The sequence below is a fragment of the Cupressus sempervirens genome, chromosome 7, assembly GCF_028749045.1.
Source record: "Cupressus sempervirens isolate cs-2001-9-10 chromosome 7, ASM2874904v1, whole genome shotgun sequence".
NCBI classification, from domain to species: Eukaryota; Viridiplantae; Streptophyta; class Pinopsida; order Cupressales; family Cupressaceae; genus Cupressus; species Cupressus sempervirens.
The window spans coordinates 758961569-759033657 of record NC_143124.1 but is presented as its reverse complement, the minus strand read 5'-3'; positions in this window follow the sequence as shown (position 1 = coordinate 759033657).

The following is a 72089-nucleotide window of genomic DNA, read 5'->3' as shown; positions in this document are numbered from 1 at the left end:
CTATCTTGCATAATTTTATTGATATTTTTACTAGTCAGATCCCATGTATGCCACCTAAGAGGGACATTGATTTTTCATTGAGATCATCCAAGGAGTAGAGCCAATATCTAAAGATCCTTATCAGATGACCACGTAGAATTTGAGTGAGTTATGTTTGCAGCTAGAGGACCTTTTTTCTAAACATTTTATTAGACCCAATGTTTATCCATGGGGAGTACATGTGCTCTTTGTGAAGAAGAAGGGTGGGTCATTATGCTTGTGCATTGACTACAAAAAGTTGAACAAGATAATGATTAAGAATAGGTATTCTTACTAAGGATCGATGACTCATTTGACTAGATTAAGGGAGCCAAAGTGTTTTCTAAGATTGATAGTCAAGGTACAATCAGTTATGTCTTTGCAATGTTGACATACATAAGATAGCCTTCTGCACAAGTATGGACACTATATGTTTATATTGGTTCCATTTCGTTTGATGAATGCTCCATTAGTATTCATGTGTTTTTTCAATGGAGTATTCAATTCTTACCTTGACCATTTTGTACTTTTTTTCTTGGATGACATATTGATATATTCTAGATCTTAGGAAGAACATGAGGAACATCTATGCTTAGTCCTTTAGTGCCTTAGAGACAATCAGTTGTATACCAATTCGGTGAAGTGTGACTTCTTTTAGTCTAAGGTACAATATTTGGGACACATTATATTAGGAGATGGTATCTTAGTGGATTCTGTAAAGATCTAGGCTTTGGTAGTTGGCTGACACCCACTAATGTATCTGATATTTGTAGCTTCATGGGTTTGACTTCATACTACCATAGATTTGTTTAAAACTTCTCTAGATTTACATATCCTATCACTTCTCTCTGGTGAAAGGGGAAGAATTTTATTTGGATGAAGAAGTGTGAAGAAGCCCTCTAAAAGCTCAAGGATATTTTCACTAGTGTATCTATTTTGACTAATGCTTCCCTAAAAGGAATTAGAGCAATTAATGCAAAAACATCTTGGGTGTAAGAGAAATCTTGCATCACCAAAAAATATTATGTTATAATTCTTTGAATAAGGGTTGTCTTAATGAAGAGTTTTTGTCTGTGGAGGCTTTCTACTTAGTAATTCAGTCATACGAGCTTAGAATGTCCTAATTTAAGATGTGGATAGTCATCTTGGATATATCAGCCTACTAGTTGAGGCTTAGTGCCATATCATGAGTATTCATATATTTATTGCAGATTTTTGGTGTGCAATCTTGGTATAAAAACATCAAGCTCTCTATTGAAGGCCTAAACATGCTCGAATGAGGCTTGAAAACTCAACAGACAGATGTTTGCATAGATCTGAGTGAGTAGATTAGAGCTGGGGATTCTAAAAAGTGGTTATAATAGCCAATTAGAGAAATGGTTTGAAATTTATGGCCTTCCAAAGTTGGGCCAACCAAAAATTCCAAAATAAATCTCAAAAGTGTATTTGTCCAACTCTATATGTTTTATTAGGGCCTCTCGGCCCTAGGTATTAAGTTTGAGTGTCTAGAACCTTCCCATGTGACATAAAATTTACTATTTAAGAAAGTCTCATACATTGTCTAGGATAGATTTTGGGTGATATTTCATAATTTTATCTTGTAGATTATTGTAATGAAGGTGCCCATGTGGGTTAGCATATTGTAATTCTAGAATTTGTAATTTCGCATTTGTGGTGATAATAAGGAGCCCTTATTTTGTTCTCACCAATTCCTATTATTTATTTGTATATTTTTGTGGTATTAAGGGGAGCATCCTTCATCAAGTGGTATTAGAGAAGGAGATCTTGAGTGTGTAAATAGTTCGTTGACTGTGAGGCAATTTACAATAGGGTTTTAGCGAAAGTACAAAAATGCCTCTAGGAAAAGAGCATGATGGAAGAATTATAGGTGTTACACCTAAGGGTTTTAGATCCCTCCAAAGATAGATGGAAGAATTGGAAGAAAACTTTGTAGAGGAATAAAACTTTTTGTAAGATACGAAAGTGAGGATGAGGATGTAGAAGAAGAAAATGTCAAAGTAAAGGTAGCTCTAAACCTTGAAAAAGATAGGCTTTTTAAAGCCATCTCCAAGATTGGAAAAAGACCTAATTTTGAGGTCCCCACATTTTTTGGAAATCTTAACCCAGAGGATCTAATCAATTGGATCAATGAATTAAAGAAACACTTTGAATATGAAGATATTGAAGATCCAAATAGGGTCAAGTCTGCAAAGGCCAAATTGAAGGGTCAAGCAAAGATTTGGTGGCAGGAGATCCAACTGAACCAAAATAGAAGAAGGAAGGACAAGATCACCAGATGGTATCAAACGATAGCTAAAATAAAGTGACAGTTCAATATCATGGATTATGAGCTTGATCTGCTAAAGAAAATGCAAGGGTTGAAGCAAGTGAGGAGATTTTTTCAAGAGGAAACCGAGGAGTTCTACCAAGTTCTCATCATGACCAACCATGTTGAATCTAACGAGGAGAAAGTTTCCTATTATCTTAATGGCTTAAGTCCAAGAATTTAGGAGGATCTAAGTCTAGTTTGAATGACCATTATTGAGGAGACATATCAATTTTCCCTAAGAGTTAAGGAGAAGCTAAGAAATTTTTTTGATAACAAGAATAGTGGAAGAGGTCACAGTGGAAGATTTGCCAGGCAGTCTTATGGAGGCTGAAGTGATGATTAAAAGAACAAGGTGAGGTGAGTGGTAGAAGTCAAAACTAGAGGGGAACAATTCCAATCATTTCCATGATTAGAACAATAGAGATCAGAGAGGAAAAGGAAGAGGGAAATGATCTGGAAGAGGAGGTTTTCATGGAAAGTTCTTTCACTATGGACAAGAAGGGCATGTAGCATTTGAATGTTCCTAGTGCCAAGGAAGGATAGATCAGAGAATAGAAGGCTAGGCAAAAGTTTTACATGTTGATAAAGATGCCAAATCATCACATTCTGAAGATGCTAAAATAGGAGAGGTCCTAGTTAATAGAAGATTCATGTTGAGTGGTGAGAATGAGCCTGATCAAGGATGAGTTTTTTTTGCAATGGTAAAATGTGAACATAATTTTTGTGATGTGATCATTGATGGTGGAAGCATTGAAAATTTGGTGTCATAAAAATGGTCATGGAGTTAAATCTCAAGAGGCAGAAGAACATGTGTCCACACCATATTGTATGGGTGCAAGATAACTATAAAGTCATGGTCGATAAACAATGCTCAATGAAGTTTAAGATTGGAAGCTACTAGGATGAGTTACTTTGTGATATCATACCTATGGCCATGTGTCATATGCTATTGGGTAGGCCATGGTAGTTTGACATGCATGTTGTACATGATAGTTGTACCTACACTTTGCCAAAGGATGGAATGAAGTTCTTGAAGGAGAAAGAAGAAAAGGTATGTAGTGCTGCTAGAATATGTTTTGTTAATGGAAATGAGTTTCTCCAAGGAATGAAGCATCAGTTGATGTATTTTTACTATAATCCCAAAATATGGTAAAGAAGAAGTAGAGGAGGTACTTGCAGAACTCATAAACTTTTTGGGAGAGTTTCCTAATATTGTGTCAAATAATGTACTTGATGGATTAACCCTAGTGAGGAAGATTAATCACCAAATGGATTTGATTCCAAGAGCTAGTTTTCAAAACAAGCCAACACATAGAATGACACCAACAAAAATTGAAGTGTTGAACAGACAAGTTCATGAGTTGTTATAGAAGGGGTTGATTTGAGAGAGTCTAAGTCTATGTTCTACACTAGCATTATTAGCACCAAAGAAGAATGGAGGATGGAGGATGTGCATAGATTCATGGGCTATCAACAAGATCACAATCAAGTATAGATTTTCATTTCCAAGGATGGATGATATTATGGACTCTTTGAGTGGAGCTGTGTATTTCACAAAGATAGATCTGAAGAGTAGATACCATCATATTCACATAAGAGAAGGTGATGAGTGGAAGACTACTTTCAAGATAAGGGAAGAACTCTATGAGTGATTAGTCATGCCTTTTGGGCTAACCAATGTACCAAGCACTTTCATGCAGCTCATGAATGAGGTACTGAAAGAGTTTCAAGGTAAGTTTGTCATTGTTTACCTAGATCATATATTGATCTTTAGTAAGACATTGGAGGAACATTTGATGCATATTCGAAAGGTTTTTGATAATTTGAGAGAATAAAAGTTGTTGATAAACCTCAAGAAGTATAGTTTTTTGAAGGATTTGGTGTATCTTGGATTTTTGGTTTCAGTAGAAGGTGTAAAAATGGACCTAGAGAAAGTTAAGGCTATCCTTGAATGGCCTACTCTAAAGAGTCCTATAGAGGTAAGATCTTTTTCATCAATTGGCTAGTTTTGACAAAAAGTTCATAAGAAATTTTAGCAGTATTTGTGAACCCTTCACTAAAACAATGAGAGGGGATAGGAAAGAATTTAAGTGGACTATAGGAGAAGATAAGATTTTTAATATTTTGAAATAAAAAGTTACAGAGCAACTTGTTTTAGCACTTCTATATTTCAACAAGGTGTTTCAAGTAGATTTTGATACTAGTGGTACTGTAATAAGAGTTGTTTTGAGCCAAGAAGGTATACTTATTGCTTATTTCAGCGAGAAGTTAAATGATGCCAAAAGAAAATATTTTGTTTATGATCAAAAATTTTATGCTATAGTTTAGGCATTGAAGAAGTGGAGACACTATCTTCTTCCTAAGGAGATTTTTTGGTATACTAGTCATCAAACTCTACAAAATTTGAATTGATGAAGGATGTTATACTTTATACCATAAACACATAACATAAACAAAGAAATAATAGAAATTTGAAAGAACAAAATAGGGGCTTATGACTATCACCATAAATGCAGAATTATAGAATTCAAAATTATGATATGATAACCCACATGGGTGCCTTCATTATAGTTATCTGCAAGACAAAGCTAGGAACTATCGCCCAGAGTTATCTGTCCTAGAAAATGTTCAGTCATTTCTTAAATAGGAAATGTTATGTCACCTGAGAAGATTCTAGATACTCAAACTTAATACATAGGGCCAAAAAACCCTAACAATACATATACAATCAACCAAATACATTTTCACATTTATTTTGGAAGTTTTGGCCAAGCCAACTTCTGAAGGCCATAACTCTCGAACTATTTCTTCGATTGGCTATTATAAATTTTTTTTAGAAACCTCAAATTTTGATCTACCAATTTTATACCAAAATTACAAACCAAAAATCCACAATAAATCCATGAATACTTATGATATGGCATTGAGCCTCAACTGGTAGGTTGATATGTCTAAGATGAATATCCACCTTTGAAATTAGGATATTCTAAGCACATGAGACTGACTTACTAAGTAGAAAGCCTACACAAATAAAAGCTCTACATTAAGAGAACCCTTATTCAAACAACTAAAATAAAATATTTTTGGTTGATGCAAGATTTCCCTTACACCCAAGATACTCTTGCATCAAACACTTGGTAATTTGAGAAGTGACCCTATCACATCTTAGTTGTTCATAGGAAAACTAAGATGGTTAAACTCCCACTTTTCTAGCCATGATGAATCTTCTACTGGCCTTCCTTTCCATTTTTTCAAGTATTCCTCATCAGTTATGTTCATTATTCTTTTTCCAACATGACTATCTAGTATCTCCTCAATCTCCTTTGTAGTCAAACTAGATGTTGGAATACTCTACTGTGCTTCTACAATGTCATCTCCATCACCTCCTTCATAATACTCTATCAAATTTAAAATGTTAAATACTAGAGAAATATTCAATTCAGCAAGCAACTCTACTTCATAGGAATTTCCAAAATCATGCCTTTTCACTATCTTGCATGGTCCAAACTTCTTCATTTTCAACTTATTTTATGTACCCACTAGAAAGTTCTCATTTCTCAAATGAACCATGACTTCATCTCCAATCTGAAATTACTTACACCTTTTCACATATACTTAGCTTCATACTATGTATTCATCTTTATAATGTGCTTCCACACCTCCTCATGGATGCTCTTCAAATGTTCAACAAATTATTTTGCTTCAACACTACTTATCTCTATTGTATCCAACTACTTCAATTTAGAAGCATTTATGGGACTGCTCCCATATACAATCTAGAATGGTGATTTCCCCATACTCCCAGTGACATAATTATTATATGCTAATTATTCTTGTGGTAAAATTATATCCTATCCTTTTGGTTTATCTCCAACCAAACATCTCTACAAGTTTCCCAAATTGTGATTTACAACTTATGTTTTTCTATCAATTTGTTGATGATGTGATGAACTGAAGTTCAAATTTGTCTTCTATTTCTTCCACAATGTATGCTAGAAATACCCAACAAACTTGGTATCTCGATCTAAAACTACACTCTTTGGAAGACCATGTAGTCTCACCACTTCTCTGAAAAATAGCCCTGCTACATGAACAACATCACTATTCTTTTTGTAGGGAATGAAATGTGTCATCTTTGAAAACCTGTCAACCAACACCAAATAGAATCATGCCTTTGTTGATTCCTTGGTAATCAAAGAATGAAATCCATGCTAACATCCTCCCATGGGTTCTTTGGTACATGTAACGGCCGATACAATCATGTATTCTACTTCACTCCTTTTTCCATCTCACATACTCTATAACTCTACACAAAAAAATTTGAAATAGTCTTGTCTCTCCCAAAGTGTCCAGCCAATCCCCCACTATGCTTCGCCTTGATGATATTCTCTCTTATTGAACTCTTGGAATGCACAACTACCTCCCTTTGAACAACATACCACCTTGGATTATGAAATCCAACCACATCATCCTATCAAGAGTAATAGATTTTGTACAACCCTTCCATACTTAACAAAAATTAGGATCCTTTGGATATAAATTACTAAGTTACTTCAACCCAACCACCTCAATCTATATTTATGTCAACAAAAGTTATCTTCTACCAAGAGCATTTGAAACTCTATTATACTTCTCACTCCTGTGTTTCAAAAAAATTGTATAACTTTACAATAACTCAACCCACTTCAAATGCCTTTGGTTTAATTTTCTTTAAGTATTCAAATATTTCAAAGCTTCATTATCAGTATACAAAAAAAATTGCTTAGGAAGAAGATAATGTCTCCACTTCTTCAATGATTGAACTATAGCATAAACAAAATATTTTCTTTTGGAATCATTCAACTTCTCACTAAAATATGCAATAGGTCTACCTTCTTGGCTCAAAATATCTCCTATTGTAGTACCACTAGTATCACAATCTACTTGAAACACCTAGTTGAAATCTGGAAGTGGTAAAATAGGTTTCTCTATAACTTTTTGTTTCAACATATTAAAACTCTTATTTGCTCCTATAGTCCACTTAAATTACTTCCTATCCCCTCTCATTGTTTCAGTCAAGGGTTCATAAATACTACTAAAACCTCTTATGAACTTTCTGTAAAACCTAGCCAGTCCATGAAAAACATCTTACCTCTGTAGAACTCTTTGGAATAGGCCATTCAAGGATAGCCTTAACTTTCCCTAGGTCCATTTTTAGACCTTCTACTAAAACCACAAATCCCAAGTACACCAACTCCTTCACAAAACTACACTTCTTGAGGTTTATTAGCAATTTTTCTTCCCTCAATTTATCAAACACCTTTCAAATATGCATCAAATGCTCCTACAATGTCTTACTAAATATCAATATAGCATCTAGGTAAACAATGAAAAACTTACTTAGAAACTCTTTTAGTACCTCATTCATGAGCCTCATGAAAGTGTTTGGTGCATTGGTTAGCCTAGAAGGCATGACTAACCACTCATATAGTCCTTCCCTTTTCTCGAAAGTAGTCATCCACTCTTCATCTTCTCTAATGTGAATTTGATTGTATCAACTCTTTAGATCTATCTTTGTGAAATACATAGCTCTACTCAAACAATTTGTAATATCATCCATCCTTAGCAATTAAAATCTATACTTCATTTGTGACATTGTTGATAGTGTGAGAATCTATGCACATCCTCCATTCTCCATTTTTTTGGTGCTAATAATTATGGTATAGTACATGGACTCAAAATCTCTAAAAACCAACCCCTTTTGCAACAACTCATGAACTTTTCTATTCAACTCTTCACTTTTTGTCGGTGTCATTTAGTTTACTACTTTGTTTGGAAAACTAGCTCCTAGAATCAAATCCATCTAGTGACTGATCTTCCTCACTGGGGGTTGTCCATCAGGTACATTATCTAGCACAATATCACAAAACTCTCTTAACAAATATGCAACTTCTGCAAGTACCTCCTCTAATTATTCATTACCATCTTTTAGAATTATGGCAAAACACATATGTTCATTCTTCATATCTTTGAGAAACTCATTTCCATCAACAAAACATATTTTGGCAACATTGCATACCTTTTCTTTGTTCTCTTTCAACGACTTCAACTTATGTTTTATTCCATTGTATTTGCTCACCCATTATGTACAACATGTCTATCAAACTACCATGGCCTACCCAACAACATATTACATATGTCCATTGGTATGATATTAGAAAGAACCTCATCTTGGTAGCTTCCAATCTTGAACTTCATGTAGAATTGATCACTGACCATGACCTTGTGGTCATCTTTCATCCAAGCAATATGGTATAGATGCAAGTGTTTCTACCTCTTCAATGTTAGCTTTGTGACCATCTTTTCCAACACTAGATTGTGATTACTTCTACCATGAATGATCATGTCACAAAACTTATCTTCGCATGTGCACCTAGTGGGAAAAAAACTCCTCCTTTGATTAGGTTTGTTCTCACCACTCAGCAAGACTCTTCATTTAACTAGGACTTCTTCTCTTTCAGCATCATTAGAATGTTATTATTTGACATCTTCATCAACATGCACAACTCTTGCCTAGCCTTTTTTTCTTTAATATGTCCTTCCATGGCATTAGGAACACTCAAATGCTCTATGCCCTTCTTCTCCATAGTGAAAACATTTTCCACAAAAACCCCCTTTTCCAAATCCTTTCCCTCTTCCTCTTCCTCTCTAATCTCTACTCTTTTATCATGGAAACAATTGCAATTATTTCCCCTCTAGTTCTAATTGCTACTACTTGTCTCATCCTTGTTCTTTTGATCATCATTTTGGCCTCCATAAGATCTTCTACCAAATCTTCCATCATGACGTTGATCACTATTTTTTTTATCAAACTTCTTGCTCAACTTTTCCTCTAATGTTAGGGAAAACTAGTACACCTCCTCAATACTGGTCATTCGAACCAAGCTCAACTTCACCTAAATTCTTGGCCTTAATGCATTAAGATAATGAGAAAATTTCTCCTTATCATCTTTTGCATGGTTGGTTCTAATGAGAACTAGGTAGAACTCTTCAATATACTCTTGAACAGATCTTCCTACTTGCTTTAACCCTTGCATTTTCTTTAGTAGATCTAGCTCATAATCCATGGAAATGAATTGTCTCTTCAATTTAGCTATCATCCAGCCCCATCTGGTGATTTTTCCTTTCCTCTTCTATTTCTCTCCAATTGAATCTCCTGCCATGATATCTTCACATGTCCCTTCAATTTTGCCTTTGCAAACTTGACCCTATTAGGATCCTCAATATCTTCATACTCAAATTCATTGATCCAATTGATCAGCTCCTATGGGTTAAGATGTCCTAAAAATGTGGGAACCACAAACTTAGGTCCTTTTCCAATCTTGGAGATGGCCTTAAAAAGCCTCTCTTCCTATGGGTTTAGAGTCGTTTCTAGTTCGGCATTTTCTTCTTCTTCATACTCATACTCGCTTTAATCTCTTATGGAAAGGTTTATTCCTCTATGAATTTGTTCTTCCAATGCTTGCATTTGTCTTTGGAGGGCTCTAAAACCCTTAGGTGTAACACCTACATCTCTGCCACCACACTCTCTTTATGGAGGCGTCTTTGCACTTCTGCAAAAACCCTAGTGCAAACTACCTCACAATTAATGATTTGTCTATACAGTTAGTCCATGTTAGAATGCTTTAGAATAACTGAGAGGGGGAGGTTGTGAATCAGTTATCCAAGGTCTAAATGCCCTAATAATACTTTTTCTCTAATTGTAGTGAGCCCATTAAATTATTCATCCATCCAATCTTAAATCAATCATCCTAGAAAATTACAGTAAATCAATATGTAGGGATAAAAACATGTAAGATCAACACATGACACAATGATTTATGTGGAAACCCAATTTGGGAAAAACCACTAGTAACATGCTACTTGATTTTCACTCTTCTAAAGTGATGCCCTATTAAAAGCTTACAACACACTGTCAAATGTGACCTTGTTAGAGGATTTCACCATACTATTAGGAATGGGCCTGATCAAAGGACTTTAGAACATTCACTTGGAATGTCACCCTGTTAAAGGATTTATTACATGGCTATTAAACCAACCTAAGTCCATAGGATTTAAACTATCTATTACAATTTCTAGAAAGTAACAATAATGGCTTGTTGATCTGATACAACTTACAACATATTTTGCAGATTTCAAATCACATATTAGTTCAGTCCTTTTGCTTGGCTTTGATCACTTCAGCTCTGACAGCTTGTCATCTCAAGCTTCTCCTCCTTGAGTCTTCTTACTCATCATACCAATGTAACCATATCAATGGTCATCTGTTGAAGCAAAGTAATTGTGCTTTCTTACTCCTTAGCACCTCCTTCAGCACTTTATGCTTTCATGCTTGACCTTTTTCTTCTACTTCGTGATCTTATGAATCCTTAAATAGAAATCTAGTTTGCCTTTGCTGCTCGATTCTCCCTCTCCAACTTTAGGGTTTCAAATGGATTAGGTAGGATACAATGTATCTACCCAGTATCTTGCTTTTATCTAGAAACTTCATCTAGATTTCAATTGTATTCTTCAAAAACATTCTACATGTTGTTCTGTGCCACCAGCTCATCACTCTTATCTTCTATTTAATTCACAAAATTCAAGATAACAACCTTGTCGGCTTAGATCTGGCGAATCTTTGATTTTTGTAATAATGTAGCAACTCGGCACTATTGGTTTACTGATGCTCGGCATCTCTGTGTTACTTGGCACTTGTATCTGCTCGACACTTTTTTTTGCTTGGCACTTGTTTTTGCTTGGCACTTGTATCTGCTTGGCACTTGTATCTGCTCAGCACTTGTAGTTCACTCAGCATCTGAAGTTGAACTTGCTCGGCTTCAACTTGGAATCTATTTAGCACTAACTATCTTGCTCAGCTCCCTCTCTCTAATGAACTTAGTTAGGCTTTACAAATGACTTAGCTAAAACCTTACATCTTTGATATGTTTTAGTGTGCCCATTCTCTGTGTCTTATAGTATGCTTTCAATACACTTTTTCATCAATGGCTTAGCTGATCCTTGTACTTCATTACAACATCATAACTTCAACCTTTCTCTAGGTGTTCTAGTTACATCTTTAATGATTGCCACCTCCTTGTCAATCAACCAATTGATAGTATTTGGATCACTAAAGCAATTGTCATTCCTGCAAGTAGCAAGTTTGACATCAATGACAAATCAATGATTGAGAACATTCTTTACCAGTTCCATTGTTTGACATCAATCTCCCTCATGATCTTTTCAATCATTTCCAATAGTCCAAACTATGATCCTAGTGTGAGATGCATCATAATCGGTGATCTATCCACACACTAAGTAACTCTAGTTGTAATACCACTTGATGAAGGACGCTCCCCTTAATACAATAAACACATTATAGAAACAAAGAAATAATAGCAATTTGTTAGAAGAAAATAAGGGCTTCTTATTATTTTTGCAAATGTGGAATTGTAGAATTCAAAATTATGATATACTAACCCACATGGGTGCCTTCATTATTGTAATCTAGAAGACAAATTTGTGAATTGTCACCTAGAGTTGTCCTAAATAATGTTCGGGCACTTCTTCAATAGGCAATTTTATGTCACTTGGGAAGGTTCTAAACACTCAAACTTAATACCTAAGGCTGACAAAACTTAACAATACATATACAATCAACCAAATACATTTTTTACATTTATTTTGGAATTTTTGGTCAATCCAATCCAACTATTGCTCTGATTTTCTATTATAACCACTTTTTGGAAACCTCAGCTTCTAATATATAGGCTTGGATATGTGAAAGAAACCATCCATCAAGTTTTAGGGCATCATCTAGGCATATTTAGGCCTTCAACAGTGAGCCTAAATTTTTTATACCAAAATTAGAAACCAAAAATCCACAATAAATCCATGAGTACTCATGATATGGAATTGAGCCTCAACTTGTAGGCTAAATATATCTAAGATAAGCATAAACCTATGAAATTAGGACATTATGAGCTTGTATGACTAACATAGTAAGTAAAAAGCCTCCACAAACAACTCTGCATTAAGACAACCCTTATTCAAACAACTAAAATAAAATATCTCTAGTTGATGCAAGATTGCTCTTACACCTAGGATCCTCTTGCATCATGAATAGTCAAGGAAAATTAAACCAAAGGCATTTGAAGTGGGTTGAGTTTTTGTAGAGTTATACATTTGTTTTGAAACATAGGAGTGGGAATTCTAGTAGAGTTTCAAAAGCTCTTAGTAGAAGACAACTTTTGCTAACATAGATGTAGATTGAGGTGGTTGGTTTCAAGGAACTCAAGAATTTGTATGCAAAGGATCCTAATTTTGTCAAAGATTGGAAGGCTTGTATAGAACTTGTCACACTAGATAGGACATAGTGGTTGGATTTCATTATCCAAGATGGTATGTTGTTCAAAGGAAGTCAGTTGTGCATTCCCAGAAGTTCTACAAGGGAGAATCTCATCAAGGAGAAGCATAGTTGAAGATTGGCTAGACATTTTGGGAGAGACAAAAACATTACTTTGGTTGTTGAGATTTATTACTAGCCATAGTTGCAATAAGAAGTGAAGAAGTTTCCATATAGAGTTGTAGATTATATTAGATGGTGAAAGGATTAAAGAAGAATACAGGGTTGTATTAACCATTACCTATACCAAAGAAGCCATGGGAGGATGTTAGCATGGATTTCATTCTTTGTTTACCAAGGACTTAAGGAGGGATGATTTTATTTTTGTGGTGGTTGACACATTTTCAAAGATGACATATTTCATTCCCTAAAAGAAGACTAGTGATGTTGTTCATGTGGTAGAGTTATTTTTCAGAGAAGTGGTGAGACTGCATAGCCTACCAAAGAGTATATTTTCAGATTGAGATACCAAGTTCATTGGGTATTTATGGTGTACATTGTGGAAGAAATTGAAGACAGATTTTAAGTTTAGTTCATCACATCATCCACGTAATGATGGACAAACAAAGGTGGTGAATAAGAGTTTGGGGAATTTGCTAAGATGCTTAGTTAGAGATAAACCAAAGGGATGGTATCTGATTTTACCATAGGCAAAATTTGCAAATAATAATTTTGTCAACATTTGTACTGGTAAATCATCATTCTAAATTGTATATGGGAGTAGTCCTAAAAATGCTTCTAAATTGAGGCAGTTGGATAAAGGAGAAATAAGTAGTGCTAAAGTAGTAGATTTTGTTGAGCATTCAAAGATTATTCATGAGAAGGTGGGGAAGCCCATTACAAAGATGAATACATGGTATAAAGCTAAGGAAGATGTGATATGGATGTATAAGGAATTCTAGACTAGAGATAAAGTCATGGTTCAATTGAGAAAGGAGTGTTTTCCAGTAGATACATTTAATAAGCTGAAAATGAAGAAGTTTGGACCATGCAAGATAGTGAAAAGACATGATTATGGAAATGCCTATGAATTGGAATTACCTATTAAATTGAATATTTCACCAGTATTTAACATTTTAGATTTGACAAAGTATTATGAAGGAAGTGATGGAGATGAAGTTACAAAAGCACAGTGGAGTATTCTAGTAGTTTGTTCGACTACAAACGAGATTGAGGATATATTGGACAATCACGTTGGAAAAACTACAAGGAACAAAACTTGTGAATAATACATGGTCATATGGAAAGGGAGGCCAGTAGAAGATTCATCATGACTAGCAAGGGAGGATGTTAACTATCTTATTTTCCTCTAAAAACCTAAGACATGAAAGGATCACTTCCAAAATGACCTTGGGTGTTCGATCCAGGAGCATTCTAGGTGTAAGAGAAGTCTTGCATCAACCAAAAATATTTTGTTTTAGCTATTTAAATAAGGGTTTTCTTAATGCAAAGTTGTTGTATATGGAGTCTTGCTACTTAGTAAGTCAGTCATACAAGCTTGGATTGTCCTAATTTTAGAGGTGGATGTTATCTTGGATATATTAGCCTACCAGTTGAGGCTCAATGCCTTATCATGAGTATTCATGGATTTATTATGGAATTTTTGTGTGCAATTTTGGTATAAAAAATTCAAGCTCCCCATTGAAAGCCTAAACATGCCCAAACGAGGCCCAAAAGCTTGACGAATGGATTCTTGCGCTGATTTGAACCTATAGATCAAAAGATGAGGATTCTAAAAAGTGGTTATAATAGCCAATCAGAGGAACAGTTCAAGAGTTATGGCCTTCTGAAGTTGGGCCAACCAAAAGTTCTCAAATAAATGTCAAAAGTACATTTGGTTGACTCTATATGTTTTGTTAGGGTATGTTGGCCCTAGGTATTAAGTTTGAGTGTCTAGAACCTTCTCAGGTGACATAAAATTACATGTTTAAGAAAGGCTCATACATTGTCTAAGAAAGCTCTAGGTGATAGTTCACAACTTTTTCTTGTAAATTAATGTAATGAAGGCACCCATGTGGGTTAGCATATTGTAATTTTCAATTCTATAATTCCACATTTGTAGTGATAATAAGGAGCCCATATTTTGTTATTATTATTTATTTGTTTCTATTATGTGTTTGTGGTATTAAGGGGAGCATCCTTCATGAGCAATCCTTATGTGGGAAGGACATGTAATTTTGTATGAATCTCATAAACTCAATAATCTTGAGGTGAACTATCCCACCCATGATCTTAAGTTAGAAGCAATTGTGGATGCTTTGTGAGATGAAGACATTTATTATTGGGACATCATTTTGAGCTTCATAGCGTTTACCATAATTTATAGTATGTCCTCATGCAACCCAATCTAAATTCTAGGAAGAGGTGTTTAAGAGAGTTTCCATGTGAGTATGACTTTGAGATGAAGTATGCTGAGGGGAAGGAGAAAATGGTATATTACACTTTGAGTCATAGAAGACATGAGATATGAATATTGATTCTTAGTGTGCATTTGAGGAGCCATATACTTCAAGCATTTCCTACAAATATTTGGTATAATGAAGTGATCCTTGAGATTAACTCAAGTAGACCTTTCAAGGGAAGATTTTTAGGCTATGTTCTAGAGACAAATGGCCTCTTACATTATACATGAAAGATTTATGTACCACCATTGGATGATCATCATACATTGATCCCAATTGAGACCCATCATGCACCTTAATCGACACATCTAGGTGTCAAGAAGATGCATGAAGACTTATGATAGTTGTATTATTGGATGGGTATGAAGTTTGGTATCATTGATTTTGTGTCTAGTTGTCTTGATTACCTAAGATTTAAGGTAGAACATCTGCATCCTACAAGGCTTCTTTAGCCTAATCTCATTTCTTTATGGAAGTGGGATAGTATTTCTATGGACTTCATTATGGTATTATCCATGACTTCTCATTGACACGATGCTATCATGGTCATCATTGATCAATTGACTAAGGTGGGATACTTTTCACCGATGAGGTCTTCCAACATGGCAAGTTCAATAGCCAATTTCTTGATGTGTGACATTGTGAGATTGCATGGCATTCCCCAAAAAAACATTTTGGATAGGGATCATGTATTCACATTGGTGTTTTGGACTTCCTTACAACATGATCTTAGAGTGCAACTAAACTTGAACTCTCTATATCACCCTAAGAGAGATGGACATATATATCTATCTATATATCTATGTGTGTGTGTGTGTGTGTAGAGAGAGAGTGTATGTCTGAATATGGTTTTGGAGGATAAGCTGAGGATGTATGTTATGGATCGACAAACTCTATGGGATGACTATCTATATATAGTGGACTTTTCATATAATAATGTTTATCATAGTTTGATTGAGATGGCACCTTTTAGACTTTGTATGTTCATCCTTGTCATAAACCATTGAGTTGGGATAGTTTAGAGGATCACATCCTATTGGGTCATGACAATCTATGAGATATGGAGCAACAGGTAATGCACATTGATGAGCATTTGTCTAGAACATATGATAGATATAAGAAGTATGCAAATGCTCATAGGACAGATAAGTAGTTTGTAGTAGGAGAGAAGGTATTCTTGAGAGTGAATCTATGAAAGAGTCTAATATATTATGGAAATGGTTCAAAGATAGCAAGTTGGTTTGTTGGGCCATTTGAGATTTTTGAGAGGATAGATCTAGTTGTCTATTGTCTTACATTGTCTCCCAACTTAGCTCGTGTACATGATTTTTTGCATGTTTATGTACTTAGGAAGTATATTCCTAATGTGATACATGTTCTTGATTGGAATTCTTTATAGGTAGAGGATGGATAGATGGCTTTGGATCATGTGTGCATTTCTTAGTGGTGAGATTTGACCCTCAAGGGTTGAACCATAGATAATGTAAGGGTCTAATGGGGCCCTACTAATGAGTTATTAGCTACATGGGATGATGTATCTAGATTATGGGATTTATATTCCTACTTTATTATAATATTCTATAAGTACACCTAATTCTAGGGGCATGGGGGGAATGTAATGCCTAGCCTTAGTTTTCTTTACATTATATTGTCGAGTTCTTTTAGGATAGTTTTTATGCTTATGTGATTTGATTTAGTGGTACTTGGTTACCTAATTAGTTAACACTACTTACATGTTTTGGATCATATATATGATAAGCTACTTTGTACTTGAGATATTTCATGTGTTATTGTGGTTCATGACTATCCCTTTGATCATTTTGTTTTAAATGAGTCCATATGGTAATATAGTTATCTTCATGATGATAGAAATAAATTTGGATTACTTACCCCATACATGCATGTGTATGATGTACATGTATGTTTTTCTTTATTTTTGACATATTTAATGTGGTTAAGGGAGGTAGTCATAGTCACCTGCTAGTTAGAATCTACATGATGTACCACTCCTCACCATTTCCTATTTAGTTTATACACACACACACACACACACATGCTTAGCTTTTATGCAAGTTGTAGGTATTGGGTATTTACTTCCTTGAAGTTCCAAGATGAGCATGTCTTATTGTAGTATCTCAATGGTAAAAGATGGGAGATATTTCTCAAGTCTAAATCACAAACCCAAGACTTTTGTGTCTTAAGATATAGGACAAGTCTCTAACTTCTCTACCCTTCCAAATTCATCAAGGTGGCATGAATTTGATATCTTTTCCTTTGAGTTTGATTTCATACTTTGTTATTTAGTTGATTTTTCTTATTGGAGTATGTGTTATTTTGTGGTTTTAAAGTGTAATTAAATAATTAAATCAACCAAAGAAATTATTAAATGATTTAATGAAACAAGAAATGTAAGAGAGAAAAGATAATTATATTATATTTAATAAATTGAGAATTAATTAAATATAAGAGTTAAATTTAAAAGATTTGATTAAAAGTCTAATCTTATAAATTAAATCAATAAAAATTATTAAGGATAAATTTAGCATGATTATATTTATTTAATTTAACAATAATAAAGTCTAACTAAAAATGGAGTTAAAAGTCCTTCAAGGCATAATTCAAAAGGATGGCTAATCGAAGGATCTTTTAGTGGAAGAAAATGAAAAAATTGTCAATTTTCATGATATTGTTTCCAAGGAAGAAACTCTCTAGAGGCAAAGGTCTAGGGATATTTGGCCAAAGGAAGGAGACAAGAACTCTAAATATTTCCACTTAACTAATTGAATCATAGAGATGCTAATCACATATCTAGGTTAAAGGTAGGGTGGAAAGATATCATGGATGAAAATGAAATTACTAGTGAACTGGTCCCCTTTTTCTCCTCTCTTCTTTTGTCAAATCAAAATATTGATATGGATAGGCAAGGATAGTCACTTGAGTTTATTCCCCAGATTATTTTTGAAGAGAAGAATAGAATATTTTCTATCATTCCATCTAAGGATGAAATCCACAATTCGATTATGTCTTTTGAAGGGGAAAAGTCTCCTAGCCCAAATGGTTTCCCCATGTTTTTTTTCCAATTTCAATGGAAAGTAGTTGGCACAGATGTATGTAATATGGTGAAGGATTTTTTTGGGGCTAAAAGAATGTTGAAGGAGATTAACTCAACATTTTTATGCATGATTCCAAAGAAGGTCGGTGCAGATTCCCTGGAGCACTTTAGACCAATCATTCTATGTACTTAGGTATATAAAATTATATCAAAAATTTTGACTTTGAGAATTTTGAAGATTCTCCCTAATCTGATCTCAGACCAATGGAATAGATTTATTCTAGGGAGGCAAATTTTGAATTCTATTATTGTGGTCAACAAAAATATTCATTCGATGGCCTCCTCTAATACTTAGGGCTTTGTAATGAAGGTGGATGTCATGAAAGCTTATGATAGAGTGGAATGGAGTTTCCTCCTAAGAGTGTTGAAGGCATTTGGCTTTAGTGAAAGATGTTTTCAACTTATAACCCAATTGGTCACTACAACTTTCTTGGTTGTGTCAACTAATGGGACCTCGTCTAGTTTTTTTAAACCTACTAGAGTGCTAAGACAAGGTGATCCCATCTCTTGAATTTTGTTTACTCTTATGGTTGATTGTTTGGGTAGGTATATTGGAGGTCTTGTGGAAAAAGTGGATATTCATGGCATATTGCCCTCTTCTCAACCTCTCTCTTGATCCCATGAATAGTTTGTGGATGATAATATTTTTTTTGGGCATGGCATCTTTTAGGGAGGAAAGGAGTTTTAAAAGGGCACTTAGTCTATATTCTAATGCTTTGGGTCAATTGGTCAATTGGAAAAAGAGTTCTATCTTTTTCCTTAATACCCTCATTCCTAGAAAAAGGAAGATTGCTAATATCTTGGGTTGTTCTATTGGTGTCTTGCCAAGGATCTATCTTAGTCTCCTGTTGGGCCTTAAACCCCCTGATTCCTTAGGAGAAGCTAAATAAGAAACTGGTTGGTTGGAAAGGAAATATGCTTAGTCAAGCTAAGAAAAGTGAATCTTCTTAAGTCCTCTCTTCAAAGCCTTCCAACCTATGCTCTAAGCCTCTTCACAATTCCAATCAAATATGCAGAGGCTATTGAAAAGATTCAAAGGAATTTTTTATGAACTGTAACTGAAGAAAGGAAAAGGATGGCACTTATTTCCTGGGATAATATCTATAAGCCAAAATGTGAAGGGGGGCTCAAAATTAGGACTATTAGAAGTATGAATAAGCTTCTTCTTTCCAAGTAGGGATAAAGAGTGCACTAAGAAAATAAGGAATGGAGATCTATTTGGAAGTTTAAATACCTTCATTTTTCTCCCTCTCTGTCTGATTTACTGAACTACTTGATGGTTTCCAATTCATTGACCATCTGGAGTGTGGTTCAAGGAGCTAAAAACATTCTTCATAGGGGTTGCAGATGAAAAGTGGGTGATGGTTGAAAGGTGAGATTCTAGGAGGATGCCTAGATTATGGATGAAGGGGCTTGAGCCTAAGATTAAAATTTTCTTTTGGGTTGCTCTTCAAAATTATGATAATTAAAAATCCTCATAAAAGGAGATTTTTTATCACTAACAAATGCACTTTGTGTAAGATGGATGATGAAGACATCAATCATCTCTTTAGTCACTGCAATTACATCCATGAAGTTTGGAACATCATCCTTAAGTACTGGAAAATTTGTTGGGTTCTACCTAAGAAACTTATTGGATGTTTTAAAGGCTAGAAATGTCTTGATAGCTTCCCTGATGCTCATTTTCTATGGAATTTTACTTTCTCCATCTCTATTGGGTCTATGGAAAGAAAGAAACAATAGGATATTTAGAGATAAAGAGTGTCCTACTTGGATGCTAGGCCACAAAGTTCTAAGGGCTATAGAAGATTTTTTTTTAATCTCAAAATGGAAATAAGAAGGATTTTAAAATCTTTGATCCTTTTAGAAATAAAGTAGTTAAGGAGAAATCTAATAGAGAGGGAGTTATCTAGAAATCTCCTCCAATGGGATGGCTTAAGCTAATTTTGATGGGTCTACTAAAGGGAAACTGGGTTGAGTTAGTTGTGGTGGAGTTCTCAGGGATCATAATAGTAAGGTGGTGGATGTTGTGACTATTCCTATTGGATCATCTACCAATCATAGGGCTAAAGTGTCTGTGGCTTTGTTTATTGTCAAGAAGACAATAGAAACTGGTTACCAAAAGCTAAGGCCAAAAGGGGATTCTTTAAACATTATTAACATGCTGAATAATAATTATTCGATGACTTGAAATATTGAATTGATAATTGGGGAAATTAAGAAACTCCTCAATAATTTTGATAAATTTTTTATTTACCATAATTATTGTGAAGGCAATAAGGTTGTGGACTAGATTGCCAACACAGCTATTGATATGAATAGGGTATTGATGTGGGCGGATGACCTATGCAATGAAAATTTTCTTATTAATTTTGATGTAAAAAGTGAAGTGGAAGAGAGAATTCATTAATTATTTTATTTCAAACAAAGATTTCTATGGCATTGATAATGGATTTTTTAGTTTTTTGAGGGAGTACCTCCTCATAATTGCCCTCTTTTCTTGGCATGTTTTCTAAGCATCTTTGGAAAGATATTTTAAAGGTTGCAAGTCTAGTTATTGCAAAGTTTTATTTTCTTGTAGAGATCCTTTTCTTCATCTAGTGAGCAAGATGGGTGGTGAGCCAAGGAATTAAGAGCTTACAAATTGTGAACAATGGAAAAAGAAGCCTGTGGTTTCGTAAATCCTTCAAAAGGGTAAGGTTGGTTGTTTACCTGGAAAAATTTCATGGTTTTAAACCTCATATCACTAAGGAGTTCTTCAAGAATTGGTTGGGGGAGAAAGTGTCCTTGCATGAGGATACTATATCTCTATCCAAAGAGTTCATAGCTGATATAACTGGGCTTCCAATGGGGAAAATTAAATTTAGAAAAGAGACTAAAATTTTGAATGTTGCACTTAAGAAATTCTTGAAAACCCCTAAAGAAGAAAAGAAATTGGTGAAGGAGGGGGATTTCTTTGATCTTGACTAGATTAAGGAAATTTGGCAAGATGTGTTATCCTACATTCGTGAGTACTTCATTCTGGATGGGCAGTCAAAACATGTGCATAATTTCCACTTTATCTTTTTTAATCACTTCAGATAAAAGGATAGGGTTTCTTTTCCCTTTTATATAAAGCATTCCCTATTAAATAACCTTACTGCTAATAGGAAAAAAGGGAGTAGGTATGTCTACTACATGAGGACCTATAGATGTTGGGTATTGGGAAGACTTCCAGTTTGCTATAGGGAGTTTTTTTATAGTTTTTGACAGGAATAATGTTTACGTATTATTTTTAAGGGAGTATTTTAATGTTTTGATATTATTAGATATAAGTTTTTGTTGAGTATAGTTTAATCTCACTTCAATAATGGCTAATAATAATAATACCCTTTACGAGTCTAGTGGTTGCCAAAAATATTTTTTAACTATTTGTTATTGTTTATATATTCTCTCCAAAATTGATGGTTGGAGTTATGATTCCTTTTCTTTTCTATGGGAAGAAGGCTGAGAATATTGAGTGATATTGTGAAGTTATTTGTACCCTACCCTAAATAGATGAAATAAATAGCATTGTGGTGGTTTCCTATTACTTTAGTTTATTTTCTATTCAATTCTAGCATGCCTCAATATTTTAACACTACAAATTGATTAGAGATGCATATCACATTTATTGGTTTCTTTTGAATAAAATAGTAGTGGCATTTGTTTTGTTTGTGGAAGTCATTGTTTTAGGTAGCCAACTATTTATTCCCAAATGCTTTATTCGGGACAATGTCATTAAAGAGAAATATTGCAGAGGTCTTGATTGTCATTTTGGACTCAACAAGATATTCGAGTTAGTGCAAATATTTTATTATTGGCCCAAGATGCAAATAGACATCAGGAAGTTTGTGGAAGCCTATCTTGTATGTCAAAGGGCAAAGGGAGTCTCAAAAAATGTTGGAATTTGTCAGCCTTTACCCATACTAAACAAACCTTGGGAGTGTTTGAGTATGGATTTTGTGATGGGATTACCAAGGACAAAGATGGGTTATGACAACATATTTTTCGTTGTTAATAGATTTAGTAAAATGGCTCACTTTATTCCATGTAAAACCACTAATGATGCTAGTTATATTGTAGGACTGTTCTTTAAAGAAATAGTTCATATTCATGGTTTGTCATTGAGCATTATATTTTACAAGGACATCACGTTTGTGGGTCACTTTTGGAGGACCCTATGGAAGAAGTTGAGCATGAATTTTTCTTTTAGTTCAGCCTATCATCCTCAAACGAATGGGAAAATTGAGGTGGTTAATGTTAGAGTAAATAATTAATTAATTGCTAATTATTTATTCTATGTACTTAAGATTACTTAGGTTAATGCATGTAGTTGAGGTTAGTTTTTGACAACACGAGAGTTTGTTCCCTTTAGCATACTTATCTTTTCCACCTATTGTGGATGTGTGCTTAGTTGTCAACCTTATCTCCTACCTCATTCTAGCTTGTTCCACAAGCTTCCATAAGGCCTTTTAATTTGGTCTTTTATTCATTGTAAATTCATTCCATTTACATAGAAATTCTAATTTTCTATTGTGAAATATTCTCTTGTGCGGTATTTTGCTTCAAGCTCTTTGCTCCCTAGGTTTCTCTTCAGCAAGCTATTTGCATTGCGGGTGATCTTGGCACATTTCTAGAGTCAGATTCTCAACTCCTACATGGTGTCAGAGCCTCCCTGCTGCTTCTTGTTTGAAGGATTTTTGAAGTCGTAATTTGGAGTCACACACACTAGTTTGTTTGTGCATTTTTCTTCAAATTGAGGGTAGAGCAATTTTTCATAGCACTTTGGGGTCAAAGGAACACTGCCATTAGATCCGGAAGGTCATTTTCAGTTAGGTTTCATATAAAACTTTTCATTTTTGGTTACAAGCATTTTTTTGAAAAATTTTAGCCTCTCAGGTCGCTGTTGTATGGACATAGAGAAAAAAAAAAAAAAAAAACTTGCGCGCCACCACAACAGCACTGACACCCCACTGCATGGGCACTCACTCCCCACTCAACTGGTAGCTCCCAACCGCAGCACCACCATAGGACTCCGCTGCCAACGCACCAGCAGTGCCACTGGCTTCTCCTCCTGGGCGCCACCACCACCGACGATTTTCACCGTTTCGTCGCTCTATGGCTGCTCTGCCCTATGACATCATCTTACTAGCCACTTACATCACTTTTTTGATAGCTGAAATCATCTTAGCAATGATGGTCTTCTGATAGCCACATGGGCGTCAAATTTAACACAGTGTCTGTAATTTTCCAACAAGGTGAATTTTTGGAGCAGTAGTCAATTTTTTGGCCATAACTTGAGCATACAGAGGTCTTTTTCCGATCTGAAAGAAGTGTCGGAAAGCTGACTCAGAGATAGATGCATTGGTACTAGTTTCATAAGATTATGAGTTCATTTGAGCTCTTATTTTTGGCATCAAATTTGAGGCTTCTATTTCCTCCTATTCTGCATCAACAAATCTAGGTTCTTTTCTAGTTTTTTGCTTTCCATAGTTATTTTTTGTGATATTTGTGAGATATTCTTGTATGCTTGTGGGGGGGTGTCTTTCTTTTCTATAATTTACTTCAGTTAAGACCCTTCTATTTCTGTCTTCTTCTTTCTCTCAATGGTGGATCCATCTGTGATCTGTCTCACACCACACAACTACCACACCTAGAAGGCACAAATGACTAGGCTTCTTATGTCAAGAGGTCTATGGTCTTGTCTGGATGAGAATCAACCTACTCTTACGCAACCTTTTGAGGTTCTATAGCACAGGAACAAAATGGACGAAGCCATGGGATTGATTGCACTCAACATTTCAGATAGTCTGCTATTTCACTTGGATGGTTTGACTACTCCACGGGCTTATTGGCAAAAATTTCAGACTTTGTTTGGATAGGTGAATGAGTTCTAAGCACTTTAGTTGGATGCAAAATTGACTTCTTTGTCACCAAGAAACTTTCCCACCATTGAGGACTTTCTAATGAAGTTCAAATCCCTACGTGCAATTTTATAGGGATGTGGGAAGAACAAAACTAATGATGAGTGCATATTTTTTATACTCTCAAAGCTGAAGCGGCAGTATCTGGTTTTTTCTTCTACTTTATACTCCACCATGGATGCCCTTGGAGACAGACATAGAATGCCTACATTTGAGACATTTTTTGATAGGTTGACTAGGGAACATACATAGATCCAACAAGTTGATGGCTCTGGCTCTTCCAACCAAGCATTGGTTGCTCAAAATTCTAAGGGTAAATCAAAGAAGAAAGGCAAATCGAAGAAAGACACATCAAAATCTCATCCTAAGCCTCTAGCTAATCCTCTAGCAAACCCTCCCAAGGGTAAAGATTCTTCAAAGTCAGGTGAGTCTACCTCCAAGACCAAGAAGAAATTGAGTGAGAACTATAGTTTTTGTGGGAAAGATGGACATTTAGTTTCTAGGTGTTGGAAATGATTGGAGGCTTTAGAGGAAGGCATGAAGGAGCATCACATTTCAGCTCCTCAATCTTCATCTCCACCTACAGGGAAAGGTCATGCTCTTTCTACACGAGCTATGACTTTAACACCTTTATGGATTCTTGATTCTAGGGCTTCTCACCACATAAAAAAAACTCCTAAGTTGCTTACTTCACTTGCTCCTTGTGTCACCACATAGATTGTAGTTAGGAACTCTTCACAACTTTTAGTTTTGGGTTCTGGCATTGTTTCTTTACTACAAGATGTACTTTGTGTTCCTGATATTTCAATGAACCTTCTGTCTATCTATCAAATTTGCCACTCTGGCTCTGGGAAGACAATTGAGTTCTCACCACATGATGTGGTTATTTGGGACTTGCATGATCCAAAGATGATTGTGGCCACTGGGAGTGTTGACTCTGCATCTCGCCTCTACAGATTTGATAGATTTGAGTCTTCTGATGACACAAGTTCATGTTTAGTTGCACATGCAGATTCAGTAAGCAGACTTTGGCATGAATGATTTGGGCATGTCAATTACAAATATCTTCAGCAGATGAGCACATAGGGACTTGTTCTTGGGCTTCCCCAGATTTCTTATCTAGATGGTGTTTGTCAGGGATGTACACTTGGCAAACAACATAGGGATTCTTTTCCACATGGATGAGCCACTCGTGCTTTAGCACCTTTGGAGTTAATTCATAGTGACCTCATGTCATTTTTTACTCCTTTTTCAGGTGCCAAATATGTGCTTACATTTATTGATGACTTCTCCAGATGCACATGGGTGTACTTTCTTAAGTAAAAGTCTAATGCCTTTGACTCATTTCGAGTTTTTAAGGCATTTGTGGAGAAGCAATTTGGGCTTTCTATTCAGCGCATACACACGAATAATGGGGGGGGAGTGTGTGAACTAGGCTTTCAAAGATTTCTATTCTGAGCATGGTCTTCAGCATCAAATTTTAGTGCCCTACACTCCTCAGCAAAATGGTGTGGCCGAGAGAAAGAACAAAACCCTTCGAGAGATGGCAAATTGCATGATTCAATCTAGGTCCATGGATTCATGTTTTTGGGAAAAGGCAGTCAATTGTGCCAATTACATTCAGAATCGGATGCCTCATAAGGCACTTCAACATATGACTCCTAAGAAGGCTTAGTCCCATGTCAAGCCTGATGTGTCGTCATTCAAAATTTTTGGGAGTACGACATATGCATTTGTACCTGATGCTCAGAGGAAAGCAATGGAACTGAAGAGCCAACCACTAATTTTTGTTGGCTACTATGAGGATGTAAAGGCTTATAGGTTATTTGATCCTAATTCTAGAGAGGTCCTATTTTGATGGGATGTCCAGTTTGATGAGAGCCCTCCTGTAGTTCATTCCTTGCCTCTAGCGCCTCCTCCAGCTCCCACTACTCCCTCTTCATCTCTAGTTTGTTCCACAGATTATGAGGATGATGATCATGGTGATCCTAATATACCTCCACCATAGGATCCTCCCCAGATACCTAAATGGGCTCGAGCTACTGTTGAGGCGGCAGGATCTCTAGCTGGTGACCCATCCACATCCCATCGCACCCGTTCTCATGTTGTGGGTTCCAATCTAGTCAGTCATGCTGTTAGTACTAATCCTTAGACATTTGCGGAGGTGACAAGACATTCAGAATGGGATAGTGAAATGGAGGAGGAATATTCTTCTTTGATGAAGAACCACACATGGGATCTTTATCCTCTTCCCAAGGGGAGAAAACTAGTGCATTGTAAGTGGATTTACCACACTAAGTATGCTACAGATGGTTCCATTGATAAGCATAAGGCTCGTCTTGTTGCAAAGGGTTTTTTGCAGGTTGAGGGTGTTGATTATTATGAGACATTTGCCCCTGTCGCCAAGATGAATTCTATTCACCTTGTCTTATCCCTCATAGCTTCACAGGGATGGTCAATTTATCAGATGGATGTGAAAAGTGCCTTCCTATATGGTGATATCACTAAGGAGATTTATATGGAGCAGCCTCCAGGTTTTGTGTAGGATCCCACCTTGGTTTACAGGCTTTGATGTTCATTATATGGTCTCAAACAAGCCCTTCAGGCTTGCTATGAGAAGATGGACTCCTTTCTGCTATCTACAAGCTTCACTCACTGCCATTCTAATCCCACAGTGTACATTCAGCATCTTAGTGATGAGATTTTGATTCTTGTTTTGTATGTTGATGATCTTATACTTATAGGTAGTTCATCATCAATGCTCTAGGATGTTAAGTGTGCACTGATGGACCAGTTCGAGATGACTGATCTTGGTTTGCTACACTACTTTCTTGGTCTTCAAATTCATTAGTCTCCTACTAGCATTTTTGTGTATCAGCAGAACTATGCTCTTGACATGCTTCATCACTTTCACATGCTTGATTGTAAGGATCCTCCTACACCATTTCAGTCGAGTGTTACTTTTTCTACCTCCTACTCCTCATCTACATTGGATGCTACTTTGTATCTGTAGTTGGTTGGTAGCCTATTGTACCTGACACACACGCACCTTGATCTTTCTTTTGCGGTTGGCCTAGTCTCTCAGTTTTCTCAAGACCCTCATGAGAGTCATTGGCAAGCTGCCAAGCGTATTCTATGCTACATTCAGGGAACACTTATGTATTGCATTTATTACACTATGGGGACTCCAAACATTGTTGGCTACACTGACTCAGATTGGGCCGGTGATGTTGATGATCGGAAGTCTACTTTTGGCTTTGTGTTTTTCCTTGGCTCTGGTCCCATCACATGGTCATGCAAGAAGCAACATGCTCGAGCACTTTCATCTACAGAGGCTGAGTACAGGGCCGCAATTCTTGCTAGTCAAGAGGCTTTATCGCTTTGTCAGTTAATGACAGAGTTTGGCTTTCCTCCTGATCATCCCACTATTTTGTGGTGCGATAATCAGAGTGCCATCCACATTTCTCGCAACCCAGTGGTACATCAGCATACCAAGCACATTGAGTTGCACATGCATTACATCTGTCAACTAATCTAGGATGGTGTTATTGCATTAGAGTACATTCCTACCACTGGATAGGTTGCAGACATCTTCACTAAGCCTTTTGCATTGCCCCATTTTCTTCAGTTGCGGTCAATGCTTGGGGTTACGAAAGTTGTCCTTGGGGGGATTGGTTGAGGCTATCCTTCCTTCACTTCATGTTTTTTTCAGCATGTTGTTTTACCTATTTTTGGGGGAGATTTTTTCCCATGTGGTTTTCTCTCTTTCCCTGTTTTACAGAGGTTGCATTTTTCTTGCATTGTACTTGGGTACCTAAAATGGCCTCGTTGCTGAGACCCATTTTTGCATTTTTTCCTTTGTTTTTTGAGCTTAAGGCATTCCCCTAAGTTGCACTTAAGGGGGGGTGTTAGAGTAAATAATTAATTAATTGTTAATTATTTATTCTATGTACTTAAGCTTACTTAGGTTAATGCATGTAGTTGAGGTTAGTTGTTGACAACACGTGAGTTTCTTCCCTTTAGCATACTTATCTTTTCCACCTCTTATGGATGTGTGCTTAGTTGTCAACCTTATCTCCTACCTCATTCCAGCTTGTTCTACAAGCTTCCATGAGGCCTTTTTATTTGGTCTCTCATTCATTATAAATTCATTCCATTCACATAGCAATTCTAATTTCCTATTGTGAAATATTCTCTTGTGCAATATTTTGCTTCAAACTCTTTTCTCCCTAGGTTTCTCTTCAGCAAGCTATTTGCATTGCAGGTGATCTTGGCACATTTTTGAAGTCAGATTCTCAACTCCTATAGTTAATAGATCCTTGGGAAACCTTTTGAGATGTTTGACATGGGAACATGGAGGTAATTGGGATGTTGTCATACCTCAGGTAGAGTTTGCATATAATTACTTGGTGAATCATACCTTTGAAATTGTGTATGGCAGATATCCAAGGGGAGTTTTTGAGCTCAAGAATGTGGATGGTTTGGAGAAAATGAGTGGACATGCAGAAGATTTTTCTCAAGTAATGGTAGAAGTGCATGAGTACGTGGGGAAAAATTTGCAAAAAAATAGCCTGAAGGTGAAGGCTAAGGCAAACTTGAAGAGAAGGAATGTGCAGTTCCAAGTTGGGAATTTTGTTATTGTACACCTGAACAAAGATCAGTTACCTTGAGGCATTTATATGAAGTTGATGATGAAGAAGATTGGACCATGTGAAATTCTAGAAAAATACGGAGAAAGTGATTACAAAGTGGTATTGCCTCTAGATGTAGCTATTTCACCTATCTTTAATGTCTCAGATCTCACATTGTATAAAGGGTCTAATGATGATATTGGTACCACTAAACCCACACATGAATCAAATGACTAGATTTGAGAATTTCCTTCTAAAGAGAAGCCGCAGATGGAGCACATCATCAATAGCAAAGGGGCCATGAGGACAAGACATAAAGTGCACATAGAGCACTTGGTCAAGTGGAAGGGCCTTCCAGATTCTGAAGCCACTTGGTTACTGGAAATGGAAATTATGAGGCAAGGTGGGGATCTACAACAATTGGTCTCCAAGCAGACTTGAGACAAAATTTACCACTAGGAGTATGTTGCAGGAGCAACTACAGTTACAGATCATTGTTTATATATTCTCTCCAAAATCAATGGTTGTAGGTATGATTTTTTTCTTTTCTATGGGAAGAATGCCGAGAATATTGAGTGACATTGTGAACTTATTTGTCCCTTCCCTGAATAGATGAAATAAATAACATTATGATGGTTTCCTATTACTTTAGTTTATTTTCTATTCAGTTCCAACCTGCCTTAGTATTTTACCAATACAAATTAATTAGAGATGCATATCACATTTATTGGTTTCTTTTGAATAAAATAGTAGTGGCATTTATTTTGTGTGTAGAAATAATTGTTACGGAAAGCCAGACTCACACAAAAACCTTTGGGAGTCAATTTGGGAAGAAATGCTTCTTGCTTCATGAACACCATGTGAAGTGGCCTGAGCATGGTGGAGAGCGGGTAGGAGGAATGTACAGTATTTTCTCCATGGCCATTTGTAGGAACAAGTTGCAAGTTGAAGAAACATGTGTTTGGTAAGGCAACATCTCTATGTGCTTCTCATGAATGAATGGATTCAAATTGTAATGTGTTGTTCATGTTTGAATTTTTTGTCATTCACCTCATGGCATTGATGTAGTTTTCTCTAATTTATTCTTTTCATCTCATAGTAAAGCTATTACAGAATTTCTCCTTGTTTTGTTGCAAGAGTAGCTATAGATGTTGGTCACTAGGAAGACTTCAAGTTTGCTACAAGGAGTTTTTTTTATAGTTTTTGACAAGAATAATATTTAAGTATTGTTTTTAGGGGGTATTTTAATGTTTTGATATTATTAGATATAAGTTTTTCTTGAGTATAGTTTAATCTCACTTTAGTAAAGGATAATAAATAAATAAAGCCTTTACAAGTTTGGTGGTTGCCAAAAATAGTTTTTAACTATATTTCATTGTTTATATATTCTCTCCAAAATTGATGGTTGGAGGTATGATTGTTTTTCTTTTATGTGGGAAGAAGGCCAAGGATATTGAGTGGTATTGTGAAGTTATTTGTAGCCTACCCTAAATAGATGAAATAAATAACATTGTGGTGGTTTCCTATTACTTTAGTTTGTTTTTTATTTAGCTCCAGCATGCCTCAATATTTTAACACTACAAATTGATTAGAGATGCATATCGCATTTATTGGTTTCTTTTGAATAAAATAGTAGTGGCATTTATTTTGTGTGTAGAAGTCATTGTTGCAGCAAGCTAGACTCACAAAAAAACCTCTGGGAGTCAATTTGGGCTGAAATAGCTCTTGCTCACATGAACACCATGTGAAGTGGCCTAAGTGTGGTGGAGAGCAGGTAGGAGGAATGTACAGTATTTTCTCCATGGCCATTTGTAGGAACAAGCTGCGAGTTGAAGAAACACATTTGGTAAGCTAGCATCTCTATGTGCTTTTTGTGAATGAATGGATTCAAACTATAAGGTTCTATTCATGTTTGAAGTTTTCTCCATTCATCTCATGACATTGTTTTAATTTTCTCCAATTTCTTCTTTCCATCTCATAGTGAAGCTATTACAAAATTTATCCTTGTTTTCTCCTGATCACCGTCCTTCATGAAGGGATAATTCTGTTAATTGAAGAATACTATAAAGAGAACATTGTGAATTCATCTCCTTCAGTGGGGAAAAGAAAGAAAAATTCAAGGAAGGGATCTCTTGATAAGTCTAGTGTGAAAAAAAAAAGATTCATAATGTGAAGATTAAGGAGATAAGTGGAGAAGGAATGGAAACAGAGTCGAATAACAACTTGGAACATGATGAGGTTTCTATGAAGAAAAAGAAAAATAAGAAGAGTAAGAAGGAAGGTGGAGTTATGATAAGGAAGGAAAATGTCATACTTGAAGAAGTCTCAGAGGATGACAAGGGTATTTTGGAGAAGGAGAATGATGAGGAAGAGGAGAGGAGGACAGAGGGTAGGAATTATAGTTCAAACAATGAAGGTTATTCTATAAATTAGGGTGATTTCTTAGTTAAATTTGGTGGCATGGAAAGTAATATGCATTCTCCAAATTTGGGGATGAAGGAATAAATTGAGTCTTTGAACCCCTCTATGGACAATGATATGATTGTTAAAGAGAACTTACTAACCTCTAAAGTAGATCATGAGAAGGGGCATCGTGTGGTCACTATATGATGTAGGAGCATCTTGCATCACAAAAAAGGGGGTGTGATCAAAAATTTTATTTTAAAAAAAAAAAGTGAAGGAGATAGAAAGTGACGAAAATTAGAGGATTTCTTTTCTTAAAAACTAAAAAAATAGAAAAAAAGGAGAAAAGAGGAATTTCTATTTTCAAGGTGCATAGGTGGCATCAATAGAAAAATAAGAAAAAATGTTGTCATTCCATTTATCGATGTGTGTAGGTGGCATCTTAGAAGTTTGTGGAAAATTCCTTAAATCATGCATTTAATATTTGTTGTGATCCACAAAGGAAATGTAATTTTCTAATTGGCCACATGGTGGTGCCTAGTTATATTTGGGTGGGAATTTAATATTTGTTTTAAGGTAGTTGTATTTACCTTTTATCCCACATTGTTTGTGTTTGTAATGTCTTGGATAGTGAGTGCCTATTTAAGTAAGGCTTATGATCATTTGTAATCAAGCTCTTCAAGTATAAGATCTTCAAGTATAAGCTTGTCAAGTGTAAGCTCTCTTGGTGTAATGTCTTGTAAGCAAGCTTGGAGGTGAAAATTCACTTGGCGAAAGCTCTTGGTGAAGCTCTTGGTGTGAAGACTCTTCTTGTGGAAGTTCTTATTTGGGAGTTCTCTTATGTTAAAGCATTTGTAAAATTCTTTTGAAAGAAGTCATATCTATGATGTCATATTGTTCATCTTGTAAGAATTTTCAAGTATAATAAAACCATGCTTTGTGAAGCATTTTGTCATCTCTTTGTCTCTATATTGTTGTGTTCTTGGTTATGATTTGGTAAGGGTGGTGGCTATTCATCACTATAACTGAAAAAGAAGATATGAATACTTCTCCTATTACTCATGAGACAAAAAATGATGACGTAGATCAGAAGGTTGAAGATGAGAAAGAGTCATCGACTGGGAAGAGAAAGTTAATATCTGAAAATGCCCAAAGGGACATTGATTATCTTGAGGAGAACTCTACTAATGAAGATAATGGGGAGGAGAAGATCAGTGGGAGAATTTGGTTCCTCCACAAAGCCAAACTGAAGGTGGATACTTCACTTCAAGTTGATTCTTGGCTTTACATTAAGATCATCTCCCTAAAAGAAAAATGTAAGGGAATTGAAGGATAAGGTGGAAAATGGAAAAACCAAAAGTAACTGAGCTAGAAAGTAAAGTTGGGAACATCCTAGAGAAACTCATGGCCTATGAAGTAGGTTTGAGGCAATTAGTTAAGGACAACAGATAACATATGGACATGGTTACCTCTAGCCTATCTCGACGATGATGAGTACTGGAAAGAGAAGAAATGAGGAAATCATTTACCCTATGGTTGCTCAATTAATTAGTGGCACATGCAAGAGGAAAAGGAAGAACATGAAAAGGGATATTGAAGATGCTCCTGGTTTGACTATCAAAGACCTCCTTTAGGAGGATGTTAATACTGGTAAATAATTGACTAAGGCAATGAAGGAGCTGGTGTAAGTTTGTTATGTTTCTCACAGGATTTGGTTGTTGGTCAGGGTTTATGGTTATGGATTTTACTACTAGATGTTTAGAAATTTTTTATTTTCTAGCTTTTAATCTATATATTTGACTATATTTAGGTTTCAGGTCTTGGTAAAACCTATTTATTTTGGCTTGTAGTCGTACTTGTAGGTTTCAAGTCCTTGTAAAACCTAGTGGGACTTTTAGCTCAATTATCTTTTTTTTTGGTTTTTGTAAGGGGTTTCGGGTCCGCTCAAAACCTATTTTTACCATAATCCAATTTTTTTAACAATAGTAAATTTTCAAGTTGCATTAAAACAATGGGCTTTAAATATTATTATTAGTTGAAGTAATAAATACGCTTTCTAAAAACATCTTGCTAATTAAAAACAAAGTGGGAATAATATAATAAAACATTATTCTAATTAAAGGCACTAAGCATGCACAAATGAATTAATTAAATTTAAAAGTTTATTTTAATGAGAAGCCTTTTAATGTTAGCAAAACCAAAACCCTAGGTAGGGTTATAGCCTATATTAAGAGATTTGAGCTCATTTCTTTACACACAAGTTTAGAGGAGCAAATTTGGAATTGAAAGACAAGAATTTTTCGAAGGCTTTGGGAGATGTGAATCTAGCAAGAACGGAGGATTTACCATATTGAGGTATGGTTCATAGTAATTATTACAAGAAATCCATCTAAAACTGTGTTCTTCATACTTGCAAGAATGGAAATTTACTATGAAAAAAGTTACGATTCTTACATCAATGTTGTTAAATGAAATATATTGAAAATTGAAACCCTTGATTGAAAAATGATTATTCTTCATTATTAAAACATGTGGGAGAAATTGAGATCGAAACCCTTATTAGAGAAGCTAGAATTCATACATTAATTTCATAGCTAGGGTTTTGAATAAGAAGAGAAAAAAAATTTTTGGAAAAAATCAATTGGTTAAAATTATTCCTCCCATCAGACTGTGTGATGAAACTAATTTAAAAAGAGAAAAGCATACCACATCAATACAATTACTTTGGTAATGTTTATTTTATTTACCAGATTTTACTTGTATTTTATTGGGGAATTCACTAAAAAATTATAATTAAAATTATATGTTTGTTTGGGGGCAGTAGCTACCACCTCCCCACCCCCCTCTCTTCTTTCTTCGGCATAGCTCTCGACGCAGCCAACATTGCTATAGTAGCCAAAGCTACCAATGTGGCTTAGATGATGCGTGCAGGCTTTGTAAGTCACCATAGTGGCACCTCATCGTTTGGGGTTTTCAGCAAAAAATTATTTATAAAAAAAAATTATTATTGAATTTTAATTATATTTTTTTTTTTTAAATATTGTTATTTAAAGTTATTTATAGTTACATTTAGTTTTATTTACATTTTAATTAGAATTTAAAATTATTAAATCAAATTTTTTAAAAATCTAATTATCATTTAATATTACTATTTTTAATCTTGAATATTATAAAATGTATCTTTTATGAACTATTTAAATATCTAAAGAGTAAATTCTTTCATGCATTAAACTATTATCATTTTTTTCTGTAAACAACAACACTTATTATCAAGCACGAGCCTACAACGCAATGGTAGCTTGTGAGCCTCTCATCAGGAATGTTTTGCATTCAAATCTACATGAAACTAACACATACTAATAATTAATCTTAACAATAATAATAAATGAACATTAAATAATCTAGGCTTCAGTCGATTGCCTATAATAAAAATAATGCTTATTATCATGATTTAAATGGAAGCGCAGTTTATTAAGAAAACATAGATTCTTTTAAACTATGAATTTGGAAACTGTTTTATGATCAAACTAAACTTGAAACTACCAACTGGAAAACCTTGACCAATGACAACTCCAACTCATTTTTAAGATAAACTTTAAACATCAAACTGAAACCTACATGGTTGAAACTACACTTGTTTTAATATTCGTTATGATGTTATGTTTAATTTGGTGATGGGTTTTCAGAAACCTTGTAGTTAGCCAAATTAGGAATGTATACCAAAGGTAGGGTTTTCAGTTGTAATTTCCAGTAACTTATGTCACGATTGATTTTATATGTGTTTCTATCATGAGATCCAATTCTTGTATGTAAGCTCATGTGTTGTGATTTTCTTGGTGTAACCTTTAAGGTTTTAATAGTTTATCTTTTAATGATTTCCAAATGCTTGTTTAGGATTGATGTGATTATTGTGATTTTATGAGATGTACTTTTATGAGCTTAGGGTAGGTTATTTATGTGTATGTTAGGAAGTGGCTTGCAATGGAGGTTGGAGCCCTAAAGAGGTTATTGAGGTATCGCATTGTAAGTTATCTTAATAAGTGATAACAATTTCATTACTAGGCTTTAAATGAATTGAAAAGAGTCAGTAGGTTACCTCTTGTTGTGGTTCCACAACACATGCCCCATTTTCAACTTTAGAAACGGGGACACCCTTTTTTTGGCTCACAAAAGCTCATTCATCAGAATAGGGTATCTTCCAAGGTGCCTCAAGGAGTGGAATTTTTGTAGTTTGGGTTTAGGAGTCTGGTTGGTTAACATCATTTTTAACCCCCAACACTAGTATATTGATGTTTATAATTTTTTTGTAGGTCATCATTGCATCCCCACCATCCATAGTAGAAAATAAATTACCATGATATTACATATGCATTTTCAAATAGGCGCCTTGGGATTTTAGATAGAAGAAGCAAAAGGAGTTCAAGTATATGATAATTTTGGGATATAAAGAGGGCATAAATTATCAAAAATATCAAGAATAAGCACACTAGAGTGTTCCCACACCCCATCTGAGAAAAACCTAGAAACCATTTTCAAAACAGAGAACTTTGATTTTTGGGGAATTGAGCACCTTGCACAATTCCCTGAATGTGTGCAAGTGCACAATTTGGATTTGTGTATCTTGTCAAAAGGTGCAAAGGTGTAAAGATGTGCAAGTGCACAAGGTGCACATGTGTGCATTGTAATTTTGAGATATTCATAAGTTGAAGGACTCTAGAAGGTGTGCAGGTGTGCAATTTTACAAGTTTTGAAGAGAAAATAGGCCTAAATCATCAAAAAGATCAAATTAATTACACAAGAGTGATCTAAAACCCTATTTGATCAAAACTTAGAAACTATTTCAAAACTAAGAACTTTGATTTTTTGGTGAATTGAGCACCTTGCACAATTCCCTAAAGGTGCGCAGGTGCACAATTTGAAGATTTTCTGAATAAATTATCTCTAAAGGCGTGTAGGTGTGCATACCTAAAATATCTAGAGGCCCTCAAAGATCCTGAACATTATCATAGATTCCTTGTCTTTTGCAGCAGCTAAGATTACACTCAAACCCATGACTTTCAAGTTCTAGGGAATTTCCAAGAAGTCACACTTCATGATTTCCACAGGAAAGTAAGGGAAAAAATGAAGCTTTAGACTTATTATCTCCTCAAGAAATCACCTCTATTATCCAAAAGTTTAAATGGAAACATCCACACATCATTTTGGTATAAAGGGGAAGAAAACCCAGATGCTAGAAATCAAGTTTTGACACTTAGAATTTTTTTTTGATTTTTGGGTCCTGTCACCAAGGTGCACATGTGTGTAGGTGCAAAGGTGTGCATGTGTAAAAGTGCTCTTTTCTTAGAGGTGTGTCGACAGTTTTCAAGAAGAAGTAGTGTGTCAATAGTTAATTGTTAGTTATAATTCTAGAGTATTTCATGCATCAAAAACACATTTTGACAGTAGTTTAACTCCCATAAACACCTAGAGAAGGCTAAGCTTCCATTTTTAGATCTTCTAGAGACTCCTAGATCATCTTACAATTGCATTCTTCTTATCTTTTCATTATTTTATTATTTTAAGTCATGTAAAGGCTCATGCACCCATTAATTGATATAAACAAAGGTGGAGACCTACTTAGTACCATTTAGAGAGTCAGTTTGTATATAATTAGATTAATTTTATTAGTTTTTAGCATGAGTTGCATTTTAAGAACCATCTCTCCTAACATAGAGGGAGGAGATGATTTCTTATAAATACATGGATGTAATATGTACTCCAGGCCATTATTTTGATGGAACAATATATGTTATTGGTACTCTTAGTCTGTGTGTAGTTATTCTTATTGGAGTGTGTTATTTTTGTGAATGCATGTTCATGAATAATAATGGAGCCAAAGGTTTTATTGTGTTTTTATTATTGTGTGATGTTTTAGTTCTAGTGTTTGTCTCATGTTAATAAATTATTTTGGTGCATCGAGTTGGAGAAAAGATCACCTATTTTTCCTACCTAGCATCTTGTCTCACATGAGTCCACTTTTTGTCACCTTGCAATTTGATGAGAAGTGAAACATCTTTTAGATATTATTGAGTTCTTGTCAATGATTGTACCAGTGGAATTGAGGAAGCATTGCTCCTATTTTCATTAGTTTCCTACCCGATATTCTATTTCATTTAACTCACAAACATGTTATTACCATGGTTTATGTTCATTAGGAGTTTCCTGTTCAAGCTATTTTCTTTAATCTCTCATTACCTTATCTTTTTTATTTTCTTTGCTAAGACTTGGTTAAAATAGGAATTCATATAGTTGCATTGATAAATTGTATTCATCATAAAACAAAAAATAGCAAAAATATATCTCTTTTGTGGTTTCTTTTCAAACAGCAGATGAAACATCTTATCCGAAATCGTTCAAACCAAAAAAGGCCTCCTCGTGAACATACACATTTATCTTCAATTGAGCAGATTCTAGTAGGTCATAAGATTTCCCAAAACCTTGGAGTTGATCCTAGATTAGCTTTCAAGAGAGGAGTTTGAAAGGATTCTAGTCATTAAGAAATGTGCAAAACAACAACTCAACACCTTGCTCATGCCTTGAGTTCTAGTATGGGCTAGGATGGGGTTAAAGAGGATGCTCGATTGTGGCCTTTCCTTGTCCATAAGAAAGGATATTAATGCCGCATAGAGTCATTAGGGGCCAAAGTCTAGAGAGATTTCTAGGGTAACCTTAGAGTTGACCCGTGTGATGATATTTGCCAATATGTATATTAGGTTTCCTATGTATCTTTGTTTTCCTCTGGGATTAGATGTTCATTTGTGTACTTTGTACCTTTGAGGTAGAAAACTCTCAAGATTCCTTGACCTAGATTCTTGTTAGGATTGTTATCCATTTGGGACTTGAGATTATCTCCTCAACATGGTGGAAGTGGACCATTTAGGTTCTACAATGTCGTATGGTAGTGATTCTTATGCCATTGAGATCTGATAGTTGGATGTCAATGTTGGTTGTACCTTGTATAGTTATTCTATTCTTCTTATCTTATGATTATGTTTAGTGATCATATCTGGTATTTTTTACTTTATTTATTTGAGATCCTATAGGATGATGTATCATATCCTGATGTATATTCTTTTAGCATTTCATACCCTATGACATGTATAGAGGATGAGTATACATTTTGGTTAAGTCATGTGGCATCTTATGTACTTGCATATTCTTTCATGTGATTGTGTGCATGTGGTTATTCTATGACATGGAATTTTTCTATTTATCAAACTTAAACTTAATAAAACTAATGTGTGTAATTCAACGTTAAGGAACTCTTGAGAGATGTAATTTTTATTGTATTGCTTATGCATGTATGTGATGTGTAATGATTTATTGCTTCTTTCTTATCTCTTGATTTTTTAAATCTTTCAAAAAAAAAGTTTAGCAAACTCAATAACATTATAGATTAATTATTGGGTTCCCCAGTGGGGCGTTATATCTGGCATTAGGACCCAATTTCTACATTGGGAGCTCTGGGTATATTGGTATGCCCACTAGATGACAAATAGTCAACTTAAATAAAAATTAAACAACTTGAAACTAGGGACTTGTTTACTCAAACTTTGAAAAAAAAAGGCAAAACTTAAAGAACTCTTGATTTTGGTTTTCAAACATATTTTCATGTGATTATGCTTTAAACTATAATGCCTTTGTTGATTTTGTTGGTATTTCATTGTTTTTTCTTAAATGTTGTAGGAGGATTGTGACTGAGACTAGATTAGTTGTGAGAGATCCTAGCTCCAACTGACGTAGAGGCCAAGGAAGGTGCAAACATATTATCCCTCATGCAACTAACCATGAGAGTCCTATTTGGGAAGGGAAGAGGGAGGAGAATAGTGGAGAGAAACATGTAGACTCAAAAGAACTTGGTACTAGACAAACTATTGAAGACAATATTAGAGCGCCTACCTATTTAGGAGAGAGTTGAGCAATATGGGTCACATCATTCTGGGAATGATGAGAGAGGTGGATCTAAGAGCACTTGGAAAGTTCCTATAGAGGATAAGTGAGATGCTATCAAAGCCAATTAGATGAAGGACCTCTTATGGGTCAAACTAAAACCTTTTCTAGGAGTTGGTACTAAGTACAATGTGGAGAACTGGTTGACCTAATTGGATAGATGTTTTACAAAGAAATACTTTGATACAAATGTCAAAGAAAGGTGTGTCATTAGCCACTTGGAATTCTTTGAAACTAACTAGTGGAAGATTGAGGAGAAGAATGCCAGGCCTAGAAATGAAGAGAGTCATGTGGGAGTTGTTCCTTGAGAACTTTTGTAAGTGTTTCTTAGCTAAGGACTGGAATCAACAGAGAGAAAATGAGTTTCATAATCTAAGGCAGTTCACTCTGACCATGGTAGACTATGAGCATAATTTTTTTGATCCCATGCCTTATGTGGGGATCAATGATAGTTTTTCACTCATGGTACAACACTTTATATGAGGTTTGAATATTCATATCATTGGGGGTGTGAAGGTATTTCAACCTAATACCCTTAAGGAAGTAGTTTTTCAAGCCATACTTGTTGAGCAGAACATCACTTTGGGATATGATGGTTTTGTGGGTGCACCTACTAGTGCTTATGCACCATAGGGTCCAACGACACACAAAACCAAGGAGTAAGCAGTAATAGGAAGCATCCTTTCTCCAAGGGAAATCAAGGTCAAAAACAACAAAGGAGATCTTTCCCTCTAGCTTAGAGAAGTGGTAGTGGTTCCAATTCTTAAAACTTTCATAACTCTTAGTACAATAAGTACAATCAATATAGTCATCACGTATAAAGTACCCACTCTTTTCTAGTAGGAGTAACCATCAGAAGTCCATTACACCTCTAGCTAGTAGAGGTACAGGGTATTTTTTATGTGGATAGTTTGGGCATGTTGATACTAACTACCCATAATTTACTTCTCAGTATTTTGGATAAAGGCCCACAACATAAAAGCCTACAATAGGTGATGTTGGGAGATCACATAGAATTTTTGCAGCAGTAGACCACTACTAGGTAGATCACCAGGGTACCATCATTGAGACTACATGAGCGATTAGAAGTACACCTCTTTCTATTCTATTTGATAATGGTGCTACAAACTCTTTCATATCACCATCTATATTAATCAAGTGTGAGCTTGAGGTGGTTAAGCAAGACATAGGTTGGTAGGTGGAACTAACTTCAGCAACTAGGATAGCCACACACTCTCTAGTGCACCAATGCAAGTTGGACCTAGGAATCATTACTATAGTAGACCTTTGAGTTATTCCCCTTGGGTCGTATGACATAGTGTTGGGAATGGATTGGCTAGGCTTACATGAAGCTATCATTGACTTTAGGAAGAAGGTTATTCACTGTAAGGATTATAAGGGTAAGGACTTGGAGATTGTAGGCATCTAGAGACTTATATCCCTCCATATAGTTTTTGTGATGCAGCTTAAGTGGAGCATCCAAAAGGGTTGTCAAGTGTTTTCCATTACTGTGAGTGAACTTAACGAGGAAGACCGTAAAGGGAAGTCCCTAGATCATCCTATCTTGCATGAGTTTATCAATTTATTTCCCAGTAAGATCTTAGGTATGCTACCTAAGGGAGACATTGATTTTTGCATCAATCTCATCCTAGGAGTGAAGACCGTATCTAGATCTCCTTATAGGATGAACACTCAAGAGTTGAGTGAGTTGCACCTATAGCTAGAGGACCTTTTGTCTAAAGGTTGTATTAGACTAAGTCTGTGTCCATGTAGAGTGCATATGCTCTTTGTGAGGAGGAAGGATGTTTTTGTAGGCTTGTGCATTGATTATAGACAGTTGAACAAGGTAAAAATTAAGATTAGGTATCCCTTACCAAGGATCGATTACTTATTTTACCAAATTAAGGGAGACAAATTGTTCTCTAAGATTGATCTAAAGTTAGGGTACCATCATCTATGCCTTCATGATGTTGACATACATAAGACAACCAACCACACTTGGTAGGGACACTATGAGTTTACAATGGTTCCATTTTGTCTAATGAATGTTGCATCAGTATTCGTGTGCTTGATAAATAGAGTACTTGATTCTTACCTTGACCATTTTGTACTTTTGTTCTTGGATGATATATTGATATATTATAGATCTTAGAAAGAACATGAGGAACATCTCCTATCAGTCCTTTAGTTCCTTAGAGATAATCAAATGTATGTCAATTCATAAAAGTGTGACTTCTTTCAGTGTGAGGTATAGTATTTGGGACAAATTATTTTAGGAGATGCTATCTTAGTGGATCCTTCAAAGATCCAAGCTATGGCGGATTGTCTTGAGCCCACTAATGTATGTGAGATTTGTAGCTTGATGGGTTCAGCCTGATAGTACTACATATTTGTTCAAAACTTCTCTAAAGTTGCATATCCTATCACTTCCCTCCACAAAAAGGGGAAGAATTTTATTTGGATGGAGAAGTGCGAAGAGGTCTCCAAAAAGCTCAAGAATTTTTTTACTAGTGCATCTATTCTAGCAGGTGATTTCATGGTGTAGACTAATGCTTTCCTAAAAGGGATTGGAGTAGTCCTTATGCAAGAAGGATATGTGATTTTTTATGAATCTCATAAACTCAAGGATCATGAGGTGAACTATCCCACACATAATCTTGAGTTAGTAGTAGTTGTACATGCCTTAGTGAGATGGAGACATTTCTTGTTGTGGTATCACTTTGAGCTTTATAGAGATCACTGCAATTTACAATATATATTTACGCAACCCAATTTGAATGCTAGGAAGAGGCATTAGATAGAGCTTTTATGTGAGTATGACTTTGAGGTGAAGTACATTAGGGGAAGGAGAATGTTGTAGTTGATACTTTGAGTCACAAAAGATATGAGATATCAACATTAACTCTTAGTGTAGATTTGAGGAGCCATATACTTTAGGCACTTCCAACAAGTACTTGGTATCAGGAAGTGGCATTGAGATTGACTCAGATAGACCTTTGGAGGGAATAGTTTTACATTGTGTTCTAGAAACATATGACCTCTTCTATCATACATAGAGGATTTATGTACCACTATTGCAAGATCTTTGTACATTGATCCTATCTAAGGCCCATAGTACACCTTACTCAGCACATTCAAGTTTCAAGAAGATGCATGAATACTTGCAAAATTTGTACTATTGGATGGGTATGAAGTGTGATATTGTTGATCTTGTGTCTAGGCATCTTGAGTGCTAGAGAGTTAAGGAAAAACACGAACATCATGTAGGGCTTCTTTAGCCTAATCTCATTTCTTCATAGAAGTGGGATATTATTTCTATGGAATTCATTATGGGGTCACCCATGACTTCCCATCGACATGATTCTATCATGGTCATTATTGATCAATTGACTAAGCTGGCACAATTTTTACCAATGATATCTTCCTACACAGTGACTTCAGTAGCCAGTGTCTGTATGTGTGACATTGTGGGATTGCATGGTATTCCCCAAAAGACCATTTCAGATAGGGAACTTGTATTCACATCTATATTTTGGACTTCCTACAACATGATCTTGTAGTGTAGCTAAAATCCAAGTCACCATATCACCCTAAGATAGATGGACAGACAGAGAGTGTATATTATGTTTTGGAGGATATGTTGAGGATGTATGTTATGGACCAACAAACCCTTTGTGAGGACTATCTATATCTAGTGGAGTTTTCATAAAATAATGTTTATCATAGTTTGATTGGAATGACACCTTTTTAGGCTTTGTATGGTTGTCTTTGTTGTACACCATTGAGTTGGGATATTTTAGAGGATTGCATTATGTTGGGTCTATAAAGTAATAGGTAGTGCACATCCATGAGCATGTGTCTACAATACATGATAGAAAGAAGACGTATACAAATGCTTACATGATAGATAAGTAGTTTGCAATTGGAGAGAATGTATTCTTGAGAGTGCATCCATGAAAGAGTTTGATCTGTTATGGAAAGGGTTCAAAGCTAGCACCTTGGTTTGTGGGGCCATTTGAGATTCTTAAGATAATAGATAATTGCATACAGTCTTGCATTGTTTCCCAAGTTAGCTTGTGTACATGATGTTTTCCATGTTTCTATACTTAGGTAGTATATTCCTGATGTGATACATGTTCTTAATTGGAATGTGCTACAAGTAGAGCATGAACATATGGCTTTGGAGCCCGTTTGCATTCTTTAGCAGTGGGGTTTGACCCTCAAGGCATAGATCATGTAAGGGTTCAATGGGAGCCTATTGATGAGTCGTCAACTACATGGGAGGATGCATCTAGATTATGGGATATGTCCCAACTCATTTATATTATCAAATTCTTTTAATCTATTTTTCATACTTATGGGATTTGATTTAGCAGTATTTGGTTAATTGATTGGTTGATACTATGTACATGTTTTGGATCATATATTTGATGAGCTACTTCATACTTGAGATACTTCATGCATTATTGTTGTTCATGGTTATTCCTTTGATGATGTTGTTTTAAATGAGTTCATATGATGATCGTAGTTATGTTCATGATGACGATGATGATGATAGATAGATATAGATTCTAGTTACTTACCCCATACTTACATGTGTATGGTGTGCATGTGTATTTTTACTTTATATTTGACATATCTAATGTGGTTGAGTGAGGGAATCACACTCCCCTGCTAGTCAGGATCTACATGATGCACCACTCCCTACCATTGCAAGTTTAGCTTAGATATATATGCATATGTGCATGCTTGACTTTTATGCAAGTTGCAGGTATCGAGCATCAACTTTCCTAAATTGTTAGGATGAGTGTGCCCTATTGCAATATCTTAATGGTAAAAGAGGGGAGATAGATCTTAAGTCCAAATCCTAAACCCAAGTCTATTTTGTCTTAAGATATAAGACAAGTATCTAATTTCTCTACCCTTCCAAATTCGTCAAGGTGACTAGAATTCAAGATCTTTGCCTTTGATTTTGATTTCATATTTTGTCATTTAGTTGAGTTTTCTTATTGGAGTATGTGTTATTTTGTGGTTTTAAAGTGTAATTAAATCAAACAAAGACTTTATTAAATGATTTAATGAAACAAGAAATGTAAGAGAGAAAAGATAATTATATTATATTTAACTAATTTAGAATTAATTAAATAAAAAGAGTTAAATTTAAAAGATTTGATTAAAAGTCTAATCTTGGAAATTGAAACAATTAAAATTATTGAGGCTGAATTTAGTGAGATTATATTTATTTAATTTAATAATAATAAATTTTGAAGTTGCATTTAAATAATGGGCTTTAAATATTATTATTAGTTAAAATAATAAATATTTTTTCTAAAAACATCTTGCTAATTAAAAACAAGGTGAGAATAATATAATAAAATATTATTCTAATTAAAGGCACTAAGCGTGCACAAAGGAATTAATTAAATTAAAATAATAAAAATTTATTTTAATGAGAGGCCTTTGCATGTTAGCGAAATTGAAACCTTGGGTAGGGTTAGAGCATGTATTTAGAGATTTGAGCTCATTCTCCACACACAGGTTTGGAGGAGTAACTTTGGAATTGAAAGACAAGAATTTTTTGAAGGCTTTAGGAGACATGAATCTTGCAAGCACAAAGGAATTACTAGATTGATAGCATCAGATTAGGGTAGGGTTTGTAGAAATCATTGTAGGAAATCCTTTGAAACCTATGTATTCTTCATGCTTGCAAGAATGGAAATTTACTATGGAAAAAGATTTGATTGTTACATTGATATTGTTTAATGAGATGTATTAAAAATTGAAACCCTTAATTAAAAAATGATTATTTTTTGTTATTAACACTTCAGGGAGAAATTGAGATCAAAACCCTCAGGGCTTCAAGTGAAGCCCATGCGGCCATGTTGGCTGAGAGGCTTCACTCGAAGCCCCTATCAAGGTGGCTTCGTTCGAAGCCTTGAAATTATAGATTTCCCACTTTTAATCGAATTTCTCCGTGATAAAAAGTGGGAACTGTTACTATGGCCTAAACCATTTAAGAACTAAAATATTTCTACATTGTTTCAAATATATAAGATACTAAAATAGTAGTCGAGTAATAAATGAGAAATAATATTATGCATTCAATGTTTAAGGTTTCCCCAAGTAGAATCTACCTTCTTTTCAAGAAGACGGATAAGAATAAGAATATAAAACAAACTACAATATAATAATATAATAATATAATAATAATGAAATCCTATTTTTTTTTAATGCTTTTGTAAGAATCTCATACATATATAAAACTAAAAGCCTTTTATAAAAAAATTTAATAAAAATATTAAAATTTAATAATTGTAAAAGACAACAACATCATTATATTGTAATAGTATTATAATATCGTAATATACTAATGATATAGTATTAATCACAACATACTAATAAAATTATCTTTTAAGTGAGATAATAAATAAATGTGACATTTCTCATAATTCTTGATAAATTAAATATTCTAATTTGTTGCACAACTATATAAATTTTACACACACAATATCCATTAGCCTTTCCAACATAGAAATGAAAATATTAACTAGGTCAAATTCATCCTCTTTGAAGCAATTATTTCACCAACCTTGGGTTAGCTAACTCTTGAGTGAACATATACACAAAGCACTCATAAATATCTTCATTACAAAATTATTAAACATCACCCATTAGACTAATGGGGCCCACTTGTAATAATATCTTTCTTTTCTCTTTAGAAAGTGACAAGTTTTATTTTTTTCTTTGTCTTCATTTGAAGTCCACCTATTACGTGTTGAACACTACACATAACCTAATATCTAGCAAAATATATTCTACCTATTATCATTTATTACAAAAATTTAAAAACAATGAGATATATATAATTAATTAATCAAATATTCTCTTTTTCATAAGATATTATTATTTGTCATTATCAAACTTAAATATAAATATAATATGTTAAACGCATACTATTTCAATGTAATAGTCAAATGGTAAGAAGACACTCCTTAAAACTTTATTATTATTATTATTTATTGAATAAAATGACCAATCTCCATAGAAGTTAAAAATAACCTTATTAACGCTTGATTTTGATAAACTAATGTTTACTTTATTATTTTGTTAGATTGCAAATAGTATATTGAAACCTTTGAATGACATCACCAAAAAAGATATTTTGTTTATAACAATTGGGCGGCCATACTTTACCATTAGATGGACCCATGGGCCCAAGGGGTTCACTCAATTTACACTTGTTGCTTTCTAGACCATCATTCCATACAATATTCTACTAGAGAGAAAATATATTATTCCTGTTGGAATTATTATTAAGGTGAATTAACAATCATGTATGGGGTTGAAACATAATTATTCATGTTTATAAAAGATGTTACATATTTTAAAGGTTTAAAGTTAAATGTATAAGACAAATAATGAAGCCACAAGCATATGCCCATCAGCATATGTAGTTGCATCCTAGTCATGGAGCAAAAGCTATGAAAGAATATTGCTTTTTTCTAATGGTGGAGTTTTTACTTTTGTGAGAGCCAATGAGTCATGTACGTGAAATAATTATGCCATTTTTGAATGGGACCAAGGAGATTTGGGAATTAATATTCCTTGCTTCAAACATTTATTCTCATAAAGAGTTGAGAATTTGTAGAGAATTGAATACATTCTTTTTGACTTAAAAGAGTCATGTTATATGTAGTGGATAATAAATTATGTACATGTTCTCATATGACGTGAGTTAGAATTATTATTTTATTAAAATTTCATGGAACCGTTTTTTATGATGGGATGTACGAATTATATTTGTGGAAGGGATGGTTTAATTATATGGAAAATATATGATAATAATTGATTTGATTTTAGATAGTAAGATGTACAAATGAATTTGGATGTCATAATAATTGTGGGGAGAGTCGATCAAAATTTGAAATTTGGTAGGATTGAATTTATAAATGTAGAATCATTTTGATGTTAAACTAGCATTTCTTTTTGGAAAAATAGAATAAATGTGTAATATATTAGATATAAAGAAATCATATATAGAACTAGTAGATAAGACTTTGAAATAAGTGGGACAATCCCCAAAAAAAAAGTGATAAAGGGCAATACATGGGTGGAATGTTTTCGACAATTCTTCAACACATGCAAATACAGAGAGATGGTAGACTAACCAAACTAAGCAAATTGTAGGATGACAATTGAATATGAGGACACAAAACTAAAAGAGAGAAAATAAATGGCAAATTGAAGCCCCTAAATCCAAAGTTAAAGGTCTTCAAGATTGGAGATGAAAAGTTGCAAGACCAAAAAAGTAGTCTGCAAGGTATATTTCTCTAGAGTTGTAAAAAGTTGTTCATTGTTTTCACAAAAGATGTTCATATGCATATCATCATTTGTGCAATATTCATTTTAAAGTTTGGTGGAACATCAAAATTTATGGTACGACCCTTTTCCATGTAGCTAATAAAGTTAAGAATGTAAAGAAAAGGGTTGAAGAGTGGAATAAGAGATCTTTTGGAGATATCTATGAAAGTAAATCTAATTTGAAAATTAACATTCAAGATAGAATTCAGTCTGGTGGTTATTCAGAGGAGCTGGTAAAGGAAGAGAATGAGAAGTTGGCTAATTACCAAGATATTATTTCAAAAGAAGAAACCTTTTGGAGGCAGAGATCTAGGTCTATTTGGCTTGAAGAAGGTGATCGAAGTACTAAATTTTTTCATCTTACTACTATGAAGCATAGGGTGAAGAATCGAATTTCTAGCCTGATAAAGGGAAGGAATAAAATTACTAATGAAAATGAAATCACAAGAGAGATGGTTTCCTTTTTCTCCTCCCTCCTCTCTATTGACCCAAATGTTGATGATTGTAGACAGATGGAGCTTCTTGAAACTATTCCTCAAGTTATTACCAATGAGCATAACAAAATGATGACAAGTATTCCTACTAGGGATGAAATTTATAAGGTTGTTTGTTCCTTTGAAGGAGACAAATCCCGAGGCCCAAATGGTTTTCCCATTTTTTCTTCTAGAAACTCTGGGAAGTTGTTGGTAAAGATGTATGTGATGCGGTGAAAGAATTCTTTGGGGCTAAAAGAATGTTAAAGGAGATTAAATCTACTTTTATTTGTTCGATTCCTAAAAAGTTGGGTGATAATTCTCCAGAATATTTTAGGACTGTTAGTCTATGTAATTCGATCTAAAAATTATTTCTAAAGTTCTAACCCAACGTTTGCTGATTATTCTTCCAAATTTGATTTCTAATCAACATAATGTTTTCATTCCTGGAAGTAAAATTTTGAATTCTATTATTGTTGTCCATGAAAACATACACTCTTTATCTCTTTCTAACTCTCAGGGTTTTTTTTATGAAGGTGGATATAGCGAAAGCTTATGATAGAGTTGATTGGAATTTCCTCCAAAAGGTAATGCAGACCTTTGGTTTTAGTGAACAATGTCTAAAGATAACTTGTTAGTACTTCTTCATTGGTTGTCTTGGTAAATGGAGCTCATCGAATTTCTTTAAACCAACTAGGGGGTTGAGACAAGGTGATCCTATCTCTCCTATTCTCGTCACTATTATGGTTGATTGTTTGGTAGGTATATTGGAAGGCTTGTTGTGAAAGGGGAAACACAAGGTGTTAGGGCAACATCCAAACCTCTTTTATGTTCTCATGAATAATTTGTGGATGATACTATTTTCATGGGAAAGGCTGATTTTAGGGAGGCTTTGAATATTAAATAGGTTTTAAACCTATATTCTACTGTCATTAGGAAATTGGTCAATTGGGATAAGAGCTCACTATTTTTTATTAACACTCCAATTCATAAGAAAAGGAAAATTGCAAATATCTTGGGCTGCTCTATAGGTTCCTTTCCACGTAGTTACCTTGGTCTTCCTTTAAGATATAGTCCTTCTAACTCCTTTTGGGAGGATCTTATGGAGAAAATCAATAAGAAATTAGCTAGATGGAAAGGAAATATGTTGAGACGAGAAGGCAAAGTGACTCTTTTGAAGGCTTTTCTTCAAAGTATCCCTTCCTATCCTCTTAGCCTCTTCAAAATTCTAGCTAAATTTGCAGATGTTATTGATTAAATTCAAAAGAACTTTTTGTGGTTTGGTATTGAAGAAAGAAATCTAAGGAAACTTGCAAAAGAAATGTAAGGAAGCTTGCAAGAAAGAATATAACCATTTCCACATAACCCATAATAGATTTGAAATAGCAATTGAAATCCACATGCAAGAGAATAGAAAACATACCAACAAAATGTGACACAAGATATACCCTAGGAAACCCTCATTGAGAGAAAAAACCAATCTCCAAAAGCATTCATCATCATGTATTATTCAACAAATATATCATTGCAATACAACTATGGAAGCCTTCAAAGCCATAGCCACCATCGAGCAATCTATGTGAACAAGCATGAATCCACACATCTCATGCCATGTTTCCAACCTTCACAAATTCTCCCTTGGCTAACCTATCAAGCCTTGTCCCACTCGACTCTTTCCTTTTTTCCCTTCTTCCTTCTCACTTCTCACACCAACAACTATCCTTGTGGCTGCTTATATAGTAGCAAGTCCCACAAAACCACTAAGTGGTATTATATAAACCATGTGCTACCTAACCCCTTCACCCCACATTTAAAATTGAAATTTTAATTCTTTTCCTCAATATTAAATAATTACATAAAATATTATCACAATGTTACAATACAACTCATCAAGTATATCCCATGGAAAATCTTTACATGTTGCATGTCCATCTAGGTGCAACATTACATAATAAAATAAAATAATACAATATCACAATATTATGCAATGTGTGCAACACCCATTATCTCAACAATCTCCCACTTGTTGTATACATTGCATAGGGTCAATCTATAGCCACATAAATGAACAAGGGAACAATCCCTCCTCGCACATCCACCATCATGGATCAAAGTACACGAAGTGCTCCATCCTAGTACCTGCAACAAAATAAAAGTATCCAACATCTCAAACACAAATGATCTCACCTCTTATTATGCCACTATCACTAGACATACATAGAAGCCATCCAAAGAGAAAGCCACCCAACCTATCGCATTAAAAGATCATAAAATCATGTACCAACTAAAATGCCAAGCACAAAAGCCTGATCCAAAGGTAATCGCATGCATCTCTAGTTGTCAAAATATCCATAGCTGAAATAGCACCCACAACAAGTGCCAAACCCATCCAACTATCCATACATCTAAAGTTATACCAAGTGAATCTCACATCATCAACATATTCAATCTATAACCTGCAATCACAAGCCTCAAGAGCAATACCTGCCACATATATACCAAGAAGCTCCCACTACAAAAGATAATGTCAAATCTATAACCAATCTACTCACAACATCTCAAAGAAGTGAATCCATGTAGTATCAAGGACATCCACAACACATAAACCAATAACCTGCAAGAAAAACTCTCATTACAAGTCTCCAACACTTCTCCCAACTTCTCCACAACCAATAGAGGAAAGAGATAAAGGAACAACCATGTCATCTCTCACATGACATACATGAGCACAAACCAATGATCACAATCTCTAACTAATCTCAAATCCAATGTAAGCAAAATCAGACATCTAGGAAGATAAACAAGACCAAAGAGAAACCATGCAAATCATAACCTATATCATGTCCTTCTATACACATCTCTACATGTAAACTGTGAAAGTATGATCTCCCCCATAAAACCCCAACAAGAAGCCACAAAAACACCCAAAGCATACCATATAACTAATCATGGATGTAAGCCTCTCACAAGAAGATCAAACTCATAAACCATTCCTAATCCAAAGAATATTCACAATATAAAACCATCTCTTGAACTCAACCAGCATAACAACATATGCAAATGGAGATAAACACACTAGAACTAACTCATGTACTGTAGCTCAAGATCCATACCCATGAAAGATAGGCATAAATATAATGCACCTGATAGAAACAATGGGCTATACCTCTCAAGTAGCAAACTACCAAGTAGACCAACAGTGGGGAATGGGAATGCTCATCAAGATATCCAAGTCTCCAACTAAGACTCATCTAAGAAAAATCTCCTCTCAAGTCCATATTAGGTGAATGCCCCTCAGACTTCCTGTTGAAACCATCAATTGTCCCAACAAATACTTCTCTAATCCTAGAGAAATCAGCATCACCACCATCTAAGTATCCATGAGCACCTATAACCAATCAATCCATCCCAACTCCAAATGATATATAGCAATATCATGAAGTATCTAGCATATGATCAATGTACTCAAGACCAAGATCAATGTCAAAGTTTCAACCATGGCCTCAGGAACATAAACATGACAACATGATCTAAACCATCTCAACCAAAGAGATAACATGTTCTATATGAACATACTATAACATGTCAAAAATTAAATGTGTATCAAGAATATACCATGACATATTAATGAAACCATCCTCACACCAAGGATGACATGTCAAATGAAAGCATAAACCACACCTTTACCAAGAACCATGTGAGTCCTCAAGATGCAACCACCTCCATACACCATGAAGAAAAACCATCTCCACATACCATGAAGACCATCTCTACACACCATAAAGATAACCAAGAACCCCATGAGTCCTCAAGATCTAACCATCTTCACATACCATAAAGATAACCAAGTGTACCATGCAAATGTCAAAGATGCTTATGCAGCAATAGGATCTAAGACAAACCTCCAACATCTGTAAACACTCAATAAATATATCAATGCCAAAAACTCCCACTCAACCATGGTACTAGGTCACTAATGGAATTATAAAATCCATCTCCTACATGAAGATCCTCTAAGTCTATACCCACACAACCAAAGTGTCAATACCAAGATCTCCAAACCAAGAAGATATAAACCAAACTAGGAACTAATCCTGCACTATCACCCCATCACTGTCACAAGCTCCCACTAAATCGTGTATCCAAGCTATCCATGACACATGATGAAAAAATTATCCTCTAACCATAAGTATCAACCAAGGCATCAAATCATCAAAGAACTCAAAGTGCACATCATGAGCTCCTCAAAAGAAACCAAATAACCATGATCCTCAACCAAGAAGCTATGCCACCATAACCAAATTAGGAATCCAAACCAATGAACATCAAGGATGTACTTGTATATCTAATCATATCATGCCAAAATCCATGGCACCATGATCACATCCATGAACATAGCATTTGACTCTCAATATGTCCAACTTGTCAACATAAAATAGTTAACCACAATCCTCCACCATGACTGTACTTGGTAACAACATATCATCCCTTCTACATGAAGAAAAATCAAAAATCATATGACTTAAGGCATAGACAACCCAAATCCAAGCCACCAATCTGAATATGCATCAATAATAAAAGATAAATGAGCAAAGACAATCCATATCCAAGCCATAAATGCAACCTTTAAGTATAGATCGCTTACAACACTACACAACTTATAGACCCAACAAATCATCATACGTATCCAAACCAAACACTGATAACCATTTCATCATGAGAAAAATCTAAAATATGAACTAAGTATACAATGACATCAAATCCTAAATCTCCAAAATATACAATGTCATAAACTCATTATGTACCATAGTCAATATATGCCATAAACTGTTTAGATCAATATACCACCAAATAAACCATGTCAAACCTGCACCAAATATGAACCAATGTGTAGAGCTCACCATAAGCTTTTTGTTAACTACTTGAAGTCCAAAATCTGACTCTGTATGCCCAAGTTATGCCCTAATTAATGCTCAAAATAAATAACATTTGACTCTCAAGCTCTTAAAACCTGACAAAAATATCAAAATCACAGAACCAAACCTATCCCAAGTTGTAGTGCTCTAAATTATCTTTCCAATGCCTATAAGAAGTCTAAAATCCGATATCCTAAGAGAAAGTTATGACCGTTTTTCTAAGACGATCTTTTTACCACTTTCACTGCAATTTTTTTCTGGTGAAAATTCTGATAGGATTAAATTTGATGGTCATCATGGATTGAAATTTAAAAACTCTTTCATTTCCTCTAAACATGGCCAAACTAGAGCATATTATATATCAAAATTTATGGAAACAATGACTCGGATCCAATGGTGAGGTTTGTTTTTACCTAGGGGGTCATTTCTACAAGCTACCCCCTAAAACCCTCATTTAAATAAAACATCCAAAAAATCCTTTTGTCCAACAATTTCACATGTCCAAAATTTGCCAACATCCCATTATAACAACGAACCCAAAACTCTTATATCTGAAATAAACAACTTATATATCTTGCCCTCTCTTTTACCCTCTCATGCATTCCCATGGATTTAATCTAGGGTTACAATAATAAAATCATAGCTCTGATACCACTAGTAAGGAAATTGCAAGAAAGAATATGACCATTTTCACATAATCCATAATAGATCTAAAATAAATATGCAATTGAAATGCACAAGCAAGAGAATATGCAACATACCCACAAAATGTGACATAAGATATACTCTGGGAAACTCTCATTGAGGGAAAAAACCAGCCTCCAAAAGCATCCATCACCATGTATTATTCAACAAAAATACCGTTGCAATACAACCATGGAAGCCTTCAAATCCATAGCCACCATCGAGAAATCTATGTGAACAAGCATGAATCTACATATCCCATGCCATGCTTCTAACCTTCACAAATGCTCCCTTGGCTAACCTGTCAAGCCTTGTCCTACTCAACTCTTTCCTTTTTTCCCTTCTTCCTTCTCACTTCTCACACCAACAACTACCCTTGTGGCTACTTATATAGTAGCAAGTTTTACAAAACCATTAAATGGTATTACATAAACCATGTGCTACCTAACCCCTTGATCCCACATTTGATATTGGAATTTTAATTCTTTTCCCCAATATTAAATAATTACATGAAATATTATCACAATGTTACAATACAACTCATCAAGTATATCCCATGGAAACCTTTACATGTTGCACGCCCATTTTGAGTGCAACATTACATAATAAAATAAAATAATACAATATCACAATATTATGCAATGTGTGCAACACCCATTATCTCAACAAGAAAGAGAATGGATCTAATAAGTTGGGAAAAGGTTTGTAAACCTAAGATTGAAGGTGGTCTCGGTATCAGATCTATTAGAAGTATGAATAAAGCCCTTCTGGCTAAACAAGGATGGAGAGTGTACCAAGATTATAAGGAATGGAGTTTTATTTGGAAGTATAAGTATCTTTATAATGCTCCATTGATGTTGGAAATCATGGCTTACCCAAATATCTCTAATTCCTTGGCCATTTGGAGTGTAGTTCAGGATATGAAAGAGATTATGAATAAAGGATGTAAGTGGAAAGTTGGGGATGGAAGAAAGGTTAGGTTCTAGGAAGATGTGTGGTTATTGGATCACCGTTTGTTGGATGACTTTAATGACAAGACTCCTATTGATAGATGTGAATAGGTTTTTGGGGTTTTTGTGGGTAACTATTGGAGAAATAATGGATAGGTTAATCTTGCAGAGATATGCCACAACTTTGATAGTATTCAAATTTCTCTCAACTCCTTTACTCTTAATCCAATAATGGAGGATACTATGGTATTGGGTATAGAATCAATTGGGAAATTCAAGGTGTCTTCTATGTTTAGATCTAATCAATTTGGCAATCCCTCCCCGTGGACTAAAGCTTGGATAAAGGGACTTACTCCTAAAATTAACATATTCTTCTAGACTACTCTTAAAAATTAAATTTGAACTCTGGATAATCTCCAAAAAAGGTGGATTTATATTGTGAACAGATGTAGTTTATGTAAGATGGAAGTTGAAGATATTAATCACCTTTTTATCAACTGCATATTTAGCTAGAATGTACGGGGAACTATCCTCTAGTATTGGAATATATTGTGGGTTTAGCCTAGTAATCTAATGGATTGTTTCCAAAATTGGAAATGTCCTATAAAAAATCCTAATATTTGTTTCCTATGAAGTATTTCTCTTCCTCACCAATGCTAGGGTATCTAGAAAAAAAGGAACAACAAAATGTTTAGAAACAAAGAAACTCCTGAGTGGTTGGTAAGAAAAACATTCTAAGGGCTATTAAAGAAAGCTTTATTTCCCAGAATAAAAATATTGATGATAAGACTATATGTGACCCTTTGAAAATTACAAGATAAAAATTGAAACATATTGAGAACAGAGAGGGTGTCATATGGAATTCCCCTCCTATGGGATGGTTGAAAGCTAACTTTTATGGTTCTACTAAAGGTAATCTTGGAAGAGTTGGGTGTGGTGGAGTACTGAGGGACCACAATAATAGAGTGGTGGATGTAGTGGTGATCCCTATTGGTCACTCCATGAGCCATATAGCAGAAACTATTGCTGCCCTATACTATTAGAATGGTCGTGAAAACTAGTTATTAGAAATTATGGCGGGAAGGGGGTTTCTTAAATATGATCAATATGTTGGATAATAAGAATATGGTGGCGTGGAATATTGAAGGAAGTATCCTAGAAATTTAAAATCTAATCAATAGATTTGATAATGTAATTATATCTCATAATTACCAAGAGGGAAACAAAGTGGCTAACTGGATTGCTAATAAAGTTGTGAATGTGAATAGTAAGTTCACATGGATTGACTACCTTAGCAAGGAAGGGGAGTTAAAGGTGATCATTAATTATGACATGAAAAATGCAGTCGAAGGAAAGATTATTTGAGATTCTGAGGATTAATATGGCAAGTGGTGGCATTAATAAAGGGTATGATCATTTATTGAGGGATTACATATTCATAATTACCAAGAAGATAGGGCATGTATTCTGGGTGAAAAGCTTTTTTGAGTTTTTTAAAAAAAACTTGTCTTCTATGATTCTTACCATTTGTTGTAGACTTATCAAAATTGGGAGCATCATGGGTGGTGAGTTGAGGAAGCAGGAACCCTAGAGCTATAAAGAATGGAAGGCTAAATGCACGGTGTGGGAAATTCTTCAAAAGGGTAAGGTGACTGGGTACATTGAGAAGTTGCACAGTTTTAAACCACATATTACTAATTATTTCTTCAAGAATTGGTCTGGCGAGAGGATTTCTCTTCATGGGGTTACTGTGGACTTGATTGAGGAGTTTATTTTTGATATTACTCATCTTCCTATAGAGGGTATGAAATTCAAGAAGGAAACTAGTATATCAAATGCGGCTTTCAAGAAGTTTCCCAAAAATGAAGAAGAGGAAAAGAAGCCTATGAAGGACAGGGATTTCTATTAAGGTAATTTGGCAAGATGTTTTATCTTGTGTTCATGAGTATTTTATTTTGGATGGAAGGTTGAAAAGGGTTCACAAATTCCATTTTGTTTTCTTGAACCACTTTCAGTATAAGGATAGGTTATCCTTCCCCTTTTATTTGAAGGTTTCATTGTTGAACAACCTCCATGCCCATAGAAAGAAAGAGAGTAGAGTTGTTCTTCATGAAGTTCTTATTTTGTTAATTGGAGATTATGGTAGAAAGAATGTGGTGAAACTTTTGCCCGCTGTGGAAAAGAAGAGGAAATCTTTGGGGAAAGAGTCTCTTGACAAAATAAGTGACAAAAAAAAAGAGCCATAATGTGAAAACTAAGGAGGGATGCAATGAAATTAAGGGTAATAAGAAGAAGGCTAAAGCTAAAAGCATTCAGAAGGTTGATCAGGAAGCTAGGGATTCTAAAAGAAAAGAAGATGAGGAAGGTGAGACAAAAAATGGTGATCTCAACTCCAACTTTGATGGGTATTCTGGTAGTCGAGGAGATTCTTCGGCTAAAGATGATGGGGAAAGTAGTAATGATAGGAAAATGATGATTAAGCTACATTATGAACCCTCAAGCCAAAATGAGGATAAAGTTATCACGAATCAAAGTAAAGGGGCAACCCAGATAGAGATTAATGAGGTCAAGCTCCTGGCTGATTTAGAAAAGGAAATGACTGCAAAGAAAAAGGCCCTGGTGAGTAATGATCAGATTATGAACAAGGAAAACTAGGAGGATAAGACTACTCTAGAGGTTTTAAACAAAGATAATCAGTTAAAGCTGGATGAGACCTAAGGTGCTACCATGAACCTGGAGAATTTGTTTAAAGATGAGACCAACGAAGATGACAATAATAAGGTGAAGCTTACTTTCTTCCACAAGGCTAAATTGAAAGTCAATACTTCTCTCCAGGTTGATTCTTGGCTCTATAAATAGTTTACTATTCTCAAGAAAAAAATGGGGGAGCTTCAGAATGACCTGGATGAAGAAAGAGCTAAAAGAATACAGCTAGAGAACTAGGTGGGTAATATTCTTGAGAAGTTAAAAGCCTATGAAACAAATTTGCATCAACTGGTTAAGGACAACAGTCAAAGGATGGAAATGGATACTTTGAGTCTATGTGTTGCTATAGCAAGCATCAGTAGAAGAAGCAATGAGGGAATCATCTCCCATGTTCCTATTCAGCTGTCTAGTGGCCCTCGTAAAAGAGCTAGGCAAAAGTACAAAGAAATTTGTTGCTCTGGGTTCAGCTGTGGAGGACATTCTTCAAGGAAATATGGAAGTTGGTAATGAATTAGCTAGGGTAATTAAAGAGCTAGCCTAATTATGGGCGTCAATTATTGGTTTGGTTGTTGGTCATGGTTCTTAGTGTGTCTGTTCTTTTTCTAGCTTCTATTTTTCTGATACTCTGATAGGTTCTAGGTCCTTGTAAAACCTAGTTTTGAACTTTGATCATTTATTTGGTAGGTTCCAAGTCCTTGTAAAACCTATTTTTTTGTTTTTGTGTTGATCCTTAGGTTCCAAGTCCTTGTAAAACTTGGGGTAATTTTAACATTTATTCCTTTTTGTTGTTTGTAAGGGGTTTTAGGTCCCCTAAAAGCCTATTTTTACTATAATCTAAAATGTAAAAATGTCCCAAGCTAATGCAAGCTTCTCTTTGCATCATTCCTTGTTTAGGTAAAAAAATGCACCCAAGTCTATATAAGAGATTACATTGAGATTAATACTTTTAATCTCCTAAGATACGTGATCCTAATGTTGAGGCATGACAATTTGATTACAAATTGCAATAACACCTCAAACTGAAAAACTAATAAAAGAAGGGTAGAGGAAAGGAGTTTATAAACTTAACCATCATGCAAATGTGTTCCAACAATATTTTGTTGAACAATACAAATAGTAGGTTTGAGCTCATCATCCTTAACTGAGAACAACCTAAGACATTGATCTTCTTATTGTTATTCTAAGCATTGACATGTGATACCAAACGTGTCGTCCATTTACCCCACCTCAAAATGCAAGAACCCTCAACATGAAGGAGGTTAGTGCAAAGAATAAAAGAAAGGTACCTCAAAAGACACCAAAGTAGAGGGATCGACAAATGAGAATCCACTCAGTGAGGAGCATGGAGTGAAATTCACTATGACATGGAAGAGTCTTGGGAGCTGAGGATATAGAATGACTTGAGAGCCAAAAAGTGAGCACCACTTGGTCTGATTAAATAACAATTACTCCATCCAAAAAGAAGCAAAGGGAGAGTAGGATACAATAAACATGTGAGTTGTTGAAAACACTCAACAAGACAAGTTAGAATTGTCAAAAGAAGTCTACAACACACAAACCAATACGACATACATACCTCCACACAAAAAAAAAAAGCATAGCCCATGAAAGAAATAAGAATGTCTCCATGAGGATGAATGAGCAACAAAGATTTAAAAACATGTTACTTTCAACGATAAAAAAATCAATGAAAGTTTATTTATAGCTTAGTCCATGTACATAGCCCACATAGCCTAGTTTGAGACGACTAGATAAGATAATGTTAGTTGTGTAAGAATATGTGTAATATGCTAAAAATTAGTAGCTTTTATTCTTGTAATTAATTTTGGTAGCCAATATATATTTATAGTGATATATTTTATCAAAATAATTACAAAATAAAACATATATTGACATAGAAATACAAAATTTATTATTAATTTATGTTGAGGGATGTGAATACTAATGTATTGATTGAATTTAATTTCTTTTACTTATCTAGCCAATCATTATATAAATTTTCAAAATATTGCATACTAATTTTCTAAGCTATAATAAATTTTGTTGTTTAATAATTTAGAAAAATATAACTATCCATATTTTACTATTGATTCATGATGGGAATAATCAATGCATAAATGAAAGAAATTATCATTCACCTTTTAGTACAGTTTAAATACATTAAATTCTTTTGATAATTTTTTTACTATATCAATTATGTAAGTCATATTTAAACTTTAATTAGAGGTTCAAATTTCAACTCTACAAATATTTTATTGTACTTGAATGACATTGACAACTGTTGTATCCATCATATTGTCTGTTTATATTATGAGGTGGCAAGACAAATTAGTATGAAAAATTATTATTACTAGCTAATTTTTTTATATAAAATTAAATTGTTCACATTTAGCTTACAATTTTTTTGGAGAGAAAAGTGTATACTAAATATGATTTTGCACCCATATATTTATTATATGTTTGTAAGCAATGATTCACTATTGAAATAACGTACTATTATCTAGTATAATATTATTACTTTAGTGCAAAAAATGGCTGGTAAGAATTTAAGTCGTCTACAACTAATGACCCATAATCATGATAATAGTGCACTATTTATAAAGTCTAGTAGCTATTAACATACATTTCAATTTTCAATTACCAAATCATCATGTGAACCAAAAACAATGTGGTCAAGCACATTGTTGATCCAAAAATCATGCTCGCATGACTTTAATCTGGAACTATTTAAATTCATAACTAGACATCTAACAATTCTATTTTTACCAACAAAATATTATTATTTATTACAATCTTTATCTCCACTAAACACACTAGCTAATCAACTACATGAACTAAACACAACACATCTCTTGCTAAACTATGTTACATTGATTCAAATATAAAATAGGAAATATTGTAAGATAAATAAATAATCTTATCTGATCCTTTATAAATTTTTATCATCTATACAAAAGTTTAATGTGAATTGATAATTTATTTTTTTAAATCGTCATTTTATACACAAATCATTAATATAAACAATCATCAATAATTTTTAGACCATGTTTGAATTTTGATAATAAGAAGAACAATACCACAACATAACCATCACATTCTACCAGTACCAACAAAATATGACAAACTTGGAAATATATGTCAATGTCAATAACTTAAGATAAACTAAGAAGCATAGCAATGCTACCAATTTATAATAAACTTATGATACAAAACATTTTCAATTTCTTTTTTCTCATTTCATAAAGAAGCATCTTCTATTTGATCATGATTCATAAACATTATAATAAACTTATGATACAAAACATTTCTATTTCCTTTTTCTCATTGCATGGAGAAGCATCTCCTACATTGATCATGATTCACAAACATTGATTTTTAAATGTTTAGGCATGAATATGATTTTTAAATGTTGAGGCATGAATATGGGTCTCTACTTCATTAATGGAAGAAAATAAATTTGGATTTTTTTAATGTTGAGGCATGAATATGTGTCTCTACTTCATTAATGGAAGAAAAAATAAATTAGGCCAAGAGATTTGGGTCAAAGATTGTTCTAGTCAGATATCTATTAGCCAACACGTGTAACATATAAGATGTCATAAAATACTAAGGAATGGTCACACATTTCAAAAGTTATGGACGGTTCTTTTCATTCATCGTGGTCTCCTTTTCTTTCTTGGAGAATTGCTTACATTCCACGCAAGCAAAACTCAACATGGGTTTAGTGAAGCTACCCTTTGTTGAATTTGAAACTCCCATTTGTAGTATGGGATTTTTTTATCAAAATTAAGGGAGTTGTCAAAATAGTAGTGTTTTTTAAGAAGGTTAAGTTATATAATGTTGAATTTTCTAATATGGTTGTGTAATAATTATCATTTTTTAAAGAGAAATAGAAAGTATAATATCATGGTTAAAAATAGGGTAAGGGTTTCCACATAATATATTAGTTTTTATATTACATATTATTTGATTACATGATTTTTGTTAACGGATTTCATTTTTTTAATTTAGATTTTATTCTTAATTAGATTTAAAATTTTAGAAAGTATATTTGGAAAAAAAATTACTTTTGGTTGATTGTGGGTAAAAAGACAGTTTTTAAAAATGTTTTAAATTAAGTCATTTATTATTATTTTTAAGTAGCATTTTAGAGATATTTCTTTATGTAAAATAATAAACATGTTTATATTTCAATGTTTCAAAAATGTCTATTGTAAAATTAAATAGTGTACTTTTGCTTGAGGTTCTAGTTGAAAATACATTCCTTGATAAATACGAGTAATCAATACTAAAATGAATCAAAATGTATTTAGTTGATATTTTAAATATTTGTTTGTTTTTGTGCTCTTAATTACAAGAATTTGTGAAATATTAGGATACTTTTCACATAAATAATTGTCAAATATCAAAAAAAAATTCCTTAGAATGTGTAAACAATATATTTCACATAGTCGTATTATTGAAATATTAGTAAAGAATGACTATTTATGAAATATTATTCTAAGTTAACATGTGTACAATAACTATATAGGCAAAACACATGCATCTTGATCCTACTTGTTGTCCTTTTACTGTTGCCTCATAATATACTTCTTCTTTTATAACAAGTACATCAACTTGGGATTATAGAGGTTCATTATATGGTCTTCCATTGTCCACTTTGTAGGTACAACATATTGAATAAGAAAAAAAATATGAAATAGTTTAAATGATAGTAATGGTTTTAACTAGGCAACATCTTTTCTTTTTTCTTTCTTGTAAAATTTACACCAACTGACAAATCATAAGTCATCTATTAGACTTACGTGTGACAACCTAATGCAATAATTCACCTATTTATCACCTCTTCTTTACATTTTTTCCTTCTTACATATAAAGTAGAAATATTGTATGTTTTCTTACGTAAACTTACTGAATTCAAATTCTACTAGATTTAGAGGAAACTGTTCTTTATTTCTACATTTCTTGCAATTGATGAGCTTATATCACTAGGTAATTTAACTATCATATTTTTAAAAATTACATTTTTTCTTGAAATCAAATATTTGATGTTTACACTCTATAGATAGATGTATCATAGTTTGACTAAAAGAACTTAAAACATACACAGACACATGCATAATTGCATAAGATGAGTGCTAATTACATAGTGTAGATTCAAAGTTTTAATGCTAACTATAAAAAGACTAGCATAGAGATAAAAATATCTTAACATGAAAGCAAACATGACTACAAATATCTAATCATTGCACACATCATGTATCTTTTACTCATAATTTGATAGCTAGATAAGGAAAACTCCTACCTAATCAACTAATTCTTGTTGGAATGTTTAGAACTACTAATGGGGGGTGGATCAGTTCTCCAAGGTCCAAATGTACAAATAAAACTTTTCAGTACTTAACAGATTCATATCCATAAAACCATATCATGCATGCATCTGTTAGAACATCAAATACCTTAACTTAGAAGGTCACTATCCTAGGTCAAAATAACTTTGCAGAAATGTAAGCATGAAATACCACAAACTCATTCACACAATTTGACACAAGGATTTTACGTGGAAACCCAATTTCCAATTTTCACTCTTCTGAAGTGATGCCTTGTTAACGGCCAACCTTGTTAAAGGTTACAATACACACTATTAAATATAACCTGGTTAAAGGATTTTAGTCACCCTATTAGGAGTGATCCTTGTTAAAAAACTTTAGAACATTCCATTAGAATGTCACCCAGTTAAAGGATTTACAAATGACTATTAGGTCAACCTTAATCCAAATGATTTATCAAGACTGATATAGTTGTTAGAAAGTAGAAGTGTGATTTGATTTGATAATAAAACACAACTCACTTGCAGATTATAGATCTTTGGTTCACTCCTCCATTTTGCTTGACATTCATACACTTCATCACTAACAACTTGTTCACCCTTCAAGAATTCACCCTCTTAAGCCTTCTTGCTTTGTATGCCAATTGCAGACTCTTCTAGGCCACCATATGAAGTAGCACCCTAGACTTCCTATCTTTCTTTGGTTCTCACACATGACAATTGTTGTGTATGGCCTTCTATCTCTATAAATAGAGAATTTAGGTCTATTGTCACTTAACCATAATTGCCCATTCTAGGGCTAGGTAAGATTCAGACTTCTTCTACAATCCTCTTTGAATTTGCCTCAAAAAATTTATCTTGAAATTTGTGCCACTAGCTCATCATAGAAATCTTCCACATGCTTCACATAATTCAAGAAATCAACTTTGCTAGCTTAGATTCGTCAAATCTTTGATTAAACTCTTTTTACTATCACTCGACATCCACATTGCTCACTCAACAATAATAGTCTTCTGATGCTCAACCAACACTAGGTTGCTTGGCATCAACTAAGTCTTCCTTTCTCAGTCACTACTATTATTTACCTGATGCTCGACACTTACTATATTTTTTTTGATGTTTGACATATATTGAATTCTGCTCACCCTAAAATAAGTTTGCTCAGCTTACACTATTTGCAAATAACATTCAAACCAAAAAAGTAGTTGTCTTACCTCCAAGTAGCAGGTTTGACATCATTGAAAAAATAATGATTTTTCCCTAATAGGTTCCATACTTCAAACAATCTCTTTTCAACAATCTCTCTCTTTGACATTGATGGCAAACCAATACCAACAACAATGCCAAAAAGAAAATTAATGCCTTGTATTGAAATCTCTCCCTCTATCAATATATGTGCCTCTTTCTTTTCTAATCTAATCTCTCTGATATCTCCCTTAACCCTATATCTCCCTCTTTGATTTCTCTCTACTATCTCCTTCTTTGACAACAATGCCAAAGACTTGTTATCTATTCATGCAGATATAATCAATTCAGGTTCTCCCTCTGTCACCTTGCATGTGACTATAAATCTTTTGATTCAGCTCCTTCATTACTTTATGCAACTCCTAAAGTAAGATCCACTACATCAAATTTTAAAATATGACATTCAACTCAATTGATGCAGGGCACTACTCTTGCTTCTTAAGTAGCTTTGGATAGGGATATCACCCCTAGTTTACCTCTAAGATATTCATGTGCATCCTTAGGTAAAAATTTTATGAATATATCAACTATCTATTCTTTTGTATTCACATATTCCATTTCCACTTATTTGTCTTGAACCAACTCTCTCAAGTAATGATACACCATTGCAATATGCTTTGTCTTTGTGTGCATCACAAGGTTCTGTGATATGTTTATAACACTTGTATTGTTACAATAAAGTACCACAAGTTCAATAATTTTTCTTCCTTCATTCCTTTGAGTAACTGTTTGATCCATACCATATTTGTACAATTCACTATAGCAGCCACATATTCAGCTTCAGCAGTACAATGTGATATACAATTATGTTTCTTACTAGTCCATGAGACTCATCTTTTTCTTAAGAAAAATGCTTTGCCACTTGTAAATTTTTTGTCATCAATATTTCCAGCCCAATCAAAATATGTATAGGCTCTTAGTTCAAACTTATCAATCTTCTTGTAGTATAGACCATAGTCTCCTATTCCTTTCAAGTATCTTACAATCCTTTTATCAGTCATTAAATGATTCTCCTTAGGATTTGTAGAAAACCTTGCAACAATCCCATAGCTAATGCAATGTTAGGTCTGCTATGAACTACATATTGCAATTTTCCAATCATAGACATGTACAATGTTTGATTTACTTCAGCAAAGTCATCAGTTTTAGATAGTTTGTGTCCTGTCACCATAGAAGTACTAACAGGTTTTGAATCCTCCATACCAAAAGTTTTCAATATTTCTTTCACATACTTGCGTTGAGTGATGGGAATACCATATTTCATCTGATATATTTGTAAACCAACAAATAACTTTATCTCTCCAAACATAGGCATCTCAAACTCTTTCTTCATTTCATTTGCAAATGTCTTACGTAATGCATTTTTTCCTCCAAATATGATATCATCTACAAATATTTTAGCTAGTAAAATCCCTTTACCTCCTTCTATCTTCAAGTACAAATTGATGTTATCATCAATCTTCTCAAAACCAATCTTCACAAGATAGTTGTGAAGCCTCTCATACCATGCTCTTGGAGCTTGCTTTAAACCATATAAAGCTTTGTACAATCTACATACCATGTTCTTATTGTTTGGATCAACAAATCCTTCTATTTTTTCTATGTAAACCTCCTCTTCTAGTATACCATTTAGAAATGTTGACTTCACATCCATTTGATAAACTTTGAAACCTTTGTATGTAGAGTAAAAAAGCAGATTTCTTACTCCTTCCAATCTTGCAACTAGGGAAAATGTCTCTCCATAGTCAATTCTCTCTTCTTGTACATATCCCTTGCAAACTAATCTTGCCTTATTCCTTGTGACTTCACCATTCTCATCTAGTTTGTTTTTGTACACCCACTTGGTTCCAATCACATTCTTGTTCTCTGGTCTGGGTACTAGAGTCCATGTTTCATTCTTCTCAATCTGATCAATCTCATTTTTCATGACTTTACTCTAGTCTCAATTGTCTAATGCATCCTTCACTAACTTAAGCTCATGCATTCTTAACAAACATGTATCACTTCTCAACCTATTCCTTGTCATTGGTCTAACTTCTTTATCTCCAATAATTTGTTTAGTAGGGTGTTGTCTTTTGATATGCTTTGACAATCTTGGTTTTTCTCTTCTTTCTATAATGGGTTTGTCAACTTCAAAATCACTATGCACTTCTCTATTAGGTAACTTGACATTCCTTTCATGTACACAGATCTCAGTATCAAAATGTACATTGGCTTTTGACTGCAACCCAGCTCTTGAATGCAACTTAGTTCCTAAATGCAACTCGAAATCCATTGTATATGACTTGGTAGTCACTGATACTTGTTGTTGTTGATTTACAACTTGGTTCACAACTTCATCGACATTCATGTCTTCATAGTAATACATGAAGGTTTTGTACTCTTCGAGTTCCTTCTTCAATTCAGCTTCATGTACCTCTGTATATTCATCAAATTTTACATTTTCACTTTCCACAATTTTGTTAGTGTTAGTATTTAAACACTTTAAAGCTTTATTGCTTGTGGAATGGCCTAGAAATATACCTTCTTCACTTTTAGCATCAAGTTCAACATTTATGTTGTCCTTAAGAATGTAACACTTTCTTCCAAATACCTAAAAATATTTTACATTAGGTGAGTATTCATACCATAGTTCAAAATTGTATGTTTTCTTACGTAAACTTACTAAATTCAAATTCTACTAGATTTAGAGGAAACTCTTCTTTATTTCTACATTTCTTGCAATTGATGAGCTTATATCACTAGGTAATTTAACTATCATATTTTAAAAAATTACAATTTTTCTTCAAATCAAATATTTGGTGTTTACTCTCTATAGATAGATGTATCATAGTTTGACTAAAAGAACCTAAAACATACACGGACACATGCATAATAGCATAAGATGAGTGCTAATTACATAGTGTAGATTCAAAGTTTTAACACTAATTATAAAAAGACTAGCATAGAGATAAAAATATCTTAACATGAAAGCAAACATGACTACAAATATCTAATCATTGCACACATCATGTATCTTTTACTCATACTTTGATAGCTAGATAAGGAAAACTCCTACCTAATCAACTAATTCTTGTTGGAATGTTTAGAATAACTAATGTGGGGTGAATCCATTTTCCAAGGTCTAAATGTACAAATAAAACTTTTCAATACTTAACAAATTCATATCCATAAAACCATATCATGCATGCATCCGTTAGAACATCAAATACCTTAACTTAGTAGGTCACTATCCTAGGTCAAAAAAACTTTGCAGAAATGTAAGCATGAAATACCACAACTCATTCACACAATTTAACACAAGGATTTTACGTGGAAACTCAATTTCCAATTTTCACTCTTCTAAAGTGATGCCTTGTTAACGACCAACCTTGTTAAAGGTTACAATACACACTATTAAATGTAACCTGGTTTAAGGATTTTAGTCACCCTATAAGGAATGATCCTTGTTAAAAAAATTTAGAACATTCCATTAGAATGTCACCCAGTTAAAGGATTTACAAATGACTATTAGGTCAACCTTAATCCAAATGATTTATCTAGACTAATATAGTTGTTAGAAAGTAGAAGTGGGATTTGATCTGATAATAAAACACAACTCACTTGTAGATTATAGATCTCTGGTTCACTCCTCCATTCTGCTTGGCATTCATACACTTCATCACTGACAACTTGCTCACCCTTCAAGAATTCATCCTCTTAAGCCTTCTTGCTTTGTATGCCAATTGCAGACTCTTCTAGGCCACCATATGAAGTAGCACCCTAGATTTCCTATCTTCCTTTGGTTCTCACACATGACAATTATTGTTTATGGCCTTCTATCTCTATAAATAGAGAATTTAGGTCTGTTGTCACTTAACCATAATTGCCCATTCTAGGGTTAGGTAAGATTCAAACTTCTTCTACAATCCTCTTTGAATTCGCCTCAAACAATTTATCTTGAAATTTGTGCTACTAGTTCATCATAGAAATCTTCCACATGCTTCACATAATTCAAGAAATCAACTTTGTTAGCTCAGATTCGTCAAATCTTTGATTAAACTTTTTTTACTATCACTCGACATCCACATTGCTCACTCAGCAATAATAGTCTTCTAATGCTCAACCAACATTGGGTTGCTTGGCATCAACTAAGTCTTCCATTCTCAATCACTACTATTATTTACCTGATGCTCGACACTTACTATTTTTTTTGACGCTCGACATATATTGAATTCTACTCAGCCTAAACTAAGTTTTCTCAGCTTACACTATTTGCAAATAACATTCAAACCAAAAAAGTAGTTGTCTTACCTCCAAGTAGTAGGTTTGACATCATTGACAAAATAATGATTTTTCCCTAATAGGTTCCGTATTCAAACAATCTCTTTTCAACAATCTCCCTCTTTGACATTGATGGCAAACCAATACCAACAACAATGCCAAAAAGAAAATTAATGCCTTGTATTGAAATCTCTCCCTCTATCAATATATGTGCCTCTTTCTTTTCTAATCTAATCTCTCTGATATCTCCCTTAACCCTATATCTCCCTCTTTGATTTCTCTCTACTATCTCCTTCTTTGACAACAATGCCAAAGACTTGTCATCTATTCATGCAAATATAATCAATTCAGCTTCTCCCTCTGTCACCTTGCATGTGACTGTAAATCTTTTGATTTAACTCCTTCATTACTTTAGGAAACTCCTAAAGTAAGATCCACTACATCAAATTTTAAAATATGACATTCAACTCAATTGATGCAGGGCATTACTCTTGCTTCTTAAGTAGCTTTCGATAGGGATATCACCCCTAGTTTACCTCTAAGATATTCATGTGCATCCTTAGGTAAAGATTTTATGAATATATCAGCTATTTGTTCTTTTGTATTCACATATTCCATTTCCACTTCTTTGTCTTGAACCAACTCTCTCAAGTAATGATACACCATTGCAATATGATTTTTCTTTGTGTGCATCACAGGGTTCTGTGATATGTTTATAACACTTGTATTGTTACAATAAAGTATCACAAGTTCAATAATTTTTCTTCCTTCATTCCTTTGAGTACTATTTGATCCATACCATATTTGTACAATTCACTATAGCAGCCACATATTCAGCTTCAGCAGTACAATGTGATATACAATTATGTTTCTTACTGGTCCATGAGACTTATCTTTTTCTTAAGAAAAATTCTTTGCCACTTGTAAATTTTTTGTCATCAATATTTCCAGCCCAATCAAAATCTATATAGGCTCTTAGTTCAAACTGATCAATCTTCTTGTAGTATAGACCATAGTCTTCTATTCCTTTCAAGTATCTTACAATCCTTTTAACAGTCATTAAATGATTCTCCTTAGGATTTGTAGAAAACCTTGCAACAATCCCAATAGCTAATGCAATGGTAGGTCTGCTATGAACTACAAATTGCAATTTTCCAATCATAGACCTGCACAATGTTTGATTTACTTTAGCAAAGTCATCATTTTAGATAGTTTGTGTCCTGTCACCATAGGAGTACTAACAGGTTTTGAATCCTCCATACCAAAAGTTTTCAATATTTCTTTCACATACTTGGGCTGAGTGATGGGAATACCATATTTCATCTAATATACTTGCAAACCAACAAATAACTTTATGTCTCCAAACATAGGCATCTCAAACTCTTTCTTCATTTCATTTGCAAATGGCTTACGTAATGCATTTTGTCTTCCAAATATGATATCATCAACAAATATTCCAGCTAGTAAAATCCCTTTACCTCCTTCTATCTTCAAGTACAAATTGATGTTATCATCAATCTTCTCAAAACCAATCTTCACAAGATAGTTGTGAAGCCTCTCATACCATGCTTTTGGAGCTTGCTTTAAACCATATAAAGCTTTGTGCAATCTACATACCATGTTCTTATTGTTTGGATCAACAAATCCTTCTATTTTTTCTATGTAAACATCCTCTTCTAGTATACCATTTAGAAATTTTGACTTCACATCCATTTGATAAACTTTGAAACCTTTGTATGTAGAGTAAGAAAGCAGATTTCTTACTCCTTCCAATCTTGCAACTAGGGAAAATGTCTCTCCATAGTTGATTCTCTCTTCTTGTACATATCCCTTGCAAACTAATCATGCCTCATTCCTTGTGACTTCACCATTCTCATCTAGTTTTTTTTTGTACACCCACTTGGTTCCAATCACATTCTTGTTCTCTGGTCTGGGTACTAGAGTCCATGTTTCATTCTTCTCAATCTGATCAATCTCATTTTTCATGGCTTTACTCTAGTCTTAATTGTCTAATGCATCCTTCACTGACTTAAGCTCATGCATTCTTAACAAACATGTATCACTTCTCAACCTATTCCTTGTCATTGGTCTAGCTTCTTTATCTCCAATAATTTGTTCAGCAAGGTGATGTCTTTTGACATACTTTGACAATCTTGGTTTTTCTCTTATTTCTATAATGGGTTTGTCAACTTCAAAGTCACTATGCACTTCTCTATTAGGTAACTTGACATTCCTTTCATGTACATAGATCTCAGTATCAGAATGTACCTTGGCTTTTGATTGCAACATGGCTCCTGAATGCAACTCGACATCCATTGTATGTGACCTGGTAGTCACTGATACTTTTTGTTGTTGATTAAAAACTTGGTTCACAACTTCATCGACATTCATGTCTTCATAGTAATACATGAAGGTTTTGTACTCTTCGGGTTCCTTCTTCAGTTCAACTTCATGTACCTCTGTATATTCATCAAATTTTACATTTTCACTTTCCACAATTCTTTTAGTGTTAATATTTAAACACTTAAAAGCTTTATTGCTTGTGGAATGGCCTAGAAATATACCTTCTTCACTTTTAGCATCAAGTTTAGCATTTATGTTGTTCTTAAGAATGTAACACTTTCTTCCAAATACCTAAAAATATTTTACATTAGGTGAGTATCCATACCATAGTTCAAAATGTGTGGAATTTGTACTTTTATTGACTTGTACTTAGTTCAAGGTATAGACAGTTGTGATTACAACTTCTCTCTAGTATTTCAAAGCAATATTCTTCTCCATCATTAGTGTTCTAACACAATCTATTATAGATATGTTCCTTCTTTCAGCAATCCCACTTTGTGGAGTGGTCCTAGGTGCAGAAGTTTATCTTTTAATTCCTTTGTCATTACAAAATATCTCATACTCATTTGATGTAAATTCTCCACCTCTGTCAAATCTAAGACATTTCAAGCTTACCCAGTCTCCTTTTCAACTCTTTCCAAGTACCACCTTAACATTTGAAAAGCATCTGATATTTGTTTCAAAAACATAATTGTCATCATCCTAGAATAATCATCAAAAAATAGGATTATGTACTTGTCACCTTTGTAGCTTTGTACATCAATTGGTCCAAATAAATCAATATGAACTAATCCCATAATTTCTTTTGAGGTAGGAGTCTTACTTTTAAAACTATATTTTGTCATCTTGCCTAACTGACATTGTTTGCAAATCACATTATTAGGTTTCTTCAGTTTTGGAAAACCTCTGACTCTTTTCATGTTACTGATACTGACTAAGTTATCAAAGTTAACATGACATAACCTCTTGTGCCATAGCCACACATCATCAAATTCTACAACAATACAAGTAGCATCATTCATGTCAAGATAAAATGGATTACCTCTAGTTTGATCTCCATTTTCGATTAGTTTTCCATCAATGTCATAGATCTTAGCCTTCTTGTTATCAAATTCAACTTTACAACCTCGATTGTTCAATTGTGATACACTCCACAAGTTATAGTTAACTCCTTCTAAATAGTAAGAATTGTCACACACGATCTATATTGTCAGTTTTATTGATCCTTTACCTTTTATCAAACAGGGTGCATCATTACCAAATCTAACACTATTTCCATTTTAATAATGAAGGGTAATGAACTTACTTTTATCTCCAATCATGTGATGTGAACATCCACTGTCAGTGATCCATCTATCACTTTTTTTCACGTAAGATATTAGTGTAGTTTCCTCATCTTCATCAAAATCATCTTTCATAGAAACATACACAACTTCATCATCATGGTCATCATATCCATCTTTTGATTCCTCTTTAGCAATGTCACAAGCCTTCTTTCCTTTGTCTTTGTAGTCTTTGGTGTTTTCATCTCTTTTACCTTTGTATTTATTGCTGAGCGGTCATTTTA